Consider the following 72,089-nt stretch of genomic DNA (forward strand, 5'->3'; position numbering starts at 1 on the left):
GGGTGGCCAGTCCTAGAGGTTGAGCTGAGCTGCCCTCGGGGGCTGTGGGGATGAGGAACTGATGTTGATGGTACAATTGGGAAGGGAGATTTGACAGATGAAAAGATCACCAATACGGCAGGAAGCATGGATGCTGATGGATGAAGAGATCAACGATTAGCAGGAAGCGTGGAATTCTGTGATTCTGTGCTGACGGATGAACAGGAGATCACCAATTAGCAGGAAGCGTGGAATTCCTTGATCCCATGCTGATGGATGAACAGACATCAGCGATTAGCAGGAATCATGGAATTCTATGATCCCGCACTTCTCCTCCATGCAGAGCTCTTGGTGGTCCCCAGACATGGCTGTCTTCAGAGGAAGAGGAGTCCTGGCAGCCACAGCAGAGCGCTGACCCCCTCAGTGGTCTACTAACCAAACAGCATGGCTTTGGTCTCCAGGCTGATCACTTAGAGCCCTCAACCAGGGAAAGGAGTTTTGCCAGAGGGACCTTGGAGCCATATGTGTGGCCCCGGGATAGCTAGGATGAGGCCCCTGGCGAGCTGATGCTCATTCCGTAAGGACTGTGTAAGGTTTATTGCCGAGTTTAAAATGAGGAAACTGAGGCCAGTATAAAAAAATGAAAATCCAATTTATTCAGCTCCCAGGCGAGGTTCCATGGTCAAGGGGAAAGGGGCCAGGGAAGTCGCACCAACTTCCTGGGGCATGGGGTTTTTATGGCTAGAAGGAACGAGCAACAGCTGGGTGCTCTGAATAACTCCAGGGGAGTGGGATTGAGATGAGGTAGGCCACTATTGGTTGGCGGGTTGTTGGGCGGGTTTTCCAGTGGGAGAGTCGGCCAGGAGCCTTGCCTCAGCTGGAGCCTTCCAGGGGAGCCATGCGGCAGAGCTAGGTACCAAGTGCAGAGCCTGGTGCTAGGTGCAGAGGTGGGTGTGTCCAACCTCATGGTGAGGCAACCAGCCTTAAAGACTGGTTAGAGTCACTCAGCAAACCCACCACGTGCCTGCCATGGGCTTCCCCCTACCCCAGGCATTGCCAGCCCCCCTGAGCTCAAGATGTGGTAGAACCCCTCCCATGTGGCATGGTGCCAAGATTGATGGGTACCAGCTATGTCTGTGCTATGCTGTGAGGAGCATGAGGTCTGAAAGGCAGCACCCTGAACCAAGCAGACTGTGTGAAACTGGTGGCCAATGTGATAAGGAGGCCAGGCTACAACTTGCTCTACTTTCAAGAAGAGAGACCTTAGAGAACTGGTATCAAAGATGGTTGCTGTGTTTGCAGGATCACATGGGAACTTTGCTGTAAGTATTTCTGTGCCAAGGCAGCACCATGTCACACAGGGGCCATGAGGGCCTCTGGGTTTGATTTACCCTTTCCAGGATGCCCGCAACATTTCTTGGATGTGAAAGTTTGTTCTGAGCACGATAGTTGGAAAACCACTGTCCATGTCCTCTGATGCACCTGCTGCAGGGGAGGAGCTTTGCTGAGGAGACCATGTCATACTCCAAGGTGATGAAGAGGGGACACCCTACAGGGTCCTGGGGACAAACGCTGCTGGCATCTGGCCATGGCAGAAAGACAGCCTCTGGGATAAAGGGCATGACAGTAGTCTCAGCAGTGGCTGGAGATGAGCCCACAGGTTGTCTTCCCCAGTGGGGATGTTCCCTCTCGGAGGAGGGTGGGTCAGAGGAGGATACATAGGATGCTGGCAGTGGCCAGAAACAATGTCTAGCCTCCTCTCCCCAGCTCCTGAAAGCAGATTCCGTCAGGGAACAGGGAGCTTGTCCGGTCACTGGCTAATGCTCCACATGATGGCCACCTGCCAGCCTCTAGGAGGTAAGAATTCCTCCACAAATTAATCTCATGCCCAGAAACCCATCATCGCCACTGACCAGGATGGAGAAGTACAGATTCCTTGAAAGAAACCTACATTCAAGCTTAATGATTATACTCAGGTGGCTACTTAAGAACTAATTGTTCAACTGACTCATCACAGACCAGTGCACATGCCCGGCTTTCCCTGGAGACCTGGGCCCCCTGGTACTTGCATCTTGAGTTAAAGAAGAATCATCAACCACATAAGTGAGGACACACATTTGCCGAGAAACCCCCAGGTCTCTGTTCACAGCGGTGTTTACTCAGAGGACACAGGAAACACACACACACACACACACACACACCTGGGAGTCCTTGCAAATGGACCCAGGCTTCATGAAAGGCCATGATGGTGACAGTTGGAACATGGTACTTTGGGGATAGCCCAATCGCTATGAAATTAATTTTCTGAGCTCCTGAGAAACTTGCCTTCCTAAAAACCATGATGGATGCAGATGAACAAGGTGCTGAGTGGCCTGGAGTGGGCCCATGAGGGTGGCAGCTGCACTCCAAACTCTGGCCGGGTGAGGAGCCCTCTCCAGGCAGCCTCAGTCTAGGCTCCAGGCAAACAGCGTGGCCCACCCCAAGGGGCCGCCTCTTGGGGTGGCGTTGGGACTCTGCTGCAGGGGTAATAGATGGCTCGGCCCACCAACAGCAGCTCCACACGCCACCTGAGTGAGTGCTCCTCTGACCTCCACACTGGATGTTCACCCTCAGACCTTCCTTCGTGTAAATGTTCAGTTCCTCTGCAAGTAGCCAATGAAAACAGTAGCTGAGTGAAACACCCATTAAAATGCTTCCATCAGGTAACATTCAGACACCTTAAATATATACTTTGTATCCAGTTTAATGAACACTTGACTACCTTTGATAACCATGATTTCTTTATCTCCCGGGTTAACAGAGACCAGGAGCTTTTTCGTTTCACAGAAAACACGTGCTCAGTGTCTGCTCTCCAGCAGCCTCTCTGTGCAGTCATCCCATGGGCTGTGGGGAAGGGCGGTGTGCTAACCTCATGGGAGGTCTCTGCCTCACACTCAGGTGTCTGCCACTCACTGAAGCTGGGATGGAAGCCCTTGAGGAGCCAGTGGAATTGGGTGTGCATGGGAATGCTTTTGCCCTAGCACCTCCTGTCCAGGTCTCTGGGTCCTGGAATTCACCAGAGCCCTGCAGTTCTGTGAATGTGACACCAGGACCTGTCCCCCTGGGACCTGGAGGGCTTAGAGGGAGGTGCCCTAAAAAACCCTCGTTCTCAGAAATGCCAGCTGTTTCCCCTGTGTGCATGAATTCCTCAAACTCACCCTTGCAGAGGATGCTGCTGCTTTGGTATGATGCCCAGGGGATGTGACCCTCATGGATGGGACCTGGGCCACCGTCCTCAGAGTGTCTGTCCCCTCAGAGGCATGATTGGCCCCAGTGAGCACACTGCTCAGCCTTAAGCCACCTCTGGAGGTGATGAGCTCAAGTTTGAGGAACAGAGAGAAGCCATTTGTCCAGGATCATCAGCTGATGAGCTCAAGTTTGAGGAACAGAGAGAAGCCGTTTGTCCAGGGTCATCAGCTCTGAGGATGGAAGAACCCAAGCTGACGGTGGCCGGCCTACTGCCCCATGTAGATGAGCTGCCTGCAAGTGAGACCACACAGAGGGGAGGCTTCTGAGCAACAGGTGGGGTGGGGGGGCCAGTGAACTGTGTGGATCTCTAGATCTACTGTCAGCTGCAGCTCAATCTTTATTATGTTTTAAATGTCATTTTGTCTGATTTAGTCTGCCCTTGGTTTTTATTACTTGGAACCCAAAGAATCTTTAGTTTTATGCCATGTAAAGGAAAGATTCCAGTTTATACCAGAGAAGTTCCAGGCATAGATGGGCAACGTGCCCAAGCGCACCCAGCCAGGAACAGCTGTGGCCTTGTGAGCTCAGCGACCCTCATCACTGATCAAATGTGTGGTTCTGGCTCAAACCAGCATGGGACTCGCTGTGTGAGACTGCCAAATGCAGAGCGCAGGGCCCCTGCCAGCAAGGATTTAGTTCAATAGGTTAGGGTGGGTTCCGGGAATCTGTGTTTTTATCAGATGTCCCTGGTGATTCTGAGACAGCCCACATCTTACTGAAGACAAATCCACTGTGTAAGGTAGGCTGCACTTGGCCACCGGGTTTAACATCTCACCCAAGATTCTCGCCAAGAATCAAAGCCTCGAATGTTCCCATGGACTCTTCACTGACCACAGAGGAGCTGGGGAGATGCTGGAGGAGATGCAGACATGTTCCACCTGACACAGGAGATGTTCCCTGGGTCTCTCCACTGGCACCAGGCAGGGGTGCATAGGGCAGTGTGTCAGCCTCAGTGTTTCAGCCCCACCAGGCCCCGTGAGCGACAGTATCAGGAGGGATGTGTGTGCAGTGCAGAGGTGGCATCCATGCCTTCAAGGTCCTCTTTCTTAGTGGCAGGTGGCCCATGCCTGAGCATCCCCTCTGTCACGTTCACTCTGGTGCATCACAGACCTCAGTCACCTCTTTGCATTGGCCACTAGGAAGCTTAAGGGCAAATGTGTGGCCCACTCTGGTGCCTGAACAGACTTCATTCTTGAGTTGCTTGCTGGGGCCATGTGATTCTTCTGCTTCTGTTTCCCTCACTTGGATTCTACCAGGTTTGTGTGGCATTGCTTTAAACCATGTGCATTTCCATCAGAGGCCTGATGGGCCCCACTTGGAACGAGGTGGGGCATCTGACAGACCAGCTCAATTCCCACCCCAGAAAGAAGGGCTTCTGCTGAGACCCAAACGGTCTGCTGGGAGTGAAGAGCTCTGATGATGAAAACTTTGCCACCAAAACTCATATTTCACAGGCTCTTTCTGAAGAAAAGTGAAACAAGTCATGTCGCTGTAATTGGATCCATGTCTGCCACTGTATTTATATGACTGAAAGGGGCTGGCAAGGTAAAGTGTCTGGCGGGAGGAGGGAAGCAGCTATGAGCAGGGATGTCAATGGATCCTCAGTGCCACAGAATTTTCTAAGAGATGTAGACCAGTGTGGTGGTTGGGCTCAGAAGGGGTACAAGGTGACAACCATCAGCCACCTCCCCCCAGCACTGCTCCCACCACACCCTGTTGTGGCCATAGCTGCCCTGTCCAGAAATCCTGCAGCCTCTGCACTGCCAGGCCCTTCTCCACCCCTCCAACTTTGCCCAGTGCACGTGGGTAAGTGCATTAGGGTTGATGATGTGCATGCAGGAATACTGACCCAGAGCTCCTGGAAGCCTCCCTGCAAGCAAGGTGATGAGAAGGCTGGAGATTCAGCAGCCATGCTGGCAGGGAGCACGGAAGCCAAGAGCAGGGACGTGCAGGAGAAGCAGACGTGCTCCTGTGGCCCTGGAGCCCCTGTGAGCTTCACACTGGCTCCTAGTGTCAGCCTCCAAGCTCCCTGTGTGTGAAAAGCAAACACACCCTGTCTTGTTTTATCCACTGTGGTTTGAGTTTCTGTTCAGGCAGCTGAACGTAATCACAGGGAATACCAAACACCACTGCCCAGTGTGCAATTATTTCCCAGCAGCTTCTACTGTGCAGCATCTTGAAGCTCACGTCAGCACCCTCTGCGATGTCCCAGGGTTCACCTGGCTGCCTTGTCCCCAGACCCCTGTTGCAGAAGAGTGGCTACTATATTGACCCTGCATGTACAAGAGGCAGGTCTCATGGCCCAGTAGATCCACAACAGGTGTCTTCTGCCTTGTCCAGTTCTTACTCACTATTGCCCCTGACCCTATTAACTGAAGGGGAATTATTATTCCCATGCTATCAGTTGTAGGAAAGTCAATTGCATAGCACGGGACAACATCTGTCCCCTCTGTTGGTGTCTGGTAAGCTGCAGTCTGTTCGCACCAGGTGAGAACTCCTGGCCCCAGCCCCTTGAGCATGGCCCTTCTCAGCTGCTTGTCACACTGAGATGTGAACAGAAATAGAGCTGGGTAGGCAGGTGTCTTCAGGGACACCTGGTAGAGGGAGGGTGCAGCTGCCATCTGGCCAGGTTTACAGGAGGCTCTTCCCACACAGCACCTCACATGTGTCCCACAGGAGCCCTTAGAGGTGGGGGGACCACTGCCCCAGCTCCGCAGATAAAAGGGAGGCAACCCCGCCAAGCCACCCAATAGGTGCTCCGTCGCATGTGAATTTTCTCCACCCGTCAGATGTGAATTTGTGTCTATCTGAGCCTAAGCCTATGCCTATTCTCTGGAGCGCCACTCTGAGTGGACAGACTGTGGTCATGAGCCGATACAGCACAGGCCCAGTAGTGCTGTCAACTCAGCTGGGCCTCCCATTTCTAGGCCCTCTGAGGGATGTGCCATCGGCCTCTGAGCTCCATGTGGGGAGAGCTCAGCCCCAGGCTGGCACCTGCCATGGCTCCTGCGGCAGCAGCAACCATCCCAAAGGCAAGACACCCTGCACCGAAGGCAGGTCCCAGGCCCTGAGCACTGGCCACACACACGAATAATAAAATGCTGCCCAGAAAATCCATGCCCTCAGGCTAACCTTTATGGAAAAAGGCCAGGCAATCTTTCTTGACCTTTTGTGTCATGGCAATTAAGCAGTTGGCTTATGAAGCATTAAGCTGGCCTGCCCAGTGACAGCTTAGCTTTCAGTGAAATGCATAGACTAGTGTGTCGTTCATAATAATCTAACCATGAGTCCTCTTTCACGTTTGCAGCTTCAGAAAGAGAAGGTACCAAGTGTCAGGTCTTGGTAATGCCTCCAGCATTATTTCTTTAATTATGCCCCAAGAGCAACGCCGTCCCTGTGGAGGGGGTAGAGTCAGTGGGGAAGAGCTCCTTTGCTGATTACAAATGTGAACGGGAGCCCATCGAGGCTGTTTTCTCATTCCAAGGGAAAAGGAAAAAAGGAGAATCAGAAAGGTCCCCTGCACCCTTTCTTTCCTCCAGGCACAACCATGTCCTGAAAGGAGGCTGGCCATGGCCTGTGGCTTGTGGGACTGCCACTCATTGCTCAGCTTCTCCAGAAGTCTTCGTTTATGGTCTCCCCATCTGAGTTCTCTAGGTGTTCGGGTTCCTGCAAGTTAAATCCACTGCCATGAAACAGCTCCTGTGTTCACAGGGGGCCTCTATTCAGAGGCAGCTTGGCCAAATCCTTTCTTCACCTCTGCTCTGGAGGAGGGAGGCCTCTGGGGCAGCCCAGACATTTGCAGAGGTGACCACTGGGTCCCGGATAGGGCCAACCTTCTGCCACTTTCAGGAGTGGCCCCAAACCCATGTCCTCCAGCCCAGACAACCCGTGTCCCCATGAAGAAAGTGCACCATTGAGGTGTGGGCTGGCAGCCTGCTCAGCATTGCTCAGCTCCTGCTGTGGAAATCTCTTTGGTCCTGTGAAGCGCAGTGCAGAGTGGAGCCTGGGAAGGACAGAGGGTGCAGGTGGGGCAGGGCCGCCGTGGATGGCAGCTGCAGGTGGAGTTCTAGAAAATTATCAGGAGGATGACAGACCAGGGCTGACAGCCACGGTTGAGGACCAGCCCCCAGAGTCTGCCAAGGGGAAAGAAACTGTGATATTGACCTTATTTTACTCTCAGTCACTGAAGTTTCTGGGCCGTTAAAAGGAGATGGCAGAGAAATAGGATGAGTCCCTTCAACCCCCCGGCACCTATCCTGACAGAAGGGACCTTCAACAGAGCTATGAGAGCCTCAGTGGACATGGGTGTTGTCCCCATGTCCCTGCAGCTGGAAGCCTGGGACCATCCGGTCCCGAGGTCTGGGTGAGAGGAGGGCTGGTGGCACAGGGGCTGGGCAGTTGCCCTCACACCTAAGGCAGCAGCTCTGGACAGGGGCAAGCCTTAGAAACTCAGCTGCCGGTGAGTGGAACCACTGCCTGGCGGGGTGCGGGGGGGGGGAGTTGGGAGAAGGGGGCCTCTTCTCACTGGAAACGATGGGAAGAGGGGTCAGTCTTCACATGCACAGCCATGAGAAAGCATAGACATGCTTTATTGTTTTTTCACTTGAAAAAGACAGCAAATCAGCCTCACACTGCAGGTTCCTGGATTCTTCCCATTTCAACAGCCTTATTAATTGGTTAGTGACTGGGAAAGCTGAAGGTTCCACACCTGCTCCAATGTTGGACACACTGGAGAGTTTGGATTCACTCTCTAAAATGACTTGGGGACTCATCCTTTTTTATGGCTGCATAGTGTTCCATGGAATATATGTTTTCTTTATCCAGTCTATCACTGATGGGCATTTGGGTTGGTTCCAAGTCTTTGCTATTGTAAACAATGCTGTAATGAACATATGTGTGCATGTGTCTTTATAGTAAAATGATTTGTAATCCTTTGGGTATATATCTAGTAATAGGATTGCTGGGTCAAATGGAATTTCTATTTCTAGACCCTTGAGGATCTTCTGTCTTCCACAATGGCTGAACTAATTTACACTCCCACCAACAGTGTAAAAGTGTTCCAATTTCTCCACATCCTCTCCAGCATCTGTTGTCTCCTGATTTTTTAATGATAGCCATTCTAACCGGCATGAGATGGTATCTCAATGTGGTTTTGATTTGCATTTCTCTAATGACCAGTGATGATGTGCCTTTTTTCATATGCTTGGTGGCTGCATAAATGTCTTCTTTTGAAAAGCGTCTGTTCATATCCTTTGCCCACTTTTTGATGGGGTTAAGTTTTTTCTTATAAATTTATTTAAGTTCTTTGTAGATTCTGGATATTAGCCCTTTGTCAGATGGGTAGATTGCAAAAATTTTCTCCCTTTCTGTTGGTTGCCAGTTTACTCTAATGATAGTTTCTTGTGCTGTGCAGAAGCGCTTATGTTTAACCACATCCTATTTGTCTATTTTGACTTTTGTTGCCATTGTTCACATACTGGGGCCTGTTGGAGGGTGGGGGGCCTAGGGGAGGGATAGCAGGGGGTGGGGAGATTGGGGAGGGATAACATTAGGAGAAACACCTAATGTAGATGAAGCAGGGATAGATGCAGCAAATCACCATGGCATGTATATACCTATGTAACAATCCTGCACAATCTGCACATGTACCCCAAGACTTAAAATTTAATTAAAAAAATTAATTAATTAAATTTTAAAAATGACTCGGGCAAAGAAAATTAACTGACTTATGAAAAGGTCAGTCTCCATTACTGACAGCTTCATATCACAAAGAAAGGCATTTTCAGAGCAGAGACACTTGATCACTGAGAATTATTGACCCTCAAGCCCAGAAAATGCCACTTGATACACCAGCAAAAGACCTCCATTAGAGCAGAGGGAACTGGACGGCACCGGTGGGATTAGCAGTACCATTTGTCTCACTGCTCAGAGCTCCCAGCCAGGGCAGCCTTGCGTGAGGGACTTCTCACCAAATGCAGGTGAGATTTGAGCTAAGGCTTCAGCAACTAAACGATCTTACAAGCAGGCTTTAGGTTAGTGGTACGCTTTTTAAATGAAATAAAAAATGAAACTACTTTTTTTGGATTACATAAGAGATCTAAAGTAATCAACCTCTTGCATTGGTTTTCTGCATGCAAACATAAAATGGTGTTGTTATCTCAGGGTTAAGATTATATTGATAATTCTGGGTCAGTCCCTCTGGCCTTTCTGTAAGTATTTGAAAATGCTGATGTGATCCTCACAGGAATTCTCAAATCTCCTGAGGACAGCATCCTTGGCCAGGATGTGCTCAGGAAAGACCACAGGAGCATCTGTTGACTAAACCGATGATTTCCCACAATTAGAATAGGAGTTAAATATAATTAGACTATGCAAACTAGGTCTACCATGAGGTAAGTCAACCTCCTTAGAAACTAACATGACAATATCTGAAATTGCAGTATATGTCTAACCGCAATAATATTGCAACAGTCAATATCTGTATAATTGCAATACAAAAACTACAAGAATTTGATGTGATAAATGAAGTTTTTACCTAGTGGGTAAAAAAAGCATGTGCTAGTAATATATGTTCTGGTAAACATTTCACAGCTGGATCTCAGGAACAAAAATGCATGCATGTATATACACGGGTAAGTGTATTAAATTTTTTAGTAAAATAAAGCATCTGCAGCATACAGTTTACAAATACAGTATATAGTACTCATTTTTGTAAATTCTGTATGATCGATTGATTCTCACAGAAAACATCTGTTCAATTCTGGCAAAGTTGTATCCGCAGGGAACCTATAGCTGTATTTGACCAGGGAGGGTAGGCCCTACATAAATGTTGGTGAGTGTTCTCATCTGCATTAATGAGTCAGAGAAAACCAAAACAACAAAGAAGTCAGTGTGATCTCTTGTTTGTCAGTGACTTCTCAGCTGAATTAAATAACTGTTTTTAATGCCAGAAGATTTCCTTATTTTTTTTTGCTACTCACAATGTATTGGCTTCAACACTTTTAAGTCTAATCTGCATTATTAATGTCTTCGCCATCACTTTTGAGTTAAAGGATGGCCCTGGTTGGTAGCACTTGCAGACATCTGCAGCGTCCATGTGCCTACCATGACTCACTCCAAGCTTCCACCTCGGCAAGGCTGAACAGGAGCGTGCGGCATGGGACACCTAAGAAAGGAGATGCCTCCCGTGGACCATCCAGGCTGTGCTCGGGGAGGCTGGCCTGTGGACTTCATCCATTGGCTTTCATAGCCTCTGGCTTCCAGTCCTGTTTTGCCAGTGGGGACCCGTGACAGGGAATGGCAGGAGGCGGGAGCGTAAGTCTAGGTTTTACTCTCTCTGGTCATGGTAGTCTCTCTGGCCCTTGGTGAAGATCATAGCATCTTTCAAGGTGACTCTGTGCAACTTGACTTCCAGAATCCATTAACTGCTCCTCCCTTCATCCCTTCAGACCAGGGTGAGAATAGCTCTGCTATTATTAGGCCCAGAACACTGTACTTTTTTGGTAGTTTTCCAGCACTCTGCCTATGTCTCTGCAAACAGTCCCCTTACCAAGCCCTCTGGGGATGATGCTAATGTGCCCTGTGTTCCTGCAGGGACACAGATACAGACAGAACCCACAGAAACAGCAGAACTCCCCAGAGGACAGCCACATGGTACACACAGTGAATGCCCCACCCAGGTGCTCCAGGACATCAGAGGGGTCCCAGATGGAGTTCTCCAGAAAAAATAACAATTATACATGGCTGCTACTGTGAGACACTGGATCAACCTGAGCATGTAGGGGAAGGCACCTTATGCTTTGCCGTGGTCTGAATGTTTGCAGCCCCCAAATTCATGTTGAAATCTTCACCCCCTTGCCAGGCGAGGTGGCTCATGCCTGTAATCCTAATACTTTGGGAGGCTGAGGTGGGTGAATCACAAGGTCGAGTTTGAGACCAGCCTGACTAACATGGTGAAACCCTATCTCTACTAAAAATATAAAAATTAGCCAGGTGTGGTGGCACACGCCTGTAATCCCAGCTACTCAGGAGGCTGAGGCAGGAGAACTGTTTAAACCTGGGAGATGGAGGCTGCAGTGAGCTGAGATCGAGCCACTGTACTCCAGCCTGGGTGGCAGAGCGAGTCACTGTCTCCAAAAAAAAAAAAAAAGAAGAAATCCTCACCCCCAAGGTGATAGTCTTAGGGGTGGGGGATTTCCAGGTGAATAAGTCATGAGGACATATTGTTGTGGATGGGATGAGTGCCCTTATAAATAAGGCATGAGCTAGGAGGCACTGGGAGCAATGGGCCCTCCCCAGATGGCACCTTGATCTTGGACTTCCAATGCCCCAGAAGTGTGAGAGATGAATGTGTTATTTATAAGCTTCCCAGTCGGTGACAGCAGCCAGACAAACTTCTATCAAAAAGAATAAAAGAACAGCATTTAGAAGTTTAATAAATAAAAGGTCTTAGTTTAAATATAAAGAAACTTAAATGTGGAGGACTTTAAAGAAATAATGGAGTACAAGGAAAAAGCATATCTGACCTTAAGGCTGGGGATGATTCCTTCGAGTGGCTCAGGAGTGGTGGTCCAGGGCCTTAGGGAGGGACGTATCTCCTAGCAGACATTCATACAGATGTGCACCAGGGGAAACTCAGCTATGGTTACAGGGCTAAACGCATACTTCATCAGCTATAAAAGCCATCATCTGATATTATCTGGGAGATGAAAGAGGGAGTAGGGAGGGAAGGGTGGGGTTGGAACCCCCTGGCATTACAGGGTAGGGACCACTGGACACTGTCAGAAATGATGTAGTCCTAAGTACATTTGTTTAAAGCAACAAAGAAAACCACAGGCAAGCCGGGTCTCCTCCCACCACCTCCACTGCTGACCACGAGGGAGGAGGCCAGCAGAGCCAAGTCCCTGGAGGGTCAGTGCCGCTGTGTTCCCGCTGACCTCTCCCCATTTTCAGTGCTTTCTGTCCTGACACCTGAGCCTTTCACTTGGTGGTATTTCCTCCAATGCTTCTTGTTTGCCAAGCCCCCTTACAACATAGCACTTAAAACAGCTTTTCTTTATGGAAATCTACTTATTCCAAAGCTCTTAGGCAGTGTTATAAACATTAGTTTAAAACATCAGCCAGGGGATTACTGATAAAATATAAAATAGAAACTATTTCCCAAGGAAACGTCATCTAAAAATACACCAGTTTCCCCTCTCTCCTCACTTGAGTGGAAGGCAGCTGAGGGAGCGCCAGGACCCGTCTTGGGTGAAGTCTACTTCCTCATACCTCTCTGACATTGTTCCCATGAATCCCCCGGGAATGGGTTGAAAAAAAAAATGTGACAATGGAGAAGAGTTGCACCCAAAGCAACGTGCATATAAACAGGTCTTCCAGCTAGAGAAAAAATTCTGCATAAATAATTCAGATTGCTGAGCTTGGTGGCTCACGCCTATAATCCCAGCACTTTGGGAAGCCAAGGCAGCAGTCTGAGACCAAACTGGACAACATCGTGGGACCCCATCTCTACAAAAAATACAAAAAAATTAGCCAGGCAGGAGGCTGGGTAGGAGGCCTAAGCCTGGGAGATCTAGAGAGCCATGATCACACCACTGCACTCCAGCCTTGGTGATGGATTGAGGCTCTGTCTCAATGATCAATAATGATAATGATTCAGACAAACCAGGTTGAAAGATGTTCTGAGATGGGAAACTTGGAACCCTGCCACCTAGGGTGGATGCCGTGGCTGATAGATCCTGAAAGGGCAGCATGGAAGGGCTCTGGGAGGTGTCTCATTTCTGTCTGTTGTTACTCCCCTTGACCGCTGAGAGCCTTTACGCTCCCCAGAATTGAGTAAGGGGTTCCTGGACAGAAGTGGGGAAACTGTCCCAGTGACGAGGTCTTCCTGCCCAGGGCCATATTACTTTACTCCATTTAAGTGACAGAGCATGAACAGGTCACATTAGTGTCACATGCGATTTCATCCTCCATTTGCAACAATGAAAACTGCCTAACGACATTGTTATATACCCCAGAATTATAATTAATTCTTATTAGCCAATAGAATCTGATTGCACTAAAATCTCTGTTAGCCGGGACAGATGTAGCCACAATGGCCATGCCGTAGAGGCCAGACGAGGTGGCTCAGGCCTGTAATCCCAGCACTCTGGGAGGCCGAGGCAGGTGGATCACGAGGTCAGGAGTTTGAGACTAGCCTGGCCAACATGGTGAAACCCCATCTCTACTAAAAATACAAAAATTAGCTGGGTGTGGCGGTGTGCACCTGTAATTTCAGCTATTTGGGAAGCTGAGGCAGGAGAATCACTTGAACCTGGGAGGTGGAGGTTCCAGTGAGCCGAGATGGTGTCACTGCACCCCAGCCTGGGCGACAAAGCAAGACTCGGTCTTGGGCTGGGGGTAGTGCAGGGCAGAGTGGAGAGAGAACAAGCAGCAATATTATCTAAAACAAAATTGCAATCCAAATTCTAGGCCCGATTCTGGGATTGGTTTACATCCAGCTTGGTCTGGCCTTGCCACGCCCACAGGGCAGGACACACTGAAGTCTGCCTGGGGGCGGGGGCGGGGGCCTGCTTTGGTACTGGGCTCCCACTTTCTGCAGTCCCATGTGCCCAATATTCCTGCAGTCCCTCGTGGACCTAGTGTGTCCTCATCTCAAACTCGGGACTGCTGGCCTGGGCGTGATCCCTTCACTGTTTCTCACTAATAGTTTGCCTCTTAAAATATGACAAAGACCCTCTCCTTTCATCACACTTGACTCAGGCTCCTCTTAGCCCTCCCTGTGACCAGTCCCTGACCTTGGCCGGTTTAGGCCAATTTAGCAAGAATCCTGCTGAGTCGGTTTAGTGAAAATGCCGGATCAAACTTCTCAACTCCCACCCTTGGTATCTGACCACACTGCCTGCCTTCAGCAAAAATCCTGTCAAGTCTATGCAGTCAGAATCTGCCTTGCCCCTGACCCTTCATCTTCGTAATGTTCTATCTATCCCCGACCCTACTCCTTGGCTGTCAATTCCCACTTTTTCTTTTTGGAGTCAAGCTGGATCTGCCTCCCCTAACCCCACACCTCGCTTTAGCAGCCCCCCTTCCGCCCGGCCTTTGAATAAAGGCCCCTTTGCCCTCTTAAACAACAGACTGGGACAGGACATTCCCAGACCCCCAACCCCAGTGCCAAAGAAACCTGAGCCCCAGTCCTCAGATCTCAAGAAACCCAGCGGGTGACAGGCGTGGGTGTCACCAGCCAGGATTGCTGGTGGGAGCTCCGGAGCACTTTGCAAGTGAGCAGGGCCTGAACAGGCGCTTCTCTGTCGTCCACGCCTGGGGAGGACTCTGGGTCCTCGCTTCGGACTGCAGAGCTCCTTTTGCTGTTGCCTGCTGTCTCCACCGACCTTGGCGGTTCACTTAGTACCTCCAGGCCAACAACTGGCCTCTCCTTCCCTGCCTTGTGCCCTGCCTGGGTCTGAACTGTGGGTCACCTAGCGTGTACGTGGGCCTCAGAGGCGCCCTGTGGGGCCCGAGGTACCAGGGAGAAGCAAAGGGGACCAAGCTCGCATTCACCCAGCTTCCACTGGAACAATGGCCTCTGCAAAGCAACGACCCCGCCGCCTCGCCTCTCCTCCCATCCACGGACATCAGGGTCTGCGACGCCCTCCGCAAGGGGCCAGGGTCCCCATGTCTTCGCTCTCCAGGATGCTTTCCGGGTGTCACCCTCCCTTGCTCCCATCGTCCCCCTACAACCGAGTCTAGCCTGGTCGCTGCCATGAAGATAAGGGCTGGTCAGGACCGGTCACCTCCCGCCACCACCAGTGGGGACCGGTCAGTGTCGGTCCGGGCCTCCAGTCCCGCGTCCCCGCCAAGGCCAGGCAGGGGGTCGTGGGTGCCCTGGGTCTAGAACCAAAATCAGTCAGGAGAAAACCTAAAGGACGAACGTTCCGAGTACGTATACGGACGGTTAATATTTATTTCACAACTTATTTTTTTTAACTTCTTTGTTAAAGAGGAAAACCTAACGCTATAAATAAAACGACCAGCAGCACTTGTGCCTGCGTGGGTGGCGCCCACGCCTTTAAACCTGAAGTCACAGGTACTCACACCCGCACCCGCGCAGAGCGGCTGCTCCGCAGGAGTAAGCGGAGAGGGTCGGCGCGCGCCCAAAACGACTCAAAGGGAGCGCAGGGGCTAGGGAGGAAGTGGCCTCCGTGCAGGCGCAGAGAGGAGGGGCGAGAGAGCGACTCCTGCGCAAGCGCAGAGTGAAGAGCCGGAAACAGCTGAAGGGGTGAGGAAGATAATGGTGGGGGACCGCGAGGCGGCTCCGTGAGCCGGCAGGAACACGCAGTCGATCAGCTAGACTCGCCTGTGCGCAGAGCAGATGAGGTGAGGAGGCTACTGCGCAGGCGTTGTGGGGAGGCGGGTTGTATTCGGCACAGGCGTTCTGCGGGGGAAGCCCCGGCGCAGGCACAATGTGGAGGCGGCCAGACTTGGCGCAGGCGCGGTGTGAAGGAGGCCGGACTTGGCTCTGAAGCAGTGTGGAGGAGGCCTCCGCGCAGGTGCAGACGCAAGCAGACGCAGGCAGGACAATGGCCGTTGGGGTCTGATGGGCAGCCCAGCCCTCCTCGCGTTTCATGGGCTTGGCCTGCCGGCCTCCTTCGACTGGTGCCCCCGCGTCGCCTAGGGGCCTGGCCATATCCTCCCTCTTGGCCAGGCACTTCTGTGCTGCTTTTTAATTGAGATTTTTCCATCCCCTGCACAGGAAGTGTCCTTTATGCCAATGTTTTTATAGTCACTTTTTAAGAAACATTTTGGACTTTCCAGTACAGAATGGTGTCAAAATAAAGTTTAACCTTCTTCAGGTTATATTTTAGTGAATAATATTAATATATGTTCCAGGGTTGTATGGGATTTCTAAAATTCTAATTTGAGTATATGCTACCACTCATAATTATGGTTATTATGTTGTTATTGTAACTAAATATCCTTGTCAATTGTGTCTTTATAAGTACTCAGAGTCATTTCCTCAGTTAATTGCTTCAGGCTGATGTAGTTTCTGAAAACTTCACAAGCACACAAAAGCCTAGAACATGGTGTCTTTTAGGAGGCTCATGAAAGGATGGGAAGGATGCTGAAAAAAGCACTGTTGAATGCAGGTTTCTAATAACTTTAAAATCACATCATTTGGACCGGGTAAGAATTGCTGAAACTTTAATGAAAAGACTGGCTTATAAAACTGCTAACCCAAAAAGAACAAAAATTAATTGAATACCAAGGAAATACTTAAGCAGGTTTGCATGCTAAATCAGCCAATACCGAAATTGCTTAGGTACACAATTTGAATGAACTCCATGGTCTAAGTCAAATTACCTGTGTTAACCCATCAGTTATCCATGCTGTGCACCCAATTTGGAGAAACAATTGGCACCCAAGAGGACGTATGTCCAGTGTTAAGCATGGATGCATGGAGAACCAGGACAGCTGCCTTGTCCTTCCTGAATCCTTAAAGCTTTTGTTATTAAACGTTGTGCATTCCATGACTCATCTGGAAAAGACAAAATGATCCAAATTAAATATATTGGTGTGGTGACTTATAAATTGTTAAAATAGTTTATAACCAATGTTTAGTTTGTCAAACTATCAAAGCTTCATGTACATTTGGCTACCTGAGGGGCCATTTAAACATTTATAAAGGGATTTCATTCAGTTTTCATTTTCAGTGTATGTTTTCTGGTTGTATGAAAGCTTTCCCATGCAGGAGGGCTAATGTTATAACAGTAGATTATTATGCTTCAGTGTATTTTCACCAAGTGAAGAGCTTTTTATGGTTCACTGTGGACAATCAATCCCTTCACAGTCTAGAACGCAAAGATGAGATCTTTGAGAACATCAGAGAAAAACTTCCCTTGCCATCCACACTGCAATAGAACATCAGGATCTTGAAACTTGTGGTCATAATCTCACAGCTGAGGAGGGTCACTGCACACTCTTGGAATGGTCCACTCATTGAAACCCTTAAGGTAAAGCTAACCAGGGAAGTTTCTCCCCAGAAGAAGATGACATCTTTGATGTCAACAGATTTTTCTGAGGATCTTGGATTAAAATTTCTCTACTGTCATGAGACTCTCATCTTTGAATTTTTTTTTCCCTTGCTTATGCCTCTATGAACAATAGAAGTGAGAAGGGGGTTTGTTGTGTGCACTTACGAGGTATACTTTTATTTGTGAAGGATTTTGCAGCCAGCTTTATACGTGGATAATCTTGTAACCTGATAGATAAAAGACGAAGACCCAATGTACCATAGGTCAGAAACTTTTATGGTATATACATTGCCTCATAATCACTCAGAAATAGAACATTGGTTCACTCCTCTTAACTCACATCATGGGTTACAGAGAACATTGCCAAGAGCCCACCCTCTCCTAGAAGGGCATCATTTGTTAGGTCCTTTTTCCATGATTTGGAATAAAAAAGGCAATGATTAGAAATGTATCCCTCATGATAGGCTCTATAGCAGATTCTACCATAAAGACTGTACCACAGACTTTAAATTCTCTTGTGAAAGTTATGCTAAATAATAGAATTGGCTAAACAGGAAAGTATCTGTGCAGCTCCTGGCACTTCAGACCTATGGAGAAAACATCAGGTATTATAGAGACTCAGTTGTAGGGAACTAACAAAAAGACCATTTAGTTAAGTGAGTCGACTCTATCTAGCTCATTCTTCCATTCATTTGATTTCAGGTGGTTTGGTTTATGGGGACCCTGGGTAAGGAGCATACTCCAAACTCTTGGTGTTACCCTCCCAGTAGTCATGATGATACTCTCCCTGGTGCACTGTATTCTCTCAGAGGTTTTAAGGGTTTGCCTGTAGACATCTTTAGAATGTCAAATGATCTCTCTTCAATTGGAATGACAAGTGCTGAAAGAAATGAGTGACTCTGAGAACACTGTAACATGCTAAGACTGGAAACCCAAAATGATGGTAAACAGAGAGTGGCGCTAATGCCCTAAGCTTTGGTCACACTCTTGCCTACGTGAGAATCTGACCAAAAATGGGGAATTTTTAAAACAAAATTATGGGAGGCCATTGTTTTGGACTGAGCACTAGGCCCCAACAGACCAAACCAAAGTGTCATCATTTGTGCTAAATATGACACAATCGGATTAAGATTTTAGGGAAACACATGGGTCCTAGAATAGACGAGGTTTTGTTTTTCTTTTGCAAACAGGACTTTCCAGCATAACGTGGTACCCTCAACTCAGTCCTTGTTCCTACCTTTGCAAAACTCACTGTTCTGTTTCCTCATGGGTTTCAGGACCAATGGTGATAGTGATATCAATAACTCAAGTTTTGGTCAATCTCTCAAAACTGAGAAAATGACCAAATAGGGGGAATTGTTAAAGCAAACTGAATGTGGCCTGAGAAGGACTCTGTACTTCTGTATTCGAGTCCTTGTGGACAAACTGCAACCTAACTTAATAGGTAGACAAGATTGAAAGCCTAAATTAGGAGTATGCACCTGCAATGATAGCTGAGTCTTGGCCAATCCCAGCAGCCATACTTTAATCACTCATACACTGCTGAGTGTTCAAACCGTGTTTAAGTAAGGCAAATGGCAACCTGTAACTGATCAAGATGTTTCTGTATCTCACTTCTGATTTCTGTACCTCACTTCCCTTTTTTGTCTATAAGTCTTCCACCTAGTGGCTGTGCTGGAGTCTCTCTAAATCAGCTGTGATTCTCGGGGCTGCCCGAGTTGCAAATTGTTCATTGCTCAGTTAAACTCCTTTACTTTTAATTCAGCTGAAGTTTTCATTTAACAAGAGTAAGATAATAACTTGTATTCTTATTGCCCAGAATGGACAAATCAGTAGCGTTCCTTGTCATTCTTTTGTGACCAGTTTCACATAAATATAGAATTTGATTTTAATGATTATACTTTAAAAGCAACTTTTTTTTTTTTTTTTTGAGATGGAGTTTCACTCTTGTTACCCAGGCTGGAGTGCAATGGCATGATTTCGGCTCACCGCAACCTCCGCCTCCTGGGTTCAGGCAATTCTCCTGCCTCAGCCTCCTGAGTAGCTGGGATTACAGGCACGCACCACCATGCCCAGCTAATTTTTTGTATTTTTAGTAGAGACGGGGTTTCACCATGTTGACCAGGATGGTCTCCATCTCTTGACCTCATGATCCACCCACCTCGGCCTCCCAAAGTGCTGGGATTATAGGCTTGAGCCACCGTGCCCGGCCTAAAAGCAACTTTTTAAAAATTCTTCCTGAACATTGAAGATGGAGAAAAGTAAAAAGAGCTGTCTTGCAGTTTCGTTTCTTTTTTGTATAGTTAAGAAGAATGTTTATCTTACTCTGTCTTGATAGTCCTCAAACCTCAAGTCGTCACTAATATCCTGTGGATGACAGTTTTTATTGTAGTGTTAAATGGCAGATTTATTTACTTGGCAAACATTGTCAAGTCTTGAAAAAATTACCCCATGTTCTTGGCTTCTTTCCTCATGAATGGCCTTGCACTGATGGAAAGTATTTGATCTATTCCCTGCTCAATTTTTCTAGCTGCTTTGGGATGTCAGCTCTGCATATCTCCTAGGGAATTAAAAAATAATGGCTTCAGCCAGAAACATGGCAGGAAAGTGCAGTTACATGGGAACCATATACGGAAGGAGTTGTCCCCAGAAGTGAGAATAGCCCTCGACAAGGGAACTCTCTGTGACTTCGCTCAGAGCAGACCACTTTGATCTTTTTATCACCGTGCCTCAGTGAAATCACTGGTTGATTCTCTGAACCGTTACTGAGATCTTCATGAAATCACTCTTGTATGAGGGTTGCAAAACTCTGCAGTGTAAATCATAGTATTTGGGAGAGAGGACTTTCTATCTCCATCCTTTTTCTGTGGAATAAAAATTAGAACTGTTGTTTACTCTTTAAATTCAAATTCCCTTATCCAAACCAGTGTTATGAAAGGACTCCACTTTGCTCCCCAAATCAGTCTGTCAAGAATGTAATGATGACCCTTCATCCAAATCCCTCAATATGAGCTTTTCTAAAAGAACTCTAGAAACAAATAAGACAATATTCCCATATTCCTGCCCTTATACTTTATTTTATATTAGAGTTATCTGTGTATCCATTTTGTATCCCCCGAAGTATAACGAGCCACTTGAGGCCAGGTACAGCTGTGGTGTGTATGCCAGAATGTCTCTCAGGCAGTCGGTCTCTCCTGAATGTGGAGGGATGAGCACCAGCCATGAGCCACCATCTGTGTGGCTGGCCTGTGACCACCTCCAGCTCACACACAACCTCTGCACAGAATGGAAAAAGGCCTCCCCTGGGTGAATGTGGTAGAAAACTTGTCCCTCCAGGCAGTTGGTGAGCAAAGTGCTCCTCTCAGGAGGGCATGACATGTACAGCTCCACTGGGGGCCCTGTGACAAGACAGGCTTCGACCCTGCCCTCTTGCAGCTCATATGTATGAGGGACAGCCCAACAAGTAAGGAAGCAAATCCATGCTGTCGTTTCAGGTATTAGCTAGAGCTTTGGAGGAAACACAGGTTAAGTGGAAGGAATGACGAGCAGGAGCAACACAGACAGCAGGCCAGGGAGAGGGCCAAGCAGGGGCCTGGGTAACAGCTGGTGCCATGTATGAAACATTAAAAAGGGCAAAAACCAACTGTATAAACCAAATAGTTAATATCAGTTTTTTCTCCATTTCAGTTTTCGTTCATTCTAGGTTTATTTTGATTTTCTGCATTTCTCCGACACAATAGTTTTGTGCTGGGTCAGGCCAGTCCAGGGTGAGTCCCACTGAGTGGGTGCTCTGGGTGAAGATTGAAGCCTTCCCTCTGCAGGCCTCAGAGTCTCTGTGTGGCCTGGTCACAGCACTCATGGTGTCTCTGACCCACAGGAGTGTCTCAGGGGCACTGGTTTTCCCCTCAGGCCTCCAGCTCGCAGGGCCTGCCTGAGTGGCCGGGGCTGCATGTTGTGATCGCAATGTCCGACAGCGCTCCGGGCTCCTCCACAGGCTTCAGGAGAAGATTCACTCAGCAAAGTTCACAAACAAGCCACAGGACTGAGGCGGAGTAGGGGAAATACGTTGATAGTGAAATACAGGGAGAAGCAGCCTAATGTGCACTTGGGGTGCTTTGGGGAGATTTCAGCTGTGGTCAGGCATCTCATGAACAGAAGTTAACGGTGGGCCTTTCTGCAGTGTGCACAGTAGGTTCCCTCTCCTGGCTGTTTTTTTGCCTTTGGATTTGGGGGGTTTCCCGTGGCAGGGTTAGGACACCCTGCAGAGAATGGGGACCTTGAAGAGTCTAGGAAAAGAAACTGGACCAGACAGTGGGACGCCTGTAGCATGGGGCCCACTAGTGAGCCCCTCCCTGGGCCTGCGGCCTCCTCAGTACCATGAAACTGCCAGGCTGAGGATGGATTCAGCAGTTTCCTTCTGATCCGAAGTCTTCCACTAGAGAATTCCAAAAAACTTGCCCCAGTGTGGTCTCCTGATCTCCTTGGGTGTGATGAGGGCAGAGACCCCTTGACAGGCCACAGAGGATTCCACTAAGGCTTACCCAGGCCTGCTGCTCCAAGGACCCACCCAGTCCTGAGGATTTGTCATTGAAGCAGTCTCCGCCAGGGGAAGCGGACAAGGTAGGCCCCTACCCTACAGCTCATGGCTGGTCTCCCCCTGCTGCAAAATGGGTGCATCCCTGCACATGGTATGTCACACGTGTCACATGTCTGGCATTCCTTCCACACGTGTGCTTTCACCTGCTGAGAAGGAGCCCATCCTATGAAGTGGACATTTCATGTCATTAGGGTTTGGAGATATTATGAATAAGCTGATAAACATTCTTTTACAAGTCTTTTACAGACATGATTTTCATTTCTCTTGGGTGAATACCTAGGAGTGCGGCTGCTGGGCACTGTCGGCAGAGTGGCTGTGCCTTTTTGCACTCCCAGCAGGAAGGAATGAGAGTTCCAGTCACTCTGTGTCCTTCCCAATTGCTGTTGCCAGCCTCTCTTTTTAAAGGCATATTGCTAGTGGGTGTGAAATATACCCAATTTCTTTTTATTTCAAGCTCAGTTCCTTTAAATGTTACCTTCCTAGTCCCTGAATGTAGGCATGAATGGTGCTGAGCACTGGACCACAGGGCTTGCTCCAGTGGGAAGGTTTTGACAGACCATGGAGATGACTATTTGAATTAGGCCTGTATTGCAGAGTCAGGAAGTGCTGGGTACAGTCTGTCTACATTTTGTTTTGGCTTCTAACTTTACAGCATTCATTTTAAATTCTGGGACCTTAGATCTTAAGAAAATGCATAATCTGGAACAAATGGAATTGCCAAAATCTACAATTTTGGGAATTTGCTTTGTGCCAGACCTCCCAGAATGCTCATTCCTAAACCAGTAATGGGCACTAAAATGGAAATATTAAGTACTCGATATATATAATTGGTTTTCACCCTTTTTAATGTTTCATACACGGCACCCGTGGCTACCTAGGCCCTGACTTGGCCCCTTCCCTGGCCTGCTGTCTGCATTGCTCCTGTCCATCATTCCCTCCCCTTACCCTGTCCAGGGGTCAGAGTCTCCAGAGACCAGGCCCCGTTCTTTGGACTCTGACCCCAGGCAGGAAGCAGCAGAGCTTGTCTGCTCTGCCTGGCTGGCGTCTGCCCCAGAACTGTATCAGAGCCCTGCTGCACAAGCAGACAGTGCCCTTGGCTCTTGACAGGGCAGTCTCCGCTAATCACAGACAAACTCCTCGTCCAGATGGAGGAACATATGGCACCAATCTCGTCTTCTACACCCAGCACAGACCTCAGTGACTGATCACGGCTGGTGCTGATGTGAGCACAGACGCAAGCTCACGCTTCCCACGGCAAACTTCGGAAACCCACTTCCAGTGGGCAAGGCTCACCCCCGACAGAAACATTTCAATTTCCAGGCTGATGAATACTGAGACAAATGCACCCCAGTCCTGCATACATCCCTTTGGCTTTGGGTGGTGGGGGGGAATGATGCCCTTAATAGCCAGCCTGTGCTGCCCAAGTGGCCCTTCGGGGTTGGGTCACAGTTGGGGTTGGGTCACAGTCAGTGTCAGGCGCCAGCTTCTTCCTCAGCCCTGCAGACTTGCAGCGGGTGCGTCTGTGACCAGCGTTCTGTCCACCACGTGAAATATATCAAGTCTTGCCTGCATATTCTAAGTCTCTTTTCTGTTGATGGAAAATCAAACTCTGTAAAATATTTTAAAGAGGTTTCTTCTGAGCCAATGAGTGACACGGCCAGAGAGACACAGTCCCAGTGAATCTGAGAAAGTGTGCCTGAGGAGATCGGATTGTAGTTTGTTTTTAACATCTGAGAGAGGTGGGAGTTACGGGGGGAAGACATATAGCAGTGCGTGGCAGGTCGCTGTTCGTCTGGCCTTTGGAGCTGGGCCATTTTGAAGGGGGCTTACAGGATGTAGGTGGATCCGGAGATTCTTTGATGTGCTATTGGTGAGAGGAGCAAGACTCTAACACTTAGAACATTTAAGTTAAGATAAAGGTGCTGTGCAGCAGGATCCGTAGCTTACAGGTGCAGCCTTAGTCTTGCTCAGCTTGCAGGTAGGACTCACCCTACCTTGTGTGGCCTCAGGTCCTGTTATAATTTAGCATCCTATTGCCGAGAGTCTGCTTTGTCAGTCCTATGATTTGTGTTTTAACATTAATGCTGGTCAGTTGTGTCTGAACTCCCAAAGGGAGGGAGTATGACGAGGTATGTCTGACCTCCCTTCCTGTCAGGGCCTGGAACTCAGCTTTTCAGGTTTCTCTGGATTTTCCTTGACCAAGAAGGGGCCCATTCATTCAGTGGCAGGGGATTCGGGTTATATTTTTTGTTCACATCTCCAAAGCAGGAGGTTACATTTTAAAACAAAGTAATCACCAGTGACATGGAAATCAGTTGACCTGAAAACCAGACAATCGGGGCTTCCGAAAGGCTCCAACCTTGGCACCCCAACCTGCCTCCCATGCTTAGCACTCAAAGAGGGAGCGTGGGAAGAGCCCAGCCACTCCTGAGCAGGCCAGGAGGCCTCAGCGAGCTGCATGGGGCTGGTGGCAGGGTTCAGCCTTTCTCTAGGAGACAGCTAGGTGTGCATGGTGAGGTGTGGGGGCACCTGTGGAGGAGACCCGCACAGGTCAAGGTTAAGACACATGGGGGGATGAGGACAGGGCTGACTGTCAGCCAAAGTGCTAGGGCTTGTGAAGGGTTTTCTGCCTTCACCCGGACAGGCTTCGCCCTGTGCACCATGGCTGGGTGGGGCTGGAGGGGAGGCAATGGCTATCTCCTCCATGTGCATTGCACTCCCAGAATCTCAATGGCACTCACACTGGAACTTGAAGGTGCCCCAGGGAAACCCACAGAAGCACAGTGGTGTCTCTGGCTGACTGAAGCCTGCCCTGGCTCTTCCCTGGCCATTGTCAGTGAGAGAAAGCTGCAATCACCCATCAGCAGGCTTTATTAAATAAAAGGAAATTTGGCCTCCCCTCCCCACTGGGAGGCCTGGGAGCCCTGGGAGCCCCGCTGGGAAGCATGTGAAAAAGATGGAGCGGGAGAACAGAGAGAAACCCTGCAGACTGGCTGCAGCCAGAGGCTGCAGGTGCAGGGCTGAAATCGAGTCATCGCCATGCCAACAGGAGTAGCCTGCCTGGAGTAACCCACCCTTCTAGGGAGCACAGGCTGGGTGCTTTCCCCAGGGCCAAGGCAGGCCCCTCCTCTGGAGTCCTGGAGCCTGGGTAAGAGCCTGAAGCCTGGAGCCTGGAGTTGGAGAGTGTGGGCTCCTCGCCTCCACTTTCCTCTGTTCCTCTGAATTCTAAAGGGTGGGACATTTTCTGCACGTTAGGGAATGCTCCAGAAGATTTATGTGACCTCAACTCCAGCTGAATTTCCAATAGGAAAAGTTTGGAAGCTAAACATAAAATCCTAAGCCCCCTAAATGACTGAAAGGGGCCCCAGAGAAACCTGAAAAGCCGAATTCCCAGCCTTGATGGGAAGGGAGGTCAGCCAGGCTTCATTATACGCCAGTCTTTTTGCAGTTTAGATGGAACCACAGACCAGCATTAAAGTTCATAGAGATCTTAAGACTGCCAGAACGGGCTCTTTGTGGCAATAAGATACCAAATTATAAACAGGACCCATGCCAGGCAAGGGTTAAGTCATACCTGCAGGTCATCAATCTTTCTACACAGCATTGAAGTTTTAGATAGAACCTTCCTGTTCCAACCAAATGCAAATTGAATCTCTGAATCCACCTATGTCCTCTAAGTCCCCTGCTTTGAGATGTCCCGCCTTTTCAGGCCTAACCAATACCCACCTTTCATACATTGCTGTATGTCTTTGCCTCTAAACTCCTGCCTCCCTGAAATAGGAAAACCAAACTGCAACCAGACTTCAGGCCCTTTCTCAGGCCTCCTTGGACCCTGTCTCCCCAGGTCATGGTCACTCCTATTGGCTCAGAAATAACCTCTTTAAAATATTTTATGGAAGGCTGGGCAGGGTGGCTCACACCTGTAATCCCAGCACTTTGGGAGGCTGAGGTGGGCAGATCACCTAAGGTCAGGAGTTTGAGACCAGCCTGGCCAACATGGTGAAACTCCCTTTTTACTAAAAATACAAAAATTAGCCAGGCATGGTGGCGCATGCCTGTAATCTCAGCTACTGAGGAGTCTGAGGAGAATTGCTGGAACCCAGCAGGCGGAGGTTGCAGTGAGCCAAGATCACGCCACTGTACTCCAGCCTGGGAGACAGAGTGAGACTCCATCTCAAAAAAACAAAAAACAAAATAAAAAAAGAATTTTACGGAGTTTGGTTTTTCCATCAGCAAGTTTTTACTCTAAAGTGGGCATTGTTTTCCTTTCATACAGAGCTGGGGCTTCCTAGATGATAATGAAAAAATTAAATTTAAATGTTATTTAAAATACATTTCTTATTTTATTATGAAAGTAACAAAAGGAAGAAACATTTTTCCATTGTGATTTGTTAATTTTTAAAACTGAGGAAAATAGGTTAAAAAAGGGAATGAACATATTTACATATGTTTTCAACTGGAAAACATGTATCCATTAATTTTTGTAGTAAACTTATTGAGGTATAATTTTCATACAATTGAGAAAAGAAAAGAACTTTTTGCTCAGGAATGCAAGTCCTTTCAAATGGTCAGGTGCAGAGAGGCATGAAATGAGATGGCAGTCACCTCCCTTTCCCCTCCTTGGAGCTGTGTATTCATGTCTGCAAACTGCTTCCTGCTGCCTTAAGTTAACCTAATAGTGCAGTATTAGACACTACAACTCACACCCTGTGGCTTAACAATGTAGAGCCAACCAATAGATTATGTTATTTTAACACAAATTCTTGGTAAACAACCTAGAACCACCTCTTCTTTTCCCTTGAAAAACCCACCTATAACTGCTACTAATAGATGTATTCAGGGCAACTTGAATCTCTGCTTCCAGTGGCAATCCTCAGGCTTCGCCCAAACTCCCTACTTCCATGAATTTTGCCTGAGGTCATGCCTTTTAGTCCAATTCAATGAAATGTTCAGTTTTCCGCCATACATGTGGATGAGTTGTAAGCCATGCAGCCATGGTCCCAGTCAAGATGCATGAGGCTTCTATGACTCCAGAGAAGCCCTCCCACCCTTTGCTAGCCCATGTCCCAGTCCCAGGCCTCCAACCCTCCCTCTGGCCATCATCACCATCTGGCCACTTGTGGTTCCATTCATGAATCTGGATATTTCCATATAGAGACAAGCTTGTATATATATATTTTTTTTGTGATGGAGTTTCACTCTTATTGCCCAGGCTGGAGTGCAATGGCACAATCTCAGCTCACCGCAACCTCTACCTCCACCACCTGGGTTCAAGTGATTCTCCTGCCTCAGCCTCCCAAGTTGCTGGGATTATAGGCGTGTGCTACCATGCCCAGCTAATTTTGTATTTTTATTTTATTTTTTATTTTTTTTATTGCATTTTAGGTTTTGGGGTACATGTGAAGAACATGCAAGATTGTTGCATAGGTGCACACATGGCAGCATGATTTGCTGCCTTCCTCCCCTTCACCTGTATCTGGCATTTCTCCTCATGCTATCTCTCCCCAACTCCCCACCCCCTGCTGTACCTCCCCTATTTTCCCCAACAGACCCCAGTGTGTGATGCTCCCCTCCCTGTGTCCATGTGTTCTCATTGTTCAACACCTACCTATGAGTGAGAACATGTGGTGTTTGATTATCTGTTCTTGTGTCAGTTTGCTGAGAATGATGGTTTCCAGGTTCATCCATGTCCCTACAGGGGACACAAACTCATCATTTTTGATAGCTGCATAATATTCCATGGTATATATGTGCCACATTTTCCCTGTCCAGTCTATCTGGGCATTTGGGTTGGTTCCAGCAATGGGGAAAGGATTCCCTGTTTAATAAATGGTGTTGGGAAAACCGGCTAGCCATGTGCAGAATGCAGAAACTGGACCCCTTCCTGACACCTTACACTAAAATTAACTCCAGATGGATTAAAGACTTAAACATAAGACCTAACACCATAAAAACCCTAGAAGAAAATCTAGACAAAACCATTCAGGACATAGGCGTAGGCAAGGACTTAATGACCAAAACACCGAAAGCATTGGCATCAAAAGCCAAAATAGACAAATGGGACCTAATCAAACTCCACAGCTTCTGCATAGCAAAAGAAACAGTTATTAGAGTGAATCAGCAACTAACAGAATGGGAAGAAATTTTTGCAATCTACCCATCTGACAAAGGGCTGATATCCAGAATTTACAAAGAACTAAAGCATTTACAGGAAATTTTTGTATTTTTAGTAGAGATGGGGTTTCTCTATGTTGGTCAGCCTGGTCTCAAATTCCTGACCTCAGGTGATCTGCCTGCCTCAGCCTCCCAAAGTGCTGGGATTACAGGTGTGAGCTACCATGCCTAGCCAAGCTTGCATTTAATTGATCTGCTGATTGGATTTCTTCTCTTTTAATATAAACCCCAGTCTTAATTCTTCTTCTGGTTACCCAATTTCATATTTTTAAAAGTGGACCAAAAAAAGTTGAACACATTTTAAAACAATCTAAGACCAGAATTTTTCCAAACATTCACCAATTATTTTTCATTTTTAAGAGTCATCTTGTCTATACCTAATTCAAAGTCAATTTTTAAAGCAGTTTCATCTTGCCTTGATCTTGATTTCCCGAATCATTTATCTAGGTTTATTTAGAAACAACTTTTTTCTAACACATTTCCTGGAAAAAAAACACACCCACCTTTCTTTCATTTTGCACCAATGTTTAATAGGTTACATAATGTTTAATTAAGTTCCATGGTGTTACTGGAAAGGGTCCTCCTGATCCAGACCTCAAGAGAGGTTCTTAAACCTTGTGCGAGAAAGAATTCGAGGGAGTCCATAAAGTGAAAGCAAGTTTATTAAAAAAGTAAAGGAAAAAAAAAGAATGGCTGCTCCATGGGAAAAGCAGTGCGCGGGCTGCTTGACTGATTTCACTTATAGTTATTTATTGATGATATGCTAAACAAGGGGTGGATTATTCATGAGTTTTTCGGGAAAGGGGTGGGCAATTCCCATAACTGAGGGTTTCTCATCTCGACCTCATTTCACCCAGCCCCTATTCAAGATGGAGTTGCTCTGTTTCAAATGCCTCTGACACTAGTAAGGATCACAGGTGGCATAAACAGGTTTGGAGAAAACCTAAGTGTCTCTGAGTCATCCAGCCCATTTTGACGAAGATTATGTGAGTTGTTGGAGCAGAGGTTGGTTGAAGGAACTCCTACTATAGTAGGAGTAATCACAGTATCTTGCACAAAATAAATAAAACACACAAGAATACACATATGTGCATGACCCTACAGCCCAGAGGTATCCACTTCCTACATTTTGCATATAGTATTTCAGTGTCTAATAAATACTTGTATGAATTTACGGTCAGCATCATTGCAAGGCTAGAGGGAACCATAATCCACAAAACTGCCCTCAGTTCTGCACCAATTGCAAGGGTAAGGGTCCCCAAAACCACCTTCAGGTATGATAATTTGCTAGAAAAACTCACTGAAAGCTGTTATACTCATGGTCATGACTTAGCATGGGGTAGGACACAGATTAAAATCAACCCAGGGAAAGATACTCCGGCCAGAGTCCAGGAAGTTCCCACCTGCAGAGTGTCCAGTTGTCTTTCCCTGTGGAGTTGTGGACAGTGTCACTTCTGGCATCCAGGTGGGATCACCTGAGCTTAGTGTCCCAGAGTCTCTACTGGGGCCCCACGGTTGACTGCCCATGCAGATGGCAGTCTCCAGCTCACCCTGGGGGATGAGCTGATCACAGCTTCCACTTAAATCTCACCGTAGGCTTCCCAGTATGGTCCAAAGGTCCCAGGCAAACCAAGACCCTCTCATCAGGCATGACATTCCAAGGCTTAGAGACCACTTCTCAGAATCTGAGAGAAGAAGCCAGGTCTTTCTGGGCAAGGTTCAATTCTTTATTACACAGTCATGTGTAAAGGATTTATTTTTCTTTCCAAAAGTTGGATTGCGCTACACACTTGGTTTTGGAATCGACTCTTGGACTCATGGCATGACTGTGTGCCTGAGGCTGACTCAGAATTCCCACCATCGCCCTCTGCTGCTCTCCTGGTCATCCTTGGCACCTGGTTGGAAATGGAATTTGGACACTGGTATGAATGTGGGTTGGTATTTCAGTCTGGGTTCCTAGAAGCAGATCCCAAGATGAGGATTTGTGTGGAAGCAGTATAAATGATGTGTTCCCTGGAAAACCAGCATGGGAATTCCAGGCACTAGTGGGTGGGGAGGAGGCCGAGTGCTGGGGGCTCATTCTGGCTTCATCTTATGGAGGAACTGGGAAGTTACTGGTCACTGCTCAAAGGTGTCCCTTTTGGGTTTGGGGGCAGTGCTCGGGTACTCTCTGTCTTATCTGTCATTCACTGGCTAAGGACTGTAAATTCCCAGACAGCCTGGCTCTCCAGGAGCTCAGAGAGCCACAGGGAAGGGGTTCCTTTGACTGGAGGGCAGCCCCCTGCAAAATTCAGAAGCTGGACGCTGGGACTGAGACCTGGGGCTCAGGTGCATAAAAATGGTCAACAGGCACAGAAATGTGAGCAGAGCTCACGGCATCTGCTACGATTAGAGTCTGAAGGCACCTCAGCATTCAGAAGGGCCAGATGTGATTCTCCTCTGGGTAAGTGTAGGCTCTCAGTGGGGTCAACTGACCTAGACCAGGACAGAAGCTCAGCGGCCGCTTACCACTGTTTCGTCCCTGCTGCATTCACCTGGGTGTCAGCTCCCAGCGGCCTGGGCAAGGATGGGAGAAGCACGTTCTGTCACGTAGGTGCTGTGTATGCTCAGGCTTCCTCTGGACATCATGAGTGGATAAGTAGGGCCAGGTGACAGTGTCAAATGACCGCTGACTGTCGAATGCCTGACCTGTGGCTCCAGTGCTGGCTCTCACTTTTCACTGGGTCTGCTGCCTACTCCCCATCTGCTCCACTGCACACCCCTTCCAGGCCCTGGGCCATCAGCTGTTTCCCAGCTAGAGTGGGTGCAAGCTCCCTTCTCTGCACTGAGCAGCACGCCCCGTTGTCCTTACCCCTCCCACCATTTCTGTTTGGGTAAACGCCAAGGGCTTGAGCAATGGAAAGGGACTGCCAGGCCAATTGCTTTCCTTCCTCCCCACCTTAGAACATCTCAAGGTATAGGGGACCCCATGGCCTCCCTGAGACACCTTCACCAGTCATCATTGGCTGTTTTTTTTTTGTGATCTGTGGCAGCTCAAAATTAATACATAAATAACACGTAGAGTATCACTTTGAATTCATCCCCTTTCTTCACCATCTCCTCCCCCTAACTCCACTCCTTCATTCCTGGGCTTGCAGACCACCCCCTGCCACCCCCCTGTCAGGTCACCACATGCAGGGGCCTGGCCATACTCAGACAGGACTGACTGGTTGCTGTGGGCAGGCCAGGAAGATCGTGAAATTCTAATATGGCAAAGACCAAAATAAAAACAGGCTCTGGTTGTCCCACTGGCTTACCTTTCCTGGCCTGCTCCCTGCTTTGGCTGAGTCTATAAGGCCTTCTGTTGTCCCTAAGCTCTGTCACCACTCTTCTTAAGTTGTGGAAAACAGAGTCGTACACATGATTTTGTCCACTGAAAGGCAAGCAAACGTCTGCTGTGAGAATGCAATTGCTTATTGCCTTATAAGTATTGGCCAGTTTTACGTCTGTCTGTAAATTCATCTCAGCATTCTGATTGCCGGTATGAGTGTGTGTGAGTCCTTGTTGAACTGATTGTAGTGTCTTACTGGTTCCTCCTTCATTCATAAGTAAAACCAAATATTTGGTGTGTGTCCATTTTATATTTGTATGAGAATCGTGGTTTTACTTTGAAAAATACCATTCTTTTCCTGTCCCCTCAACCCATTGCCTAGAGTCATGCTGGAGAAAGTGCAGAGAGGCTCTCCTTGTCTTTATTTTTCCTTCACCTGGGTCACAGCACATTTTGATAGCTTGCTCACTGGACTCCAAACTCATGAGAGCAGGATCCTCTCGGTCTGATTTTCCACTGAATCCTCAGCTCCAAAAACATTTCTGGCACGAAATAGGGACATGAAGTGAGTTTGCTAAGTGAAGCCTGTGGCCTCAGTCTTGTTTCTGGCTCAGCCAGATCCCATTGTGCCTGGGATCCTTTCCTCCCCTCCCCTTCCCTGGACACTGTGGGGGAAGGAGGAGTTGGGATGAGAGAGATATGTGGCAGCTTCCATTCTGCTGCCAAAGGAAATGGGGACTGAAATTCGTAGAGAGGGGGCCAGGAGAGAAACCATTTTAAGAAGTTTTGAGATGTACCACAAACTTTCCCTTCCCTCCCCCCGCTTCCCTCCCCTCCCCTCCCCTCCCCTTCCCTCCCCTCCCTTCCCTTCCCTTCCTCCTCTCCTTCCTTTCCCCCATCCTTCCCTTCCCTTATCCTTTCCTTCCTTTCCCTTTCCTTCCCTTCCCTTCCTCTTTCCCTTCCCTTCCCCCTCCCTTCCCTTCCCCCATCCTTCCTTTCCTTCCCTTCCCTTTCCCCTCCCTTCCCTCCCCTTCCCCTTCCCTTTGCCCCTCCCCTGTTCTCCCCCTTCCCCTCCTCCTCCCCTGCCCTCCCCCATCCCCTTCCCTTCCCCCCTCTTCCCTTCTTCTTTCCCTTCCCTTTCCCCTCCTTTCCCTCCCCCCTCCCTTTCCTTCCCTCTCCCTTTCCTTCCCTGTCTTCTCTCTCTTTTCTTTTTGGTGGTCCACATTTGCTCATCTATACTGTTTATTTCACAGAATACTTTCACAAAACACCTATGTTCAAGCATTACTCAATGTTGCCTTTTATCTTGGAACACAACAAAAAGAGAAGACAGGAAGAATTCATATATATAACCTCAAAGTTAAGGCAGTGCAGGGGCAAGCAAACAGAAGACAGAGCAATGACCTGCTGAGATTGAATAGTCAACACTTACATAAAAGGATAAATCCATTTATTTATTTATTTATTTAGAGACAGGATCTCAGTCTGTCACTCAGGCTGGAATGCAGTGGTGTAATCATGGCTTGCTGCAGCCTTGACTTCCAGGCTCAAGCAGTCCTCCCATCTCAGCTTCCTGAGTAGCTAGGACCACAGGTGTGCACCACCACACTTGGCTTATTTATTTATTTCTAGAGACTGATCTCACTATGTTGCCCAGGCTGGTCTTGAACTCCTGGGCTCAAGCGATCCTCAGGCCTCAGCCTCCCAAAGTTCTGGAATTACAGACATGAGTCACCATCCCCAGCCAAGAATATCCTCAATGAGTAAAGAGCTTTAATAGGAAAACACGTCGACGCAGCAAAAGGGACAGCATACTTGAACAGATGAATTGCAAATGAGGACACGGAGGGGACCATTCAGCCATAGCAAAGCGTTCAGCCTCACAAGCCATCAAATAAATGCAAATTAAAACAAGACCTTTTTTCTCCCATCAGAGTGTAGACATGAAGGGCGTCATCACACCCTCTGTTCACAGAAAGCATGTAAATGGGCCGGAGTGTCACTGGGCCGTCCCCTGTCATTCTGGGTGCCCTGTCTTGGCACAGTCAAGAAGAGAAACAGCACCTGCATCTGAAAGCATTGCTAGCTCTTGTTGAAGCCTTTGAAGAAGATATCAAAGGGGGAATTACATTTGTGGTACATCCCAAAACTTCTGAAAATTGTTTCCCCCTCACTATGGATCTCAGTCCCCATTTCTTTTGCCAGCAGAATGGAAGCTGCCACTCATCTTTCTTCTCCCAACTCCTCTGGGGCCTCAGCAACTTCTGGTGACTTCAGCTGGGACTCCATTGCCTTCTGGGGCATCAGTGACTTCAAGCATCTGGCTCAGTCTTTGTTGTGCAGATTTGGCGTCTTGGACTTCCTTCTGCTGTCCAGTCCACACTGCCCAGCTCTTCAAGAAAAAGGGCTCTAGGTCTGACTCCTTCCCCCAGGGGGAGAGATGTGTGGCTGGACCTGAATCAGAAGGGTGACTGAGGCTGCAGACGTGTGCACAGAGTAGATGTGTTGAAATATTTACTGCATGTGTTGTCTTTATATTCTCTCTCTTTTTAAATTATTTATTTATTTATTAAGATGGGGTTTCACCATGTTGATCAGGCTGGTCTTGAACTCCTGACCTCAGGTGATCTACCTGCCTGCAAAGTGCTTGGATTACAGGCGTGAGCCACCATGCCCGGCCCGTCTTTATATTCTCTTTTTACACTAATTTCAGACCTGCAGTCTTTGTACATCTTTGCTTAGAGGATTTTTCTGTATTGTAAATCAGAATTGCTCTGAAATTTACAGCTAAGCCAGATTCTTATGAAAAAAAAAAAAACAACAAACAAAAAAAACCAAAAAAACACCACCACAAAACCTAGTTGTCAAAGATGGTGGGGGTGTGGGGTATGCATGGAGAGTGCTTTGGGAAGCTCTGGTCTAAAATTCTTTCCAGATACAAGCATTTCTTACCACCTCCACCATCACTACTCCAGCAGAATCACTGTCACCTGTGACTTCTGTACCTGTTTTGTATGGCTGCCCTGCCCCTCCCACCCACAACCAGTCTCTAGACAGACAGGCACATGGATAGATAGACAGGCAGGCAGGTGGATAGATAGACAGATAGACAGAGGCAGATAGATAGATGATAGAGGATGGTAGATAGGTGATAGAGGATGATAGAGATAGATGATAGATGATAATAGATAGAGACAGATAATATATATATATATATATATATATATAAAGAGACATATAGGTAATAGATGATAGCTATATAGATAGATGATAGATAGATAGATATAGACAAATAGACAGATAGCTAGACAGATGAAGACATAGATTTCCTTCTCCCCAATTCTGTTCTGAGGTAGCAGGCCACATTCAGGAATGCTGGAATGTGGGTGTTTGGTGAAAGTGCTCTGTGAATGAACAATATACATGAGCTGTATCTATATCCAATCCAGTCTCAACACAACAACCAGAGGTTTCTTCCAAAATGTGTATCAGCTCAGACCCCTCTCAGCTCCCATCCCTCCAGCAGGTCCCCATCCAGCTCAGTCAGAAAAAGCACCCTCAGGATGGCTGTGGGAAGCAGAATTTCTATGAGCCCCCCAAGGAGGCCCCGCGCTCATCCACGGAAGCTTCAGTATGATGAGAGGCCACCCTGAAGCACATTGTTTCATAGACAGTTGGCCTTAAACCAGGGAGGTCGTCCTGAATTCTGGGTGAGCACAGTGTAATCCCATGAGCCCCGAGAGCAGAGAGCGTCCTCTGGCTGCAGGTGGAAGAGGTGGCAGAGAGGATGGGGTGGGAGAGTGAGCGCCTTAGTGGGTGGGGTGGACTCTGGGTGTCCTTGCTGGCTTTGAGAAGAGGGATGCAGCGAGCCTTGAGCTGACAGCCTGCAGGGGAGTGGGGCCTCCATCCTTCAGCTGCAGGGAGAAGTCCTGTAGCCCCAAGTGAGTCTGAAGCATGTTCTTTCCTCGAGCCCCCGACAAGAGCATCACCCACAAGAGCACCACCCCCTCCCCCACCATGGCACCTCATCACCTTCACTTTGACCTGTGAGAGCAAAGGACCCTGCTGAGCCAACCCTCTCCAACTGCTGTAATAAATGGGTGTTGTTCAGGCTGCCACATTGTCCAGGGGCAGTAAGGAATGAATACCATGGTCTACAAGTCCCCTTGACTGTCTCCCAGCCTCCTCCCTGGTCCCTCAGACACCCTTGTTCTTCCTGTCAGAGCCGCAGGCCTGGTACTCCCTCTGCCAGAGGCCTTTCCCCAAAACAGAGCAGATGGCAGCCTGCTGGGTGTGTTCAAGGCCTCAGCAGATGCTTCAGAGTAGAAGTGCACCTGTGCTGCTTTGCAAAGTGTAAGTGACAGCGTGGTTTACAAACCTGCCTGTTTTCTGGGAGTCCTGGCCCTTCCTGGAAACAGTGGGCAGGGCGGCTTGACAAGCTACCCACACGGCATGTGCAGGTCAGCTGATCACTGGACCACAGGTGGCTGAGGGTGACCAGCCACTGAGTGGGTCAGGAATAAGTGAACAGCACCTTCGAGTGTCAGGGATGTTTGGTGAGGGCCTTCCTTTGACTGAGAAAGGAGGCGGGTGCTGAGTATTCAGCAGTTTGGGAGCAAGAAGGGTCTCTACTCTCCTCCCCTCCCCTCCCTTTTTTCTCCTGGGCCATGCAGTGGGCCTGCAGACAGCACAGAAAATGCACCCAGAGGAGCTTGGGATGTCCAGGAAGACCTTGAGGAGTACCCGTGAAGAGAAGGCTTGCACCCCAAGTCTGTGGTGGGCTGGGGTGGGGCCTCTGCTCTGGAAAGAATAAGTGCTCTTCCCAAGTAGGAGGGACATCCAGGGCCTGGCAGGGACTGTGGCCCAAGTAGGAGGGACATCCAGGGCCTGTGGGAGGCAGGGATCGCGGCCCAAGTAGGAGGGACATCCAGGGCCTGGCAGGGACCGTGGCCCAAGTGGGAAGGACACGCAGGGACTGTGGGAGGCTGGGTCTCTTCCGCAGTGGTGGCTGCAGGGCCTGGCGAGGGTCACTTTCAGGCTGGTTAGACCTGCCCCCTCCCCAGGTGGTGTGCTCAGACAGCGCCTCTGGGCTGGGACAAACAGGAAGGTGCTGAGACCATGTCTACCTGTGGCTCTAAACACTTGACTTCCACCTGCTAGCCTCCACGTCCCTGCAGCCAGCTGTCTGGAGGTCATTCTGTTATGTGAATTGTCTTAGGTGATTCCCACTGTCAACAGTGGAACTCTGACACATTCTTTGTGTAACTTTGTTCTTAGCATTGCGTTCGTCTTGTGCTGCAGCTGCAGGCCCTCTCATGACTGCCCCAGGAAACACTGGCAGCTAGTGAGAATCTTCAGGCAGCCATGAACAGTGTGAGATGATTTTGTTAACTTCAGCCTCATGTCCACGCTCTGAGCACGTCTGAGTGAGAGGGCTCAGCTATGATGCCCGGAAGGTGAGATGCCTCAAATGCATTTTGACCTGGGGCATTTTAAACTTATGATGGGTTTGTTGGGATGTGACCTCACCAGTCCAGGAGCATATGTGCTATGAGTATTCATTTTCTTCCTATAATTTCTCCAGCTTGTGCATTGGGAGCTCTGAAGACCTCCTTGACATTCACTCCCTGAAGTTCCCAGAGCCACTGCTCTTCCCTGACATCTTATGCAAGGCAGGAGGTGTGGGGTCAGTTTCCACAAGGAAGAGGGACTGATCCAGTCTGTTGGTCCCTGCAGATGTGACTTTTGCAACGTTTGTAACTTTCCTATTAGCCTAAAATTATCTCAAAATACAAAGTTAAAAAATGAATCAAGTGAGTTAACACTGGAATTTGCAGATGAATGCTGATGAGAGCAACAATAATAAAAATAATAGTGACCTTTGTTGAGTGTGGCAAGCAGTGTGCTAGCATCGCATCAAATCTTCCTTAGGAACCCAGGGTTTTCCTATGAGCATCCTGGGAGTATGGCAAGGCAGCCAGGGAAGTGGAGCCGTTCCAGGGACACCCCTCTCCACTGCCGCTTGCTGGCAGTGTTCACTCTGTTAGTTCAATGTTTGCCTTAATACACCCTTTAGAATCACACTGTATCCTTGGAGCCTTCAGCGGTTGATAAAAAAAGAAGGCTTCTGTGTACACATTGGCAACTCTACCACACAATTTCCAGTGTAGCTCCAGAAGCTAAAAATAACCACGTGCTTTCTGTTTCATGCAGAAAAGAGGACGTGTGCACTTTATTTCGTAACACTTACCATTTTTGAAACTCTGATTTTTCCCACATGTATTTTTAAAATGTCCTTGAAGGAAAAGACACGATGTGGATTTTGCCAGTTTCCTCTTTTCTGTAATCCAGCTCAGGTCTAGGGGCAGGTCCAGATCTTCAGGAAACAACTCCTGGCGATCAGATGTTGGAAGAAAACCTTGAGCCAACATTCATGGCCATGGGGTGGACTTGCCAAGAAGTGCCTGGAGACAGCTCCATGGGGTCTGAGGCTGAGGTCTATAGGGGGAATGGCATCTTCAAGGGTCCCCATATCTCTGCAGCCCAGGGCGGGGATGAGCAGTGGTCTGCCAGGGTCTCTGCATGGCCTGTTTCCTGTGCAAGGAGAGGCCACAGACTTAGAGCACAATCCAGGGCTCTGTGTCCTGAGGCAGGAACAAGGATGGCCATCCAGGGCTCTGCTTTCCCAAAGATTTCAGCGCTCTCCTCACCAAGGCCAAGCATGGTTGCTGCAGGGAGCTGTTTATACCAGGTTTCCATCTGCCTGATGCTCACTTGCTTGCTTTTCACTGCGTGAGCCCCACAGAGGTACACTTTGAGGAATTTCCAGTGAGCACAGAGCAGGTGGGCCATGGGTGGGTCAGGGCTGGGCACCACATCAGGGGATGACCCTGCTGTCTGAGGAGCATCCTCCTCACAGGTAGGGCTGCCTGGTGGGTTTTCTGAGTTAGCTCCCTCCTGAGGCTGCCAGGCCAGGCCCTTTCCCATCTTGCTGCACTCACCCTGCCTGGATCGAGGAACCCAGACTTACCACCTGGCTGATGCTTGGGTGTGAGCAAAATTCCTAGGACCCAAGGTCAGGGGCTAGAAGGGCAGTGGGAATGGTGTCTGTGGCTGGAAAAAATCCAAGGCCACACAGCCAGGAAGTTAGGCAGAGAGTGGGACATGCCCTTTGACTCCAGTGAACCTGCGCAGTGCTGGAAATACCACTGGGACCATGCACAGACGTACACAGTTGGTTAACCCTAGTCCTCCCAACTAGGACTGAGCAGAGCCCCTCCCAGCATCCTGCCTGCTGTTATTCAAGCGCAGCTGCTTGTCTTGTGCATCCGCTAGGGCTGGGCTGGCCTCATCTCCTTCAATGATGCACTGACAGGGCCACTGCAATACGACAGGAAGAGGAAATATGTGGTAAGAATGGTGACATTGTAAATGCATACAGTGAACACATTTCCTCTAGAAAATCAGCCATAAATTAGAAAATGCAATAGTTCTCTTCTCAGTACTAACAACCCACACAGGAACTTAGCAGAGAACTGGATTAAGAACAGTATTAAAGCTGAGACTTAGTGTGAGGAAAGGTCCCAGGCTTACTAAGGTTAAGGAAATATACCTGTGTAGACACATTATCACCACATTATTAACCTGGAGACAAAGACTGATGAGCAAATAGATTAATTCTCTGGATTTAAGAGCTTATAAAGTCAAAACAAAATTATATTTGGCTGTCTTAAAACATGCTAATAGGATTCAAAAGCTTATCTGGAAAGCAACTGAGCTTGAAGAAGCACAAGCCGTTTTAAGAGAAGACTATTAAGGAGGAACATTCCCTGTCAGATATTAAACCATAGTGTGAAGCTACAATCACTGAAAAAATGTGAACAACTGCAATCATCAATTGTATCGGGGAAAACATAGATTACTCCTGAAAGAATTGGAATTTATGAAATAATTTTATGTGTTCATAGTATAATATACTAGGGTTAATGGTATCATCACATATCTTTGGAGAAAGACTTATTCAATCCATGATATGTGATAAAAAAATTAACGATGTACAATAAGTTATATCTTCTTGTATCACCTTAAAATGCAACAAGTTCTAGGAAATTTTTATTTTAAAATAAAACTATAAAAAACAAGGAGATAAAACAGAACAATGTTCTTTGGCTCTAAGGCAAAAATGACATTTTAAGAAAAATGTGTAAGAAAGTGTACAAAAATAGACTTAATTAACATTGTTTATAATTTAAGATGATAGCAAAAATAAGGATAAAAACAAAGTATAAGGGGAGTCATAAAAAGCTTTCATGGGCTGCTTCCCTTCTCTGTAATCATTTCTTAAAAATAATGACTAATGTATCAACTGGAAAATGAACAAGTCATGAGAGGACAAACTTGAGAAAGATAATAATAGTCAATAAACATGAAAAATGTTTACTGTCATCACTAATCAAATAAAGCAAACATAAAAAGAAACCATTACTATTGTTTTTAAGATAATACGCAACATTGGTAATGAGGCATTTTCAAGCTCCTTGGGTGGTGGCAGAAACACATACACACTTTCTCTAGCCATTAATTAATGTAAGATGTCAAGATGGCCACTCTTCTGCTTTCTCTGACTTCATGCTCTTCCCAAAAATTGAGTGCTAACCAATTAGGCAAGGCTGAACACAATGGGTATCTGAACAGGAGGTCAAAGCAGCACCACGGTGGCTCACAGCTGGATGCTGGAACCTGAGCGGGGTGAGGAGGGTGGCCATGAAGGAGCATGGACCATCCATGGAGCACTGTGCACCATTCATGTAGCACTGTGGATCCTGCATGCAGGACTGTGCAACATTCATGCAGCATTATGGACCCTTCATGCAGGACTGTGCACCATTCATGCGGCACTGTGGATCCTTCATGCAGGACTGTGCACCATTCATGCACCACTGTGGACCCTTCATGCAGGACTGTGTACCATTCATGTAGCACTGTGGATCCTTCATGGAGGACTGTGCACCATTCGTGCAGCACTCTGGACCCTGCATGCAGGACTGTGCACCATTCCTGCAGCAATATGGACCCTTCATGCAGCACTGTGCACCATTCATGCAGGACTGTGCCCCATTCATGCAGCACTGTGGATCCTGCATGCAGGACTGTGCACCATTCATGTATCATTCTGGACCCTGCATGGAGGACTGTGCACCATTCATGCAGCACTGTGGATCCTTCATGCAGTACTGTGCACCATTCATGCAGCACTGTGGATCCTTCATGCAGTACTGTGCACCATTCATGCAGCACTATGGATCCTGCATGCAGGACTGTGCACCATTCATGCAGCACTGTGTATCCTTCATGCAGGACTGTGCACCATTCATGCAGCACTGTGTATCCTTCATGCAGGACTGTGCACCATTCATGTAGCATTATGGACCCTTCATGCAGGACAGTGCACAATTCATACAGCACTGTGGATCCTTCAGGGAGGACTGTGCACCATTCATGCAATACTGTGGACCCTGCATGCAGGACTGTGCACCATTCATGTAGCATTATGGACACTGCAGGAAGGACTGTCCACCATTCATACAGCACTGTGGACCTGCATGCAGGACTGTGCACCATTCATGTAGCATTATGGACACTGCAGGAAGGACTGTGCACCATTCATACAGCACTGTGGACCCTGCATGCAGGACCAAGGTGGCCTCTCCTCTGACCACTCTGGACCAAGCATTGTCCCTGAAGATCAGGCCTGAGGAATCAGTGCACCCAAATTGGCTGAGCCCCACTACGTGCAAGGCAAAACCCTTTGGGGTGCACACCTTGGCTACCACATGCAAACTGATTCTTACAAGGTGAGGCATGCATGACTGGAGCGTCTGCAGCACAACAGAGATTTGCTGAGATGAGATGTGCTGCCCCAGGGCTGGCCAAGCTGGACACGTGTTTGCTCTGAAGGTGGCAAGTGTGCACCCACAGAGGCTCCTCCTCCACCCTGTGGCTGGGCCCTGCCCATGGTATCTTCCATGTAGATCTCTCTTACCTGCCATGCTAACCATGATTTCATCCTGGTTGGCTTGAGATGCTTTTATTCTAAGTCTCCTCTGACTCCAGAGGTGCCCAGAAAACAACTCCAATGAATGGTCCCTGCCACCACCAGATGCAGGTGGCCCCAGGGAAGAGCCCTCTGCCCAGGGCCACTTTGTGTGGGGCTGTGTGAGGGACTCTGGGGCTGGAGCTGTGTCACCAGTCACTGTTTGGACAGGCCGCTTTCTAAAGGATCAGCATCTTCAGATTCAGCAGGGCTGGCTGGGGAGACCCTGGTGAGCACCACAGGGGAGGGCCTGCAGCAGTACACCGAGGGGCCCACTCCTCTTGTGGGAGTCGCCATCATTGGAGCTTATCAGCCCTCTCCCACAGAGAGGGAGGTGGGTTGCTATCATGCATTTTGGCAGCAGAGGGTTGACACATCCAGGGATGCTGGATTAGCTGAGGAGCAGAGCTGGGGCTGGCACCTCCGCAACTCACCCACTCCCAGTCTGGAGCAAGAACGGGGTGGACCCTGTGATCCTTGAAACAAGAGTATTTCCCTTTCTCAGATGCATGAGCCAGGCAATGGAGTTGGGATGCATCCCAGATGGTGGCAGGTTAGATGGGTCCCTAGGCTCCCATAGGAGCCCAGGCTCAGGGAGGAACTCTCTGCCCCTGACAAAATGAACATCTTCACCTCTTACAACATAGACTGGACCCAGGGAGGGACACACTTCTTTGTCAGATCTAAGACCCGGGGGCAGAGGGGTCTCCAGGCACCCAGGAAGCTCTCCCAGGCAGACCCGGGCTCAGAACTTGCACTCAAGGATACAGAAGGGATACAGGTAAGGCTATAACTAGATGGAAATTTGTGACTTCAGTGCAAAAATTAGAATGTCAGAAAACCTAATAATCAGTAAACTAAGCATTTGCTGTGAATCAGGTAATTACTCATTAGGAAAACAAAAATTAACACTATAATATAATGCACAATGAACAGAATGACTGCAAGAAAATGACTGAGAGAGAATAGCAAATGATGGCAAAGATGTGGAGCCACCAAAACTCAGTTTCTGTTGGTCAGAGTGGATGTAAATTGTGAACCTGTAGAATAATTTGGGAAAATTTTTTCATCATATCTATTAAAGCTAAATGTATGCCTAATCTATGACTCAACAATTCTCCTAGGTATGTAAGCAAGAAAAATCCATATATAAGTTCACCAAAAGACATGTGTAATGCTCAGTGATACTATTCATGATGGTCCCCAAACTGGAAACAACCCAAATGTCCACCAAGAGTAGAATGGATAAACTGGTGTGGTCATACCATCAAATACAATGGGAATAAATGATAAGAATGAATGAGTCTCACAAACACAATGTTGAATGAAAGAAATCAGACACCAAAGAATGTACACCATTTGAGTCCATTAAAATGGGTCATGGTGCCATGATGTCAGGAGCCATGATGTCAGAAGCCATGATGTAGGAAGTTATGATGTCATCACGACACCAGAAGTTATGATGTCATGAGCCATGATGTCAGAAGTTATGATGTCAGGAGTGCTGATACAGAAAGTTGTGATGTCATAATGCCAAAGCTCTGATCTCAGAAGTTATGAAGCCATGGTGCTAAAAGCCATTATGTCAGAAGTTATGGTGCCATGATGTCAGGAATCATCCTGTCAGAAGGCCTGATGCCAGAGGTCGTGATATCAGAAGCCATGATGTCAGGAACCATAATGTAGGAGGTTATGATGTCATGCCAGGAGCCATGATGCCAGGAGCCGTGATACAGAAAGTTATTATGTCATGATGTCAGGAGCCATGATGCCAGGAGTCCTGATGTCAGGAGCCATGATGCCAGGAGCCATGATGTAGGAAGTTACGATGTCATGATGTCAGAAGTTATTATGTCATGATGTCAAGAGCCGTGATGCCAGAAGCCCTAATGTTAGGAGTCATGATATCATAACTTCCGATGTCATGGCTCATGACACCTGGGAGGCTGAGGTGGGTGGATCATGAGGTCAGGAGTTCAAGACCAGCCTGGCCAAGATGGTGAAACCTCATCTCTACTAAAATTACAAAAATTAGCTGGGCATGGTGGTAGGCACCTGTAATCCCAGCTACTCGGGAGGCCGAGGCAGAGAATTGCTTGAACCTAGGAGATGGAAGTTGCAGTGAGCCAAAATTGTGCCACTGCACTCTATTCTGGGTGACAAAGTGATATTCTGTCTCAAAAAAAAGGGGGGGGGGCTACCAGTGCACTCTGCCAGGAGCCTGGAGGGGAGGAGTGTCTCTTCAAAGTCCACTCTGGGACATTGGCCTCATGTGCAGGGTACAGACCTTGGTGGATGCCAGCACAGGGTGGAGGGGCCAGGAAGGCAGTCAGAGAGGCTGTGGGGCCTGCTACCAGAATTAATGTTACAGGCGGTTGTGCGCAAATCATCACGACAGGCCTGGAAAACAGAGCAGTCAGTCTTGCAGAACTCCAGGCTAATCAGTACTATTGAAACCTTTAATTTTCTTCACTTTGTGTGAGGTGAGAACTGGATATTGGAGGGATTCCTCCCAGAATCACATCCGCTCTTGCCAGTGGCTCCCCTAGGAGGCCTGACAGCCCCGGGTGTGTGAGTGGGCAAGGCAGCCCTGTCCTCAGTGTTTATTTCTACTGTGGCCAGTGAGCAAGTTGGGGAGGAAGGATTGCCAGTGAGCCTAAGCCCAACCACCTGCAGGCTGACCTTGACTTTGACCTTGGACCTTAAGGGGTGAGTGTGGGAAGCTCCTCTTCCAGGCATGGAAGGCCTGCTGAGCCCTGGGGCTGAGGCCCCTGTCTACCGGAGCAGCCTGCACCGTCCAGAGGCTCTCTCAGTGCTGACAGTAAGAAGCTGGATGCCAAAGGCTGCACCATTGCTGCCCTGGGAAAAAGCAGCTCATTCAGCTAAAGGACACTCTGGCTCCTCTTTTCCTGCCCTGTTGAACCCATGTCATCACAGGTTGCATCCTCCAGGCAACACCAGTGACCCCGTCTCCCAAAGGCTCCTCCCAGCCTCGGGGGTGGCTGCCCCAAGTCACATTATAAACTAGCATGAAGCCTGCGTAGGACCCAGGAAGCAGATCACTGAGCCCGGAGTCCCCATTCCTGCACAGCATGGCCCTGCTGAATCCCAGCTAGGAGGGGCTGTTTCTGCCTGAGCCTGCCCCTTCCCACGGGAGGACACACCTGCCAATGGAATCTGAGCTACGGCTTCCTAGGGCCAGCCAGGTGGGGCTCTTCATGTGAGTGCACCTATCCTCGGGCTACGAGGGAGTTACCATCATGGTGCCCATTTCACAGAGGAGGAGGCTGAGGCTCAGAGATGGGAAAAGGATCAGGCCAGGAGGCGGGGAAGAAGCATCTGCTCTAAGATTTTGCCTCATAACAGGAATAACGATAATAATAATAACTCATTGAAAATATGGTCCTTTTCCATGTATAGAAATACATATGCTCAATGAAAAAACAAATCCAATCTTCCTAGCCCTACAATATTGCGTTTTCTAGTCTAATATCTAAGTCTCCATTTATTGCTTTTAAAATGTTCCTCAGGAGAGTTTTGCTGTTTCCTTCAACAGCTCCACCTTTCTCACTAAATTCTCCACCAATCAGGATTTTATGTGTTTTTCTGCTATTGTGAATGAGCTTTATTTCTGTTTTCTAAGTGGGTATCACTGACTATTGACTAGTGTGCATTTTCTTATGTGAAGTGCTCCTATTTCTTACCCTTGCAGTCCATCCTGTGTTTTCTAGATTGATCTCAAACCGTCTGTAAAATATGGCAATTTTGCCTCTTTCCTATCTTTGTAGCTCTTATTTTATGATTTTTTTTGGTCTTCTGGGGAAAGGAACAGGCTCAGGTAAGCAGCCAGGCTTAGGGCAGCCGCTGATCACCCCATGCAGTGAAAGCTGCGGCCCGCCGAGATGCTGGGTTGTTAGGAAGTGCATAGATGAGACCTGTCCAGGTCCAGGGCAGACCACCCTCCAAGGTGCTGATCTGGCCAGCCCCCAGCAGGAGAGTGCTGGCTGCTGTAATGGTGGCTGTGGGTGTGTGGTGACCGTCCAGGCTTCCCTGAGCACTGCTGGGATGGGTGAGCCTAATTTAGGGTTTATTTCTGGGGTTCTGGGTCCTCAGGGACAGAGGTGTGATAGCACTTGGTTCCGTCATGGCTGGCTGCTCTGAGGCTCTTTCTGTCTGCCTTTCCTGGCCTCTTGAAATGGTTGTTTTGTGATTTATTATTTTGTTGCATTGTATTGGTAGATTTCCTAATATTGAACTTGTTTTAAGGTTCTTGGAAAACCTCAACTGAAGCAGATAGGTGGTCATTACTATATGTGTGTGTTTTAATCCAATTGAAGTAACATGTGAGGACTTTATTACAGTATTTGGTATATTTCATTTCATGTGTATGTAACTTTTCAATGTTTTGGTACAAATATGCTGGAATGATAAAAAGAATGCAGGGTTCTTTTTATGCTCATAAATAGGGATTTTTTTTTTTTGAGATGGAGTTTCGCTCTTGTTACCCAGACTGGAGTGCAATGGCGCGATCTCAGCTCACTGCAACTTCTGTCTCCTGGGTTCAAGCAATTCTCCTGCCTCAGCCTCCCGAGTAGCTGGGACTACAGGCACGTGCCACCGTGCTCAGCTAATTTTTTGTATGTTTAGTAGAGACGGGGTTTCACCATGTTGACCAGGATGGTCTTGATCTCTTGACCTTGTGATCCACCTGCCTCGGCCTCCCAAAGTGCTGGGATTAAAGGTGTTAGCCACTGAACCTGGCCATAAATAGGGAATTTTAATCATACTCTATTGGTGCACTGAGATTGTGAATTAGTGAATTTGTGATTTATCCGAGCTGGAATTTCAGAGGTGGGTGGGCTTGGTTTTTAATAGATTTCTCAATTTCTTCTGCAGTTAATATTCTGCTTACATTTCTGTCTCCTTTTAGTCAGTTGGGGCAATTCACGTTTTCCTGGGGTAATCGCCCATATGATTTAGAACTCAAAGTATTTGCATGAAATTTGTAAATGATGCTCTTGCACCTGCTCCTGTGTTGTCAGTGTTTCCATGGTGTTAAACTTGTGTACATGTAAGTTTGAGTGCCCTCCCCATAGTTCCTGATTTGGGGTAGACACAGGCTTATTCACTGATGAATTTCAAAGGCCCAGCACGTGAATTTTATTCTCCTGGTTTCAAATCATACACTTTTACCATTTTCATTTTTTTCTTCTTGGTTCTCACATTTATCCTGTTCTTTTTATTTTCTGGAGTCTAATTTTGTAAGTTGAATGAATAATTTACTTGTTTATATTTGGTTGTTACTAACATAATTGTTACCGCTATGAATTTTCCTCTGAGACTGTTTTAGTCATATCATTTGAGTTCTGAAAGATCATATTCCATAATTGCTGTTTTCTGTGATTCTGACATTTAGGCTGTTGCTCTGTTTTACCCAAAAATTGTTCAGGAGGGATTTTGTTTGCTTAGCTGTTTTTCAGGATGTTAGGTTTTCCGCTTCTATGATTGCTGTTATTTTCTTCCTGCTGTTGATTTTGGCTGAGGAATATGGTCTAAGTGTTCTTGGGATTTGACATATGTTCAATTTAAAGAAGAGGTGTCATGGATCCTTGAAGAGAGAGGCGTTTCCCACTCTGGGTGTGATGTGGCTGTCAGGACCCCCTGGGTCTCCTGACACAGATACAGGACCCTGAGTTCACAGAGGGCCGCTGAAGCCCCCACTGCTGCAGGCTGCCTGGTCATTTTCAAATGATTTTGGAATCTCCATTCGCTTACTTACCTCCATTCCTAAAATAGTATCATTGTTTTTCCTCTTTATTGTTTTTGCTATCAGGGAGGAGCCTATTATCAGAGGAAATGGATGCACGGTGGACACCCTGGTCTGGCTTTATCAAGTTCACATGCTTTTCACATCACCCCTCTTTCCCTGCCCTTCCCTTCCCCTCCCTCCCCTCTTTCTCTTCTCCAATTTACTCCCTCTTCTCTCCTTCCCTACCCCTTCTCCTTCCTTCCTTTCCTCCCCTCTCCTTCCCTCCTGCCTCCCCTTCCCTCTTTTCTTTCCCCTCTCCCCCTTCCTCTCTTCCTGTCTCCCTCCCATTCCCTCCCTATTCTTCCCTCCCTCCTCCCTCTTTCCTATCTTCCCTCCTCAGCTCCCCCGGCCCTTAGGTGCAGAGGTCTGAGGTCCTCTTCCTTAGTTCCTGGGAAAACTGGCCCCACAGACCCTCGGGTTCTCATTCTCTCCACTCACGGACTGATCCCCTTTCCTGCCAGTGCCTCTCTTGGTTCCCACCCTTCCCCATGTGCAGCCAATTTGCTGTGTTTGATATCTTTCAGTTTGTATGTTTTCTTGAAGAATCAGTGAGACTGTTGTGGGCACAGGATTCACCATGCTGAAGAGGACCCTCTGTGTGGCCAAGTGCTCATCCAGGGCTTGGCCTGCCCCGCTGCAGAGCCCAGCCTTGGAGCTGCCATCTGTCACCTCTCACACCGACGGCATTCGGGTTGCCTCCCAGGCCCAAGGATTCCTGGACTGAACAGGAAACTTTAATGCTAATTATACCACATCAATCTTTTTAAAGCTTGGTTCTCTCTTGCCTCTGATTTGTGCTATTGACATGCTGTTTAAAAAGCCTTGCCTTGCTGCTTGGCCATGATTATTTTCTTCTATATTAGGTTAAATTTGTAGTCTTAAGGTGACAGCTGTGCCCAGCTATTGAGGTGCAGGGCGCCACCATTCAGCAGAGACCGGTCTAAAAGCAGAGCCCAGAGGCAGCCTACAGCTCCTGTCCAGAGGCTCTGAGGGGTCTGGGCCGGGAAGGTGGCCTGGCTGCAAGCCCAGCAGAGAATTCAGGTGGGCATGGCCCAGCCATGGTCTCACAGGACCCTTCCTTCCTCTCCCAGCTCCTCCCCACACAGGTGTGCTGGCCTGAGCGCTGTGGTGCAGCAATTCCAGCCTCAGTGCAGGAGCCTCCCAGGCACAAATTCCTGAACTTAATGTACTTTCTTCATTTATCCTTTTGTCAATTTCCTTAACAAATAGTGAATTTCCACCATGACTCAGGCACTCTAGAGTGAACGAGGCCAGACGCTGTGCCCAGGTGTCTGTCAGAAGTAATTGGGCTGTCCTGAGCCTCTAGGTTAGTTTAAAGTTAAGGATCTGTGCATCATTGCTGCTAGAAAATTCCTGGAAAAGTATGTGCATGTCTTTTGGGAAGAGAACCAGAGGAAAGGAATGGATTTTCTCCCTGGCAGCGAGTGTCCCACCCTGTGAGTGGCCAGGGCCAAGATCCCCTGGCTGGGGCAGCGGAACTGGAATAGGAGCAGCATCTGTTTGTTGCAGACCTGGCTGAAGAATGCTCTGTGGCTTTGAGCCCTCAGGGCTTGCTTCTCAGGGGCTCCTGGCCCCTCTCCTGCTCATAACTCACTCCCCCAGAGGGTCTCCCAGCAGAACCTGGGTGTGAGCTGACCTTCCCCGCCCTGCCAATGATAGGTGGCTGGTGGCAGAGTCCCCTACAGCCCAAGGAGTTCTGCTCAGTGCAAGATTCATCATTTGGCCACACCGCAGGTCGGCAGGCGACAAGGCTTCTGGCAACAGGAAGACCGAGTTCCCACTGGTCTGGCCCCTGAAGGCTCAACCCTAGGAACAGACACCAGGAAACCCCCTTAGCTGAATCTTCTGTGCAGCTGGAGCTCAGGGTGCAAGGAAGCAACTCTGAAGACTTTAAACAGCCCAAGACTACTGACTGTCATCTTAGCCCAGGATGAGCTGCCTGCTGGAGACTTCCTCTTGTGGGCTCCGTGCTGAGGCTGTGCAGCTTCCTACCTCACGCCTTCTCTGTGATCACAGGATGCTGAGTGGAGAAAAGAAAACTCACACAGGGATGGCCACATCGCAGGAGTGTGTGGGGCTGTGCCCAGGTCTTCAGAGGCTGAGGCCAGATGGGGTGCGGGGCCCTGCTTCCTTCTCCGCAGCAGGAGCCCCGTGACCCCCAACACCGAGTTTCAGAGTTGAGAAATCGCCCTGTGACTGCTGAGTGCTTTGGAAATGCTAAGGGTCCACTTCCCTCTCCTGGTCCAGGCTCAGCAGGGGCTCCAGCTGATCCCATTCTTCCCACTGGAGGGAGTCGTTGTTGGGGTGGGGGACTCTGGGGGCCTCCTAGCTGTTGGGTGATGGTGGGCTTCTGGCATGGGGTGAGGTCACCCAATGCCCCTTCAAGCTGCTCTCCTGGCCCTCAGTGGGGCAACCGTGATCCAGGTTCAGGGACTTTTGTGCCCGCTGCTCCCACTTCCCTTTGGCCGTACCCACAGGATTTTGGCTCTGCCCTCCCCTCTCTGCAGCTAAGAAGGAGTCCTTGGCCTCTGCTGACCTAATTTTAAACTCACTGTCACAATGTTTCATGGAAACTTCCCAATTATCACATGATGACAGTGACAATGATTTCTTTATTTTATACTTTAAGTTCTGTGGTACATGTGCAGATCGTGCAGATTTGTTACATTTTTACAGGTGGCTAACCTGGTCTACATGTGCCATGGTGGTTTGCTGCACCTATGCCCCCTTCATCTACATTAGGTATTTCTCCTAATGTTATCAATCTCCAATCCTCCCACCCCTTGCTATCCCTTCCCTCGACCCCCTATCCTCTGGCAGGCCCTGGTGTGTGATGTTCCCCTCCCTGTGTCCATGTGTTCTCATTGTTCAACACAAACTTATGAGTGAGAACATGCGGTGTTTGGTTTTCTATTCTTGTGTCAGTTTGCAGAGAATGGTTTCCAGATTCATCCATGTCCCTGCAAAGGACATGAAGTCATCCTTTTTTATGGCTGTGTAGTATTCCATGGTGTATATGTGCCACATTTTCTTTGTCCAGTCTATCATTAATGGGCATTTGGGTTGGTTCCAAGTCTTTGCTATTGTAAACAGTGCGACAATAAATGTACATATGCATGTGTCTTTATAACTGAATGTTCTATAATACCTTGGGTATATACCCAGTAATGAGATTGCTAGGTCAAATGGCATTTCTATTTTTAGACCCTTCAGGCATTGCCACACTGTCTTCCACAATGGTTGAACTAATTTACACTCCCACCAACAATGTAAAAGTATTTTTACTTCTCCACATCCTCTCCAGCATCTGTTGTCTCCTTATTTTTTAATGATAGCCATTTTAACTGGTGTGAGATTGTATCTCAATGTGGTTTTGATTTGCATTACTCTAATGATCAGTGATGATGAGCTTTTTTTCATGTGTTTGTTGGCTATTTAAACATCTTTTGAGAAGTGTCTGTTCATATCTCTCACCCACTTTTGGTGGTATTGTTTGTTTTTTTTTAATTTGTTTAAGTTCTTTGTAGATTCTGGTTATTAGCCCTTTGTCAGATGGGTAGATTGCAAAATTTTTTCCCATTATGTTGGTTGCCAGTTCACTCTAATGATAGTTTCTTTTGCTGTGCAGAAGCTCTTAAGCATAATTAGATCCCATTTGTCTATTCTGACTTTTGTTGCCATTGCATTTGGTGTTTTAGTCATGAAGTCCTTGCCTATGCTTATGTCCTGAATGTTATTGCCTAGATTTTCTTCTAAGGTTTTTATGGCGTTAGGTCTTATGTTTAAATCTTTAATCCATCTGGAGTTAATTTTTGTATAAGGTGTAAGGAAGGGATCCAGTTTCAGCCTTCTGCACATGGCTAGCCTGTTTTCCCAACACCATTTATTAAATAGGGAATCCTTTCCCCATTGCTTGTTTTTGTCAGGTTTTTCAAAGATCAGATAGTTGTAGATGTGTGATGTTACTTCTGAGGACTCTGTTCTGTTCCATTGGTCTATATCACTGTTTTGATATCAGTCCCATGCTGTTTTGATTACTGTAGCTTTGTAGTATAGTTTGAAGTCAGGTAGTGTGATTCCTCCAGCTTTGTTTTTTTTTTTTTTTTTTTTGCTTAGGACTGTCTTGGCTATGCAGGCTCTCTTTTGTTTCCATATGAAGTTTAAGGTGGTATTTTCCAATTCTATGAAGAAAATTGATGGTAGCTTGATAGAGATAGCATTGAATCTATAAATTACTTTGGGCAGTATGGCCATTTTCATGATATTGATTCTTCCTAACCATGAGCATGGACAGTGGAGATGGTTTCTTGCCTTATCTGCAGCTAGGCTATGTTCAAGACTCCAACCATTATCTCATTTACCTCAGAAATGCCCCTAAGCTGGGGGCAGGGACAGCATTGGGGGGTCACAGCTCCTCATTTTTGCAGGTGGATAACCTGGGGTTCCAGTGGTTGGCCCTTCTTTGTCCTGTTGGATGGCTTAAGGCCCAGGTGTCCCTGTCCCAGAAGACTGGCTAATGCCTGCCTGTTCATTCCTACCTAGACAACCATGCCATAGGACAGCACTGATGGGAGGAGAGGTGGGTTCAGGTGTCCCAGTCAGGGGAAACTCAGGTGGCAACTCCACAGAACACTGGAGATAATAGTGTAACTCACAGACCCAGAAGAAGAGGGCAGCCACCTTGCAGGGCTGTTGGTGGGAAGGGGGTGCCATCTTACACTTAGCCAGAGAGACAGGAACTGTGGCCGAAGCCTTCACTGGGGTCCAGGGTATTACCCAAGCAGGTTTCCCACAGGGAGCTCTAGGTGCTCTAAGCCAGTGGGACACAGCTCCAGGAGGTCACCTTGGGACCAGGAGGGGTCTGCTGTGAAATAGCAGCCCAGTCCTCACAGGGCATGGGATCTAAGTGTGTCCTGTGGGCTGTCCCATAGCAGAGTGGTCATCAGGAGGCATCTGTGTAAGGCAGGTTTCTGGATGGACCACCCTGAGAAATTTCGGCGTGGTGGAAAACTAGAACGAGTGTCAAGGGTGACTAAGTCCTGATTCTGGGAGGACAAAGCCCAAAATGTGTGCTGAGGGAATACAGTGTTGTAAGAATTCCACACAGATCCTTCAGTGCTACAGATGAGACAGGGTGTCAGACTGTGAGCACGTCAGAGTCTGGGGGGTGTAAAGTTATTGCACATAAATAATCTGGAAACAGCTGCCTAGAATAACCTTTATATTGGAAAGTGTGCTTTGAGGTCATTATGCAGGATTTTATAGCCATTTCTTGGCTGAGCCCCAGGATGGCTTATGGCTTTGCAGAAAGGCATCATCACATTTTATGAATGACAGATGGCTTTTATCACACTTTTGCATGATTGCTTATGGTAATAGGGCTGCAGTGCCTGAGCCATGGGGACCTGCATGAGTGCCCCGGGCAAAGTCTGCTCTTTGGGCCTTGAATCTGGATCCCATGTGAGGCCTGAGGATGTTATTTCTTCCTCTGACCTCCTGGCTGTCCAGGCCACTGTGACAGAACAGTGGGGGCCCCCAACCCCCATATGTGCAGGTGCAGGCCTGTCTAGGGAAAATCAGTGGCTCCCACGGGCTATGGGATGGTGCACCAGTCCCAGGGTCCTGCACGGGAGGGCTTTTCATCCCCACCCCTCCTTTCCTGGACCAAACCCGGCTTTTATCCAGCCTTGTCTTTTTCTTTCTTTTTTTCTAAGCCCCCATGATCCAGGCTGGACTCTAGGGTGAGGGCTGCATGTTCCGCTCCACCCAGCTGTCTGGACACTGCTGCTGGACAATGGCCTGGCTCCCATGGGCTCCCGCCCATTGTGGCTCAGGTTTACCCAGCTCTGCTTCACCGCAACATGACCTTGTAAATAAGAGTTATTTCTCAAACTGGGAGAAATCACTGTATTTGGTCAAACAGACAATGATTTATATTTTTTTAAATCAGCTCTGCTCTGCTAAACAAATATTTAGAGAAAAGATGAGCACAAGACAGTCTAGACTGTTTAGATGGCATCAAGAGAACCCTGGGAAGAAGAACCAGGGCTGGGGCTGAGCCAGGACGAACCCCAGGGGTCAAGGCGACAGCCAGGAGGGTCAAGGCAGGCGCCAGCTGCTGTGGGTGAGGCCAGACCAGAGCAGGATCTGGGTGACACTGATGCCTGGTGAAGAGACAAGGAGGGGGACAGGGGGTCAGGGAGCCTGGCAGGGGCCTCGAGGGACTTAGTATCTGATGAAAGGATGGACATGACCCACCAGATGAGGCAGAGGGGCCTGGTAAATGCCTGTCAAGGGTGGTGTAGAAACAGAGAGTAAGGCTTCTATCTAAAAGTGGGCTTATGGAGAAGAGCAGTCCTCCATGTCCAGAGCAGGAATCTGAAGGTGAAATGTGTTTGCCAGATATTCTCTCTCCCTCTGTCTCCTGACTTCTCTCTGCCTCCATCTCCATCTCCACTTTGTGTCTCCCTCTCCCTATCTCTGTTCTCTCTGCAGTAGCCCATCCATGTCCCTCATCCAGCAAACTCCACGGCCATGCAGGGCTCTTCATGATGCTGCCATTGTACTTTGCTTAAGAAAATGACTATTTCTCAAGTTTTTGGAGTGAAGCCACCATGACCTTTGCAACAGATAAACATACACTTTTTCCAAGTGTGACTCAAGGACAAAAGGTTCATGCCCAAGGCAGTTCTAAAAGTGGATGGGTAATTGCTGGTTCTGCTTCCTGTAAGGATTTTGTAAGATTAAACCAAACTCAGTCACTCACTGAAACAGCTTCAAAACCTGTACACAGTGCAGACAGGCCACTGGTGGGCATTGGATAGTGAACAGCAAGACAGGCCTGGGGTGCACATGGGTGAAAACAGAGTTGCAGGATGAACGTTTTTTCTGCCTGTGGCTGTTAGCCTGGGCCCTGTGTAGTTAGCACATGAGGAAGCAAGGGGTCCTCAGAGAAGACCACGGTCTTCATTGCCTGGAACAGGAGCAGAATCAAATTGGGGAAGCTGTGGTCCCTGGAGAGGGGGAGCGTCCAGAAGGGGAAGGATTGCAAAGGGGAAACTTCAAACTCATGCTTCTGACTGGCCCTGAGCTGCACACACACAAAACAGATGAAAGACATCCAGCTGCCATGTGTGTTCCTACGCAACTGTCTTGCATGCTCTGCTCATGTACCGCAAAACCTAAAATCCAATAAAAAATTAAAAAAAAAAAAAAAGACATCCAGCTAAAGGCAGAAAGTCTGAGTTCAGGCTGCAGTGGTAGCCAGGAGCCATATTTGCAGTTCAAGCCCAACCTAGCACACATGTGATTACTACTTACTACCCCAAGAGAAACAGCAGCTGGTAGAAAGCAACAGAGTCCCGAACTTCCACATCACATGCATAGTGTCCAGGACTCAATTTAGAATTGCTCAGCATACAGGGAAACCAACTAAGTGGGACACTTTCTTAGAAGAAAAGAACATCAACTGAGATGGATTGCAAATGACCAGGTGTTGTGATAGAAGGTGAGGATTTTACTTCAGGTGGCTTGGAGCTGGACTAAGTGCATAAACAGTGTTATAGCCTCTTGGATAATTGACCATGTTGGAGTTACAGAATTACCTTCTTATAACCCTGGTCATGTTCATTGCCCTGAAATACACTTTGTCCAATATTAATACAGTTACTCCACCTTTTTTTCTTACTAGTGTTAGTACAGTGTATCTTTTAAAATCCCACTGGTTTTCATGTATTCGTGAATTTATATTTAAAGTGGATTTTGGGTAGGCAGCCCTTAGTTGAGTCTTGCTTTCTTACTCAATCTGACAAACTGCCATTTAATTAGACCATTTTCATCTACCATGTACTGTTGACAGTAGTTGAATTTAAACCACCACCTTGCTATTTGTTTTATTTATCCTGTCTATGTTTTGTTTCCCTGTTCCTCTTAGCCTATCTTCGTTGGGACTGAGTATTTTTTTATGAACCCGCTTAATCGCTTTTGTTGGCCTATTTCCTGTAACTCTGAGAGAGAGAGAGAGAGAGAGAGAGAGAGAGAGAGAGAGAGAGAGAGAGAGAGAGAAAGAGAGAGAGAGAGAGAGAGAAAGAGAGAGAGAGAGAGTATGTGTGTGTGTGTGCATACATTTTAGGGTTTATGGTATGCACTGTCAACGTACCACAGTCTACCTTCAAATAATATGATACCACATCATGATGGTTTAATAAACTTAAAGTAGCACACTTCCATTGCCCCTGCTTCTCCATGTCACTGTTGGCGTACGTTTCACTTCTTTGCGTTTTATATCCAGCAAAACATACACTTCCTTTCTGCATTTCTATCAGGTCTCCTTCAATGTCACTTCCTCTTGTTCGAAGGACTTTCGTTAATATTTATTAGTGCTTATCTGCTGGTAGAATTAATATTTTAGCTTTTATATGTCTGAAAAAGTTGGCATTCCACCTTGTTTCTACCTTTGTTGCCAGGTACAGAATCATGAATAAACAGCTTGTTCCACTGTCCTCTAGCTCACCTCATTTTCAAGGAGAAATCTGCCATTATCCTTGTCTTGTTCCACTGTACCTAACACATCTCTTTTCTTCTGTCTGCTTTTAAGATTGTCTCATTTTCACCCAATTTAAGTAATTTGATTACCTGTGACTTCTTCCTACTTCTTACTTCTTTGACTGGGATATGTAGCTTTTAAAAAGCAAATTAGGAGGAGGACTCAAGATGGCGCTGTGAGAAAAACCCAGGATTGAAGCTCTTGGTCAATGTGCGGACAGGGTGAGTCAGGGCCGCATTTCCAGACGGATCTTTGTTGCCCACAAAACGGGGAAATTCGCAGGTATAAAAGAGACGCCGGACGCCAGGCAGAGGCTTTGGGCGGTGCCATGGCAACCGGCGCGGTAGCGCAGCGGTGCTACACAGCGCTTCGCACAAACCACACTAGTCTGTGTGCCCTGTAGAACTGGCAAACTGTGATTTGAGAGGGCTGAGCTTGAGACTGAACGGGACTTGGACAGTGAGCCAGCCCAGGAGATTCCAGGGTCACAGCGTTTGGGGTAGCAGAGTGGGACAAACAAAACGGTGATTCCAAACGCTCCCGGTGGAGAGGTTCCCTGAGAATGCAGCTCCAAGGGGGAGGGGCATCCGCCATTACCGAGGCAATCACCCCTACTGAGGTTCACACTCATTGCTGACGCAGCCTGCCATTGCCGAGGCAACGCGCTACAACAGAGAGACTCCGCCGCAGGGCGTAGCTCATGGCAGCAGGGCAGAGACTGCAGCAGAAGGGCAGAGCCTGCAGCAACAGGGCAAACCTCACACCAGCAGGGCGGAGCCTCGGCAGGCAAATAGTGACTAGACTGCCTCCTAGCTGGGCAGGACAGCACAGTGGACACTCAAAAATAAAGCCCCAATCCCCCCAGACAGAGCATCTGAGAAAAAAAAGGGTTTTGTTATGAGTTCTGTTGCAGCAGAATTAAACATAGCAGCCTAACAGCCCTGAATGAACAACAGAGCTCACAGTTCGGTAATTGAGCTCCTATAAAGTACAGACTGTCTCCTCAAGCAGCTCCCTGACCCCTCTATATCCAAAAGACTGACATTTGGCAGGCATCATCCTGGGACAAAGATAGCAGAAAAAGAAACTGGTAGCATCCCTCGCTGTTCCGCAGTTGCTATAGGTGCACCCCAGACAAGCAGGGCCTGGAGTGGAACTCAGCAGTCGTACAGCGAAGGGGCAAGACTGGTAGAAGGAAAACCAAGTAACAGAAATACTTCATCATCAACAATCTGGGTGTCCACTCAGAGACCCAAACGAAAAGTCAGCAACTACACAGATGACAGGTGGATAAATCCACAAAGATGGGAAGAAACCAGCGCAAAAAGGAGGAAAACACCCGAAACCAGAACACCTCGCCTCCTAGAAAGTACCAAAACTCCTCACCAGCAAGGGAACAAAGCTGGACGGAGAATGACTGTGACGAAATGACGGAATTAGACTTCAGAAGGTGGATAATGAGAAACTTTTGTGAGCTAAAAGAACATGTTTTAAATCAATGCAAAGAAACTAAGAAGCTTGAAAAAAGATTCGAGGAAATGATAACAAGAATGGATAACTTAGAGAGGAATATGAATGAATTAAAGAAGCTGAAAAACACAATAAGAGAACTTCACGAAGCATGCACAAGTTTCAGTAGCCGAATTGACCAAGCAGAAGAAAGAATATCAGAAGTCGAAGATCAACTCAATGAAATGAAATGAGAAACCAAGATCAGAGAACAAAGCGCAAAAAGGAATGAACAAAGTCTCCAAGAAATGTGGGACTATGTGAAGAGACCTAACCTACGTTTGATAGGTGTACCAGAATGTGACGAAGAGAATGAATCCAAGCTGGAAAATACCCTTCAGGACATCATCCAGGAAAATTTCCCCCACCTGGCAAGACAGGCCAACACTCAAATGCAGGAAATACAGAGAACACCACAAAGATATTCCGCAAGAAGAGCAACCCCAAGGCACATAATCGTCAGATTCAACAAGGTTGAAATAAAGGAGAAAATACTAAGGGAAGCCAGAGAGAAAGGTTGGGTCACCCACAAAGGGAAGCCCATCAGACTGACAGCAGATCTCTCGGCAGAAACACTACAAGCCAGAAGAGAGTGGGGGCCAATATTCAACATTCTTAAAGAAAAGAACTTTCAACCCAGAATTTGATATCCAGCCAAACTGAGCTTCGTAAGTGAAGGAAAAATAAAATCCTTTGCGAACAAGCAAGTACTCAGAGATTTTGTCACCACCAGGCCTGCTTTACAAGAGCTCCTAAAAGAGGCACTACACATAGAAAGGAATAACCAGTACCAGCCATTCCAAAATCACACTAAATGCTAAAGAGCATCAACATAATGAAGAATCTACAACAACTAACGGGCAAAATGACTACTTAGCATCAAAATGGCAGTATCAAATTCACACATAACAATATTAACCCTAAATGTAAATGGACTAAATGCACCAATCAAAACACACAGACTGGCAAATTGGATAAAAATCCAAAACCCATCAGTGTGCTGTATCCAGGAAACCCATCTCACATGCAAGGATACACAAAGGCTCAAAATAAAGGGATGGAGGAAGATTTACCAAGCAAATGGAGAGCAAAAAAAAGCAGGAGTAGCAATTCTCATATCTGATAAAATAGACTTTAAAGCAACAAAGATCAAAAGAGACAAAGAAGGCCATTACATAATGGTAAAAAAATCGAAACAACAAGAAGAGCTAATGATCCTAAACATATATGGACCCAATACAGGAGCACCCAGATACATAAGGCAAGTTCTTAATGACTTACAATGAGACTTAGACTCCCACACAATTATAGTGGGAGACGTTAACACTCCACTGTCAATATTCAACAGATCAACCAGTCAGAAAATCAACAAAGATATCCAGGGCTTGAACTCAGACCTGGAGCAAGCAAACCTGATAGACATCTACAGAACCCAAATCCACAGAATATACATTCTTCTCAGCACCACATCACACCTACTCTAAAATTGACCACATAATTGGAAGTAAAGCACTGCTCAGCAAATGCAAAACAACTAAAATCATAACAAAAAGCCTCTCAGACCATAGTGCAATCAAGTTAGAACTCAGAATTCAGAAACCAACCCAGAACCGCACAGCTTCATGGAAACTGAACAACTGGCTTTTGAATGTTGACTGGATAAGCAATGAAATGAAGGCAGAAATAAGTTCTTCGAAACCAATGAGAATGAAGACACAACATGCCAGAATCTCTGGGACACATTTAAAGCAGTCTCTAGAGGAAAGTATATAGCAATAAGTGCCTATATGAGGAGAATGGAGAGATCCAAAATGGACACCCTATCATCAAAATTGAAAGAGCTAGAGGAGCAAGATCAAAAAAACTCAAAAGTTATTTCCAGCAGAAGACAGGAAATAACTAAGATCAGAGCTGAACTGAAGGAGATTGAGACACGAAAAACCCTTTAAAACATCAATAAATCCAAGAGTTGGTTTTTTGAAAAGATCAACAAAATAGACAGACCACTAGCCAGATTGATTAAAAAGAAAAGAGAGAACAACCAAATAGATGCAATAAAAAATGATAAAGGGGAAATCACCAGAGATTCCACAGAAATTCAAACCATCATCATAGAATATTACAAACAACTCTATGCACATAAACTAGTAAACCTGGAAGAAATGGATAAATTCCTGGACTTCTGTGTCCTCCCAAGCCTAAACCAGGAGGAAGCTGAAACTATGAATAGACCAATAACAAGGTCAGAAGTCGAGGCAGAATTAAGAGTCTACCACACAATAAAATCCCAGGTCCAGAAGTGTTCACAGCCGAATTCTACCAGACACACAAAGAGGAGCTGGTACCATTCCTTCTGAAACTATTCCAAATAATCCAAAAAGAAAGAATCCTTCCCAAATTCATTTTATGAGACCAATATCATCCTGTTACCAAAACCCGGCAGAGACCCAACAAGAAAAGAAAACTTCCGGCCAATATCCATGATGAACATAGATGCAAAAATCTTCAATAAAATATTGGCAAGCCGATTCCAACAGCAAATCAAAAAACTTGTTCATCACGATCAAGTAGGATTCATCTCGGGGATGCAAGGCGGGTTCAACATACGCAAGTCTATAAACGTAATTCACCAAATAAACAGAACCCAAACCAAAAACCACATGATTATCTCAATTGACGCAGAGAAGGCATTTGACAAAATTCAACAGCCCTTTATGCTAAAAACCCTCAATAAACTCGGTATCGATGGAACGTATCTCAAAGTAATAAAAGCTATTTATGACAAACCAACAGCCAATATCATACTGAATGGGCAAAAACTGGAAGCATTCCCTTTGAAATCCGGCACTAGACAAGGATGCCCTCTTTCACCACTCCTATTCAATATAGTACTGGAAGTTCTAGCCAGAGCAATCAGGCAAGAAAAAGAAATAAAGGGTATTCAAATAGGAAAGGTGGAAGCCAAACTGTCTTTATTTGCAGACGACATGATAGTATACCTAGAAGACCCCATCGCCTCAGTCCAAAAACTCCTGAAACTGATAAGCAATTCAGCAGAGTCTCAGGATATAAAATCAATGTGCAAAAATCACAAGCATTTCTCTACCCCAATAACAGACTTAAAGAAAGCCAAATTAAGCATGAACTGCCATTCACAATTGCTACAAAAAGAATAAAATACCTAGGAATACAACTCACAAGGAATGTAAGGGACCTTTTTAAGGAAAACTACAAACTACTGCTGAACGAAATAAGAGAGGACACAAACAGATGGAGAAACATTCCATGTTCATGGTTAGGAAGAATTAGTATCTTGAAAATGACTATACTGCCCAAAGTAATTTACAGAATCAATGCTATCCCTATCAAGCTACCATTGACTTTCTTCACAGAACTGGAAAAAACCACCATGAACTTTATATGGAACCAAAAGAGAGCCCGCATAGCCAAGTCAATTCTAAGCAAAAAGAACACAGCGGGGGGCATCACACTACCGGATTTCAAACTATACTACAAGGCTACAGTAATCAAAACAGCATGGTACTGGTACCAAAACAGATATAGACCAATGGAACAGAACAGAGGCATCGGAGGCAACACAACATATCTACAACCATACAATCTTTGATAAACCTGACAAAAAGAAGCAATGAGGAAAGGATTCCCTATTTAACAAATGGTGTTGGGAAAACTGGCTAACCATGTGCAGAAAGCAGAAACTGGACCCCTTCCTGACACCTTACACTAAAATTAACTCCAGATGGATTAAAGACTTAAACATAAGACCTGGCACCATAAAAACCCTAGAAGGAAATATAGGCAAAACTATCCAGGACATAGGAGTAGGCAAGGACTTCATGAACAAAACACCAAAAGCATTGGCAACAAAAGCCAAAATAGACAAATGGGACCTAATGAAACTCCACAGATTCTGCACGGCAAAAGAAACAGTCACTAGAGTGAATCGGCAACCAACAGGATGGGAAAACATTTTTGCAGTTTATCCATCTGACAAAGGGTTCATATCCAGAATTTACAAAGAACTCAAACGGATTTACAGGAAAAAAACAAGCCCATTCAAAAGTGGGCAAAGGATATGAACAGACACTTTATGAAAGAACACATATATGAGGCCAAGAATCATGAAAAACTGCTCATCGTCACTGGTCATCAGAGAGATGCAAATCAAAACCACATTGAGATACCATCTCATGCCAGTTAGAATGGCGATCATTAAAAAATCTGGAGACAACAGATGCTGGAGAGGATGTGGAGAAAAAGGAACACTTTTACACTGTTGGTGGGAGTGTGAATTAGTTCAACCATTGTGGAAGACAGTGTGGTGATTCCTCAAGGCCTTAGAAATAGAAATTCCATTTGACCCAGCAATCCCATTACTGGGTATATATCCAAAGGACTGTAAATCATTCTACTATAAGGACACATGCACACGATGTTCATTGCAGCACTGTTTACAATAGCAAAGACCTGGAATCAACCCAAAACCCCATCAATGATAGACTGGATTGGAAAAATGTGGCACATCTATACCATGGAATATTATGCAGCAATCAGAAACGATCAGTTTGTGTCATTTGTGTTGTAGGGACATGGATGAAACTGGAGAACATCATTCTCAGCAAACTGACACAAGAACAGAAAATGAAATACCACATATTCTCACTCATAGGCGGGTGAGCAAAAATGAGAACACATGGACACAGGGATGGGAGTACTAATCACTGGCGACTATTGGGGGGGAAGGGGTGGGCCAGCAGGAGGGGCAGCTGGGGAGGGATATCCTGGGGAGAAATGCCAAATGTGGGTGAAGGGGAGAAAGGAAGCAAAACACACTGCCATGTGTGTACCTATGCAACTGTCTTGCATGTTCTGCACATGTACCCCAAAACGTAAAAAACAATAAAAAATTAAAGAAAAAAAAAGCAAATTAGAAGATTTCAGTCATTATATCTTTCTTTTTTTTTCTTTCTGGGAATATAAATGTGTGTATTTTAGGCAAAAACTTACCTCCCAGTTAGCTTTCTGCTCCTTTGGAAGGTGTCTATTTCCTTTCACTTTGTGAAGGAAATACTTTCACAAAGTGTTTCACGTTGGATGGTTTCTACTATATAACTTCAGGTTCATTAATCTTTTTTTTTGTAGTGTCTGTCTCATGTGCTCATAATCTCATCCAGTGAATTTTCTTTTTTGGAGACATTGTTTCATCTCTAAAAGTTTCCATTGGGACTTTGTAATGTCTTTTATATGTCTACTTAACATTATCATATGGAGTACACTGATAATAACTTCAGTTCAGCTTTTCTGTGAATTCCTTCATCTGTGCCATTTATGAGTCAGTTTCAATTTGTTGATATTCCTCCTCATTATATGTTTTCTTGCCTCTTTGCATACCTGGTAATTTTTTACTGGATGCTAGACATTATGTATTTTTCCTTGCTAGATCCTGGATAGTTTTGCACTCCTAAAAATATTTTAAAACTTTTTCTGGGGTGAAGTTACTTTAACTTGGAAACAATTTGATACATGTGATGCTTGATTTTAAGCTTTTTCAGGTGGGGCCTAAATTAGCCTCGGACTGATTGTACTCCTCTACTGACGTGATACCATGCTGAAAAGCTTAAGACACATTCTATCATGAGGAGAAAAATTAATCAATAAATATTCACATAATTCTAAAAAAAGGTTAAGAAATGAGGGACAAAGGGGAAAACTGGAGGATATATGTGGAGAACAAGATACAAAATTTCAGACACAAACATAGCCATGTTAATACTTATTTAAATATTAGTGAACCAAAGATTAAAAATGTAAAAAGCAGAGGTTGTCAGAATAGATATAAAAACAAGATTCACACATATGCTGTCTTCCAAAATTGCACTTTAAGAACAAAGGTAGAGCTAGCTTTAAAGAAAATTAAAAATAAAACATAAAAATTGGAAAGAAAGAAAACTGCCTCTTTATGCAGGTATCATGAATCATGTATGAAGAAATATCTTAAGAAACCTGCAAACAATTAGCATAGGCAGTGAGAAAGTGTTGTCTACTCATATGATGGAATATTACTCAATCATAAACAGGAATGAAACACTAACATGCTACAATATGGATGAACTTTGAGATTGAAAACATGATGAGTGAAAGAAGCCACCAGACACAAAGGGCCACATGTTATCTGATTCCAGTCATAGGAAATGGACAAATCTAAAGAGGTACAACCCAGAATCATGGTTGCCAGGGCTGAGGGAAGGGAGGAGCAGTGTGACTCCTTAGTTGGTATGGTGTCTCCTTTTGGGGTAACACAAATGTCCTGGACAGTGGCTATGGCTGACAACATTGTGAATGCACTAGATGCCACTGGGTTGTGCACTTCAAAATTGTGTAAGTAGTGGATTTTATAATATTTGAATTTTGCTTCAATAAAAATCAAACTATTAGTCCAAATAAATTAGTTTAGCCAAGTTGCAGCATTTAAGTTTTATAGAAAAATCAATTGTAGGTTTTTATACTAGCAATGAATACTTAGAAAATGAAGTTAAATTAATTGGAGTAAGAAAAAAACTTACTTAAAAGTTTAAAGACCTTTATACTGCAAACCATAAGACACTGCAAGGAAAAACACAATAAGTGGAGAGATATATTCTGGTTATGAATTGGAAAATGCAGTACTGTTAAGATGAAAATTCTCAGGAGGTGGAGCAAGATGGCTGTGTAAGAACAGCTCAGGATTGCAGCTCCCAGTGAAGGCACAGAGGGTGAGTGGATGCCGCATTTCCAGACGGATCTTTATTGCCCACACACCAGGAGATTTCCAGGTGGAGGAGCCCCATGGGTCGCCAGCACGGCTGTTTTGCTGGCGCCCCGGCATGGCAGCACTTCATACAAAATACATTGGTCTGGTTGCCCTTTTAAGCTGGCAATTGGAGCTTTGGGAAGGCAGATTAGCCCATTCATTTGATTAAATGAGACTGAAACAGAGAGCCAGGCCCGGAGATTCCTGAGCAAAAAAAGCACCACAAATCTCAGCGTCGTTGTTTTAGCTGGCACAGTGGGTTACCGCATGGGAAATCACACAGATTTCGGCACCCTTTGAGCAGGCGACTGGAATACTTGGGAAAGAGTCAACCATTCAACTTAAAAAAAAGAAAAAAAGGGGCTCTGAGGAAGGGAGCCAGGTGATCAGGCACAGTGGGTCCCACCCCTACAACAACAACAAAAAAAAAAACAAAAAAACCCCCAGCAATTGGAAATGCTCAGGGTTGAGAATTTCATGGAAAGCACAGCTGAACCCAGGATGGTCTAGCTCGGTGGGGGAGGGGCATCCGCCATTACTGAGGCACTCCACCTTTATGGAGGTAGTCCGCCATTGCTGAGTCAACCCGCCATTGCCGAGGCAACCTGCCATAACAGAGAGAGTCTGCCATTAAGGAGGTGGGCCACCAAAGCCAAGGCAGTTCTAACCACACCCATATAAACAGGACTGCAGGGAAGTTCACACCACAGCAGGGCAGAGCCCACAGCAGCTCAGCAAAGCCTTTGCAGGCAGACAGTGACTACGCTGCCTCCTTGCTGGGCAGGGCAGCCCTGAAAGAAAGGCAGCAGCACAAGGGAAACTCATAAAGCCCTAACTCCCCAGGACAGAGCACCTGGGGAAAAAAAAATAGCAGGTTTATGAGTTCTGCTGCAGCAGACTGAAATGTACCTGCCTAGCAGCTCTGAATGAACAATGGAGCTCACAGCGCAGCACTTGAGCTCCTATAAAGGACAGATTGTCTCCTCAAGCAGCTCCCTGACCCCCATATATCAAAAGAGTCACCTCACAAATAACGGATCAGACTAACATTTGGCAGGCATCATTCTGGGACAAAGCAGAAGAAGAAACTGGTAGCAACCCTTACTGTTCTGCAGCTGCTGCAGGTGATCCCCAGGCAAACAGGGCCTGGAGAGGACCTCAGCAGTCCTATAGAAGAGGGGCCAGACTGTTAGAAGGAAAACTAAGAAACAGAAATACCTTCATCATCAACAATCAGGATGTCCATGCAGAGACCCAATCTGAAAATCAGCAACTACAAAGATAACAGGTGGATAAATCCACAAAGATGGGAAGAAACCAGTGCAGAAATGAGGAAAACACCCAAAACCAGAACACCTCTCCTCCTACCAGGGATCACAACTCCTCACCAGCAAGGGAACAAAGCTGGATGGAGAATGAGTGTGATGAAATGACAGAATCAAACTTCCAAAGGTGGGTAATGAGAAACTGCTGTGAGCTAAAATAACATGTTCTAACTCAATGCAAAGAAACTAAGAACCTTGAAAAAAGATTCAATGAAATGATAACAAGAATGGAAAACTTAGAGAGGAATATGATAGAATTTGATGGAACTGAAAAACACAACATGAGAACTTTGCGAAGCATGCACAAGTTTCAGCAGCCAAATTGACCAAGCAGAAGAAAGGATATCAGAGGTCAAAGATCAACTCAATGAAATAAAATGAGAAGGCAAGATTAGAGAAAAAAGCACAAAAAGGAATGAACAAAATCTACAAGAAATATGGGACTATGTGAAAAGACATAATCTACATTTGATAGGTATAACTGAATGTGATGAAGAGAATGAATCCAAGCTGGAAAATAGTCTTCAGGATATTATCCAGGAAAACTTCCCCAACCTACCAAGGCAGGCCAATATTCAAGCCCAGGAAACATAGAGAACACCACAAAGATATTCCGCAAAAAGAGCAACCCCGGATCTCTGGACTCAAGATGGCGCTGTGAGAACAACCCAGGATTGGAGCCCGCGTTGAATTCGCAAACGGTGAGTCAGTGCTGCATTTCCAGACTGACCTTTGTTGCCCACAGAACGGGGAAACTCCCAAGTATAAAAAGACACGGGACGCCAGGCAGTAGGTCTGCCTGGCGAAGCCGGCAGCCGGGGCGGCGGCGGCCGGCCCTACCCAGCAATCCCCACAGGGCGCGCTTGTCCGGGTGCCTTGTTGAACCGGCAACCTGAGACTTGAGAGGGCTGGACTTGAGACTGAACGAGACTTGCACAGTAGCCCAGCCCAGGGGATTGCAGGGACAGATCGTTTGGGATGCCCAGTGGGACGAACAAAACCGCGATTTCAAACTATCCCGGGCAGACGGTCCGAGACGCTCTGTGGGGGAGGGGCGTCCACCACTACGGAGGCAACCTGCCCCAACTGATATACACGCCCACTGCTGAGGCAGCCAGCCGTTGCCGAGGCAACCCGTCCCTACTGAGATACATGCCCACTACTGACGCAGCCTGCCATTGCTGAGGCAACACGCTACAATGAAGAGACTCCGCCACAGGGCGTGGCGGACACCACAGCAGAGCCGGCAGGAACAGCGCGAATCACACGACAGCAGGGCGGAGCCTCGGCAGCCAAACAGTGGCTAGTCTGCCTTTGAGCTGGGCAGGACACCTGATCGGACATCCAAAAATAAAGCCCAAATCCCTCAACACAGAGCATTTGAGAAAAAAAAAAGGGTTGTTTAATGAGCTGTGTTGCAGCAGAATCAAACATAGCAGCCTAACAGCACTGAATGAACAACAGAGTGCACAGCTCAGCAATTAAACCCCTATAAAGTACAAACTGTCTCCTCAAGCAGCTCCCTGACCCCTCTATATCCAAAAGACTGTCATTAGGCAGGCATCATCCTGGGACAAAGAGAGCAGAAAAAGAAACTGGTAGCATCCCTCGCTGTGCCACAGCTACTAGAGGTGCACCCCAGACAAGCAGGGTCTGGAGTGGACCTCAACAGTCGTACAGCGAAGGGGCTAGACTGGTAGAAGGAAAACCAAGCAACAGAAATACTTCATCATCAACATTCTGGGTGTCCACTCAGAGACCCAAACGAAAAGTCAGCAACTACGCAGACGACCAGCGGACAAATCCAAAAAGATGGGAAGAAACCAGCGCAAAAAGGAGGAAAACACCCGAAACCAGAACACATGACCTCCTAGAAAGGACCAAAACTCCTCACCAGCAAGGGAACAAAGCTGGACGGAGAATGACTGTGATGAAATGACGGAATTAGACTTCAGAAGATGGATAATGAGAAACTTTTGGGAGCTAAAAGATCATGTATTAAATCAATGCAAAGAAACTAAGAACCTTGAAAAAAGATTTGAAAAAAGATTCAAGGAAATGATAACAAGAATGGATACCTTAGAGAGGAATATGAATGAATTAAAGGAGCTGAAAAACACAATACGAGAACTTCGCGAAGCAAATGCAAGTTTCAATAGCCGAATTGACCAAGCAGAAGAAAGAATATCTGAAGTCGAAGACCAACTCAATGAAATAAAACGAGAAACCAAGATCAGAGAACAAAGCGCAAAAAGGAATGAACAAAGTCTCCAAGAAATGTGGGACTATGTGAAAAGACCTAACCTACGTTTGATAGGTATACCAGAAGGAGACGAAGAGAATGAATCCCAGCTGGAAAATACTCTTCAGGACATCATCCAGGAAAATTTCCCCCACCTAGCAAGACAAGCCAACACTCAATTGCAGGAAATACAGAGAACACCACAAAGATATTCCGCAAGAAGAGCAACCCCAAGGCACATAATCGTCAGATTCAACAGGGTTGAAATAAAGGAGAGAATACTAAGGGCAGCCAGAGAGAAAGGTCGGGTCACCCACAAAGGGAAGCCCATCAGACTGACAGCAGATCTCTCGGCAGAAACACTACAAGCCAGAAGAGAGTGGGGGCCAATATTCAACATTCTTAAAGAAAAGAACTTTCAACCCAGAATTTCATATCCAGCCAAACTGAGCTTCAGAAGTGAAGGAAGAATAAAATCCTTTGAGAACAAGCAAGTACTCAGAGATTTTGTCACCACCAGGCCTGCTTTACAAGAGCTCCTAAAAGAGGCACTACACATAGAAAGGATCAATCAGTACCAGCCATTCCAAAATCACAATGCTAAAGAGCTTCAACATAATGAAGAACCTACAACAACTAACAGGCAAAACAGCCACTTAGAATCAAAATGGCAGTATCAAATTCACACATAACAATATTAACCCTAAATGTAAATGGACTAAATGCACCAATCAAAACACACAGACTGGCAAATTGGATAAAAATCCAAAACCCATCAGTGTGCTGTATCCAGGAAACCCATCTCACATGCAAGGATACACAAAGGCTCAAAATAAAGGGATGGAGGAAGATTTACCAAGCTAATGGAAAGCAAAAAAAAGCAGGAGTTGCAATTCTCATCTCTGATAAAATAGACTTTAAAGCAACAAAGATCAAAAGAGACAAAGAAGGCCATTACATAATGGTAAAAGGATCAATACAACAAGAAGAGCTAACGATCCTAAACATATATGAACCCAATGCAGGAGCACCCAGATACATAAGGCAAGTTCTTAATGACTTACAGAAGGACTTAGACTCCCACACAATAATAGTGGGAGACTTTAACACTCCACTGTCAATACTAGACAGATCAACCAGACAGAAAATCAACAAGGATACCCAGGGCTTGAACTCAGACCTGGAGCAAGCAAACCTGGTGGACATTTACAGAACTCTCCACGCCAAATCCACAGAATATACATTCTTCTCAGCACCACATCACACCTACTCTAAAATTGACCACATAATTGGAAGTAAAGCACTGCTCAACAAATGCAAAACAACTGAAATCATAACAAACAGCCTCTCAGACCATAGTGCAATCAAGTTAGAACTCAGAATTCAGAAACCGACCCAGAACCGCACAGCTTCATGGAAACTGAACAACTGGCTCTTGAATGTTGGCTGGGTAAACAACGAAATGAAGGCAGAAAGAAAGAAGTTCTTCGAAACCAATGAGAATGAAGACACAACGTGCCAGAACCTCTGGGACACATTTAAAGCAGTCTCTAGAGGAAAGTATATAGCAATAAGTGCCCATATGAGGAGAATGGAGAGATCCAAAATTGACACCCTATCGTCAAAATTGAAAGAGCTAGAGGAGCAAGATCATAAACACTCAAAACCCAGCAGAAGACAAGAAATTACTAAGATCAGAGCTGAGCTGAAGGAGATTGAGACACGAAAAACCCTTCAAAAAATCAATAAATCCAAGAGCTGGTTTTTTGAAAAGATCAACAAAATAGACAGACCACTAGCCAGATTGATTAAAAAGAAAAGAGAGAACAACCAAATAGATGCAATAAAAAATGATAAAGGGGAAATCACCACAGATTCCACAGAAATTCAAACCATCATCAGAGAATATTACAAACAACTCTATGCACATAAACTAGTAAACCTGGAAGAAATGGATAAATTCCTGGACTCCTGTGTCCTCCCAAGCCTAAACCAGGAGGAAGCTGAAACTATGAATAGACCAATAACAAGGTCTGAAGTTGAGGCAGCAATTAAGAGCCTACCTCACAAAAAAGCCCAGGTCCAGATGGGTTCACAGCCGAATTCTACCAGACACACAAGGAGGAGCTGGTACCATTTCTTCTAAAACTATTTCAAACAATCCAAAAAGAGGGAATCCTTCCCAAATCATTTTATGAGACCAACATCATCCTGATACCAAAACCCGGCAGAGACCCAACGAGAAAAGAAAACTTCAGGCCAATATCCATGATGAACATAGATGCAAAAATCTTCAATAAAATATTGGCAAGCCGACTGCAACAGCAAATCAAAAAACTTATGCATCATGATCAAGTAGGATTCATCCCGGGGATGCAAGGCTGGTTCAACATACGCAAGTCTATCAACGTAATTCACCACATAAACAGAACCCAAACCAAAAACCACATGATTATCTCAATTGACGCAGAGAAGGCATTTGACAAAATTCAACAGCCCTTTATGCTAAAAACCCTCAATAAACTCGGTATCGATGGAACGTATCTCAAAGTAATAAAAGCTGTTTATGACAAACCAACAGCCAATATCATACTGAATGGGCAAAAACTGGAAGCATTCCCTTTGAAATCTGGTACTAGACAAGGATGCCCTCTCTCACCACTCCTATTCAATATAGTACTGGAAGTTCTAGCCAGAGCAATCAGGCAAGAAAAAGAAATAAAGGGTATTCAAATAGGAAAGGTGGAAGCCAAACTGTCTCTATTTGCAGACGACATGATAGTATACCTAGAAGACCCCATCGCCTCAGCCCAAAAACTCCTGAAACTGATAAGCAACTTCAGCAAAGTCTCAGGATATAAAATCAATGTGCAAAAATCACAAGCATTCGTCTACACCAATAACAGACTTAAAGAAAGCCAAATCAAGAGCGAACTGCCATTCGCAATTGCTACAAAAAGAATAAAATACCTTGGAATACAACTCACAAGGAACGTAAGGGACCTCTTCAAGAAGAACTACAAACCACTGCTCAACGAAATCAGAGAGGACACAAACAGATGGAGAAACATTCCATGTTCATGGTTAGGAAGAATTAATATCATGAAAATGGCTATACTGCCCAAAGTAATTTACAGAATCAATGCTATCCCCATCAAGCTACCATTGACTTTCTTCACAGAACTGGAAAAAACCACCATGAACTTCATATGGAACCAAAAGAGAGCCCGCATAGCCAAGTCAATTCTAAGCAAAAAGAGCACAGCGGGGAGCATCACACTACCGGATTTCAAACTATACTACAAGGCTACAGTAATCAAAACAGCATGGTACTGGTACCAAAACAGAGATATAGACCAATGGAACAAAACAGAGGCACCGGAGGCAACACAACATACATACAACTATACAATCTTTGATAAACCTGACAAAAACAAGCAATGGGGCAAGGATTCCATGTTTAACAAATGGTGTTGGGAAAACTGGCTAGCCATGTGCAGAAAGCAGAAACTGGACCCCTTCCTGACACCTTACACTAAAATTAACTCCAGATGGATTAAAGACTTAAACATAAGACCTGGCACCATAAAAACCCTAGAAGTCAATCTAGGCAAAACTATCCAGGACATAGGAGTAGGCAAGGACTTCATGAACAAAACACCAAGAGCATTGGCAACAAAAGCCAAAATAGACAAATGGGACCTAATGAAACTCCACAGCTTCTGCACGGCAAAGGAAACAGTCACTAGAGTGGATCGGCAACCAACAGAATGGGAAAAAATTTTCGCAGTCTACCCATCTGACAAAGGGCTGATATCCAGAATTTACAAACAACTCAAGCAGATTTACAGGAAAAAAACAAACAAGCCCATTCAAAAGTGGGCAAAGGATATGAACAGATACTTTACGAAAGAAGACATATATGAGGCCAACAATCATATGAAAAAATGCTCATCGTCACTGGTCATCAGAGAGATGCAAATCAAAACCACATTGAAATACCATCTCACGCCAGTTAGAATGGCGATCATTAAAAAATCTGGAGACAACAGATGCTGGAGAGGATGTGGAGAAAAAGGAACACTTTTACACTGTTGGTGGGAGTGTAAATTAGTTCAACCATTGTGGAAGACAGTGTGGCGATTCCTCAAGGCCTTAGAAATAGAAATTCCATTTGACCCAGCAATCCCATTACTGGGTATATATCCAAAAGACTATAAATCGTTCTACTATAAGGACACATGTACACGAATGTTCATTGCAGCACTGTTTACAATAGCAAAGACCTGGAATCAACCCAAATGCCCATTGATAATAGACTGGATTGGAAAAATGTGGCACATATACACCATGGAATAT

At 46.5% G+C, this 72,089-nt stretch overlaps 1 long non-coding RNA gene across 1 annotated transcript; it reads left to right on the top strand.

Annotated features, from left to right (window-relative positions):
• The first annotated feature begins 15,512 nt into the window (after positions 1 to 15,512).
• Positions 15,513 to 39,853, top strand: LOC100894205 (uncharacterized). The gene is made up of 3 exons (XR_013532501.1): positions 15,513 to 15,639; positions 36,653 to 36,831; positions 36,960 to 39,853. It is a non-coding gene; the product is annotated as an uncharacterized LOC100894205 (long non-coding RNA).
• The last annotated feature ends 32,236 nt before the right edge of the window (positions 39,854 to 72,089 follow it).

This window comes from Callithrix jacchus, chromosome 2 (genome assembly GCF_049354715.1).
Source record: "Callithrix jacchus isolate 240 chromosome 2, calJac240_pri, whole genome shotgun sequence".
NCBI classification, from domain to species: Eukaryota; Metazoa; Chordata; class Mammalia; order Primates; family Cebidae; genus Callithrix; species Callithrix jacchus.